The sequence below is a fragment of the Phocoena sinus genome, chromosome 6 (assembly GCF_008692025.1).
Source record: "Phocoena sinus isolate mPhoSin1 chromosome 6, mPhoSin1.pri, whole genome shotgun sequence".
Classification (NCBI taxonomy): Eukaryota; Metazoa; Chordata; class Mammalia; order Artiodactyla; family Phocoenidae; genus Phocoena; species Phocoena sinus.
This window is the reverse complement of record NC_045768.1, coordinates 13,720,913-13,784,776: the sequence shown is the minus strand read 5'-3', so window position 1 is coordinate 13,784,776 and position 63,864 is coordinate 13,720,913. Positions and strand designations below refer to the sequence as shown.

General features: G+C 49.7%; 1 protein-coding gene across 4 annotated transcripts; it reads right to left on the bottom strand.

Annotated features, from left to right (window-relative positions):
* Window positions 1-24,398: 24,398 nt before the first annotated feature.
* On the bottom strand, window positions 24,399-49,187 carry TRAF1 (TNF receptor associated factor 1). 4 transcript variants are annotated; one of them, XM_032634827.1, is made up of 10 exons: window positions 49,049-49,158; window positions 47,134-47,188; window positions 45,554-45,959; window positions 43,549-43,633; window positions 34,928-34,993; window positions 34,017-34,427; window positions 32,359-32,536; window positions 30,230-30,378; window positions 26,278-28,186; window positions 24,399-26,060 (listed from the first exon to the last, which is right to left on the bottom strand). In XM_032634827.1, exons 3-9 carry the CDS (start codon window positions 45,691-45,693, stop codon window positions 27,968-27,970), a joined length of 1,248 nt encoding a protein of 415 aa, XP_032490718.1. In that variant the 5' UTR covers window positions 45,694-45,959; window positions 47,134-47,188; window positions 49,049-49,158; the 3' UTR covers window positions 24,399-26,060; window positions 26,278-27,967. The 4 variants fall into 4 exon arrangements, with proteins under 4 accessions (XP_032490718.1, XP_032490721.1, XP_032490722.1 ...); XM_032634830.1 differs by lacking the exon at window positions 49,049-49,158 and adding an exon at window positions 48,686-48,984; XM_032634831.1 differs by lacking the exon at window positions 49,049-49,158 and adding an exon at window positions 48,769-48,984.
* Window positions 49,188-63,864: the final 14,677 nt, after the last annotated feature.

The following is a 63,864-nucleotide window of genomic DNA, read 5'->3' as shown; positions in this document are numbered from 1 at the left end:
AGACAGCATACAGAGTCATAGGAATAGCAGATTGAGGCAAGGGGCGTGGCTCCAGTCACATCCAGTCCTTGCCCTGGGGAGAATGGGCAGCAATGTCCCCATCCAGACTTACTCTTTGGGGGTTGGGGGCTGGAGAATACTTGCCAACCCCTCTCCTTATCCCTCAGCCCTCTTCTCACCTGCTACCATCACACTGCACAGACACCCGTGAGGCTGTGGAGTGTGGACATCATGGGTGTAGCGGGTGGACCATACTCCCCCAGCCCCCAGTCCCTCCTGTTGACTGTCAAGTTGCCCACCCTTGGCCCCCTGCCTCTGGGCCTTGGGTTGTGATCTCTCTGGCTGGCGGGTCTACCTTTAGGATGCACAGGGCAGAGATTACAGTTGGAAGCACGCACCTCTGGGTCCCATAGGCCAACTGCACTGATTACCGGCCGTGGGACCTTGAGCATAGCACTTCAACTCTTAAACCCCAGTGTCCTCATAGGAAGAGGAAGGTTAGGGTGAATGTATGCAAAGCCCCCGGCAGCCAGTGGGTGTGCAGTAAGTGATTATCGTACTTTGTCAAGAAATTATATATTCATTGAGTGCCCCCCTGGGTAGGACTAGAACTGGGAGCTATGGGGCCCACAGTCTCATGGGGGAGTCAGGTGTTGGCTCAAGCAGCAACAACATGCATATATAAATATGAGGGGCGTGGTGCAGCGAGCTGGACATGGAATTGGAGGAGTCCTGGCTTCAAGTCCACCTCTGCCTCTGAGCCAGAGTAAGATGTTGGGTGAACTATTCCCCCTGTAGGCCACGTTCCCTATCTGTTCAAAGAGGGTAGTGGTACTACCCCAATTCACAGGGCCATTGCAGAGATGAGGACAAAATAGCATAATGCAGGGGCGGGTGTTTTTGTCAATGAAAAAGTGATGGGCAAGATGAGGAGTGGTTAAAATACTACAAAAGGAGAAATGATAAATGCCACTAGAAAGGTATAGTTTCACCTGACCGTTTAGAGGCAAATCCAACTTTGAATTGAGAACGGTCACAGAAAAGGTGGCATTCAGAGGAAATGTGGAGATAGGAGGGAGGCATTCCAGGCCTAGGGCATGGTGTGTGCAGTAGGCCTGGGACAGAGTGAGTTGTGTCCGCTGGACCGGAGTCCAGGGTGCCGACGGTAAGGCTGGAGGAGAAGGTGGAGCTGAGTGTCCTGGGCTGAGCTTGGTTTTCAGCCCACGGCAAAGCAGGACCACTGAGCAAGGTTGTAAGTTATGTGTATCCTAGAGAGCCTCGGGGAGTTTAGAACTGAGAAGGGCCATGATCCGAGTTTGCTTTGCGATCTGGCAGAAGTAGGTTGAAAGCATGGACAAACCAGAGAAAGACAAACAATCATTTTTTTAAAGAATGGGTTAAGACCATCAACAGGCAATTCACAAAAGAGGAAACCTAGGTGGCCAAAAATGTAAAGAGATGTTCAACCTCACGGGTCATGGGAGAGATGCAAATGAAAAGAGCTGTGAGACGCCATTTCACATCCTCCGGACTGGCAAGGAGTAAGCATTCTATCAATGTTGGGAGAAGGGTGGAGGGGGTGAAGAGGCGGCACCCTGGGAACCCTTGTACAGTCTCGATGGAGGTGTAAATTGGTACAACTTCTCTGAAGAAGAGGCTTGGCAACATCTAATAAAGTCGAAGATGCTCGTGCCTACAATTCAGTGACTTCACTCACTCAGCACATAATTATGAAAAATGAGGAATTGATTAATTGTCCATCAACAGCAGTGCAGATAAATTGTGGTCTATCTGTGCAATGGAGGGAAAATAAAACGAGGCTGTAGCCTCAACATAGATACAGTCTAGAAAAAAAAAGAAAAAGGGAACATCAAGTGGTAGAATAGTGTGATACCAAAAGTTTTTTTTTTTAATTCAAAACTAGGGTATATATGTAGTTTTAGCGATATAGTCAGATAGTGAAAGTGTTAAAACATGCATAAGAAATCAAAGACACTAAATTTAGAATAGTAGTTACCTCTGGGAAGGGAGGGATGGGAATGAGATCAGAAAGAGGAACACAGGGGATTTAATTTTATCTGTAATGTCCTATTTTTCAGAAAAAAAAATCTGAAGCATATATGGCAAGGTGTCAAGATTTGGCAAAGCTGGGTGTCTTGTCTGTATTTCTTCGCAATGATCCTTCTCCTTCTCAAGTCCAAAACTTTTTCTCTATTCTCTGTACGTTTGAAATATTTGGTAATTTTAAAGATGGGGGTGGGGGCTGGGAGATTACAGCAGAGGAGGTTTAGTCACAGCACTAACCTGTCACATATGCAGGGCCATCAGACCTCACAGTGTCCTAACATGTCTGTTCCCTGAGACTTGTCACAGCATGGTGAACCAGGCATGGCAGGCATCAGATCTGTTCACAGGGGAAAGAACAAAAGCTTGGAGAGGTGGAGTGACTTCCCCAAGGCCACACAAAGTAGGGGGAAGTACTCTTACTCTCAGCTGTGTCTCAGGGGAGACCAGCAAAGGCCAAGGAATGTCGAGAGAAGGTCTCCCACCTTGCAAGAATCCATCTTCTTCCATCTGCGGCCCTCTTCTATTTTTGCTTTCAATTAAGGACACCATGGAAAATATAGAAAAGCACAAGGAAGAATATAAAAGTCACTTGTGGTTTTCACTGTCTTACTTTTTAAGTCAGCTTTATTGAGGTATAGGTAATTCACATTAAAAAATTCACCTATTTCAAACGTGCAACAGTACCTTAATTCTAGAGGACATATTTGTTTGAGTCCTAGACCAGTTAGTATATATGAAAGTGCTCTACAAAGAAGAAAACACTTTTCACAAATTTGAATAATTATGATTATAATAAAGGTTTTGGAAATCATTGACAATAATTATTTGGAAATAATTAAGATTTCATCCATCAAAGCAGTTGGCCGGTAGGCAGGCCTGTGTTTTGTTGCCTGAATTTGGGGGTCAGTTTATTAAGGCCTCAGCATGGAGGTGCTGAGAGCTTTCAAATTATAGTAGAAAGGATGACTTTTAACACCATTTAAAAATTAAAAAAAAAAAAAAGAAATAGTTGACAGGGTCAGACTGTGTGTGGCCTATTGAAGTGCTTGTGGCCTTTGTTGGCTGCTAAGCCATAAACACCTTTACCTGTGGCTTTTGTGGGGAAAGGAGAGACATCAAGTGTCTGTCCTCTTTGGGAGCCCAGGAGTGCCTCCACTGGGATGTAGGAGATCCTGTTGACCCTCTCCGCAAGCTTGCTATGGAACCAGGGGTGGGTCCCTTCTCTTCTCTGATTTGCTCTCCCCATCTGTTAAAAATAAAGTACGGCTTTATTCACACTTGCAACATTCAGCAGGCGGTTAGGGCAATGTGCTGTGGGCAGGTACCCCTAGGAATAAGGGTCAGGGCAGAGGGAGATGTGCCATAAAGATAAATAAATCCCAGTCGTTGGCATCAAGAAGCCCATATCCGGCAGTAGGGTTGGCGGACAGACACATCAACAGGTCACTGTGATAGTCTGTTAAGAGATGGGATCAACCAACACTCAGGATTGTCAGAAAGTTTATTTTTTTGCCAATACAAACTTTGTATTTCTCATTGTGTTTCAATTTTTATTACTGTAATTACTATTAAAATTTTTTTCACGTATATTAAAAACAGAAAAAAAAAGAAATGGCTCAAGACAAGGAGTGGTTGTTTCTGAGTAAATACCCATGATCTCTAAAGTGCCTCTGACTGCAAAAGTATTTGATTTTATGAACTTAATCTGAGCTTTGTTTCTCCCTCACTGGGTAACCTTGAATAAATCACTTCTCCGGTCTGGGCTTCAGATTTACTCACTGGTCAAAGCATAACGTTTAAACAAATGAGTAGTTCCCAATCTTGCTGCACAAAGAATCTTATATAAAGATTTGAGGGACTTCCCTGGCTGTCCAGTGGTTAAGACTCCAGGCTTCCACTGCAGGGGGCACGAGTTCTATCCCTGGTCGTGGAACTAAGATTCCACATGCCGCAGCACCGCCCTAAAAGAGATTTGATCCACCAAACATCGCATTTATTATGTGAAAGTTATTTTGTTTTCTTTTTTAGGAATTAGGTGCATATATTATATTCAATCAGAGATTTTGATTGGTATGATACAAATAATGTGATTATAAAAGATAGAATTAGATAAATAGATAAGTAAATTGAATAAGTAAATAGAATTCTAGCTCAAAGCAAGGGCACTGTGTCTTTTGTTCATCTATGCCATTGTACAACAGATACTTCTGGGGAAGAGTAAAGATATCTTTCAAATTATCCCCATATTAAAATACAGAGGAGAATTTTATTAGTGAATTCCAGTATTTACAAGGCATCTTTTCTAGAATCAAGCAACCCGTGAGTCTGTCAACTTGGTGGCTGAGCGCCCAGCCCCAAGCTGAGCAGATAGGAAACAGACAAGAACTGGTCCCCAGGAGCCAACCCCTTGCTGGGCATTTCATGAAGGAGACAAACTATTAACTGCTCAAGAAATAATCAGAGGAGAGCAAAAAAGAAGACAGTGGATATCACATGATCATTTGTATGATTCAGCTAGTAGAATGGAGGTTTGAACCCAGTTAGTTCTGGCCAGCAAAGCACAGGGAGATCAGCTCAGTGCTTTGTGTCCACCTAGAGGAGTGGGATATAGAGGGTGGCAGGGAGACACAAGAGAGAGGAGATATGGGGATGTATGTATATGTATAGCTGATTCACCTTGTTATACAGCAGAAACTAACACACCATTGTAAAGCAATTATACTCCAATAAAGACGTTAAAAAAAAACAAACCAGCGGCCATCCCACTGCCCCACCCTTCCTCCTTGCTTCACCATAGGAAGATAATCACGATAATCATCAGCGTTGCTAGAGCACACACCACATGCCAGGCACTGCCCTGGGTTTCACAGGTGCTATTCTTAACCCAGTTTACTCATGAGGAAACTGGTAAAGGTGGGAGAGCTGAGCCACAAACCCAGGCAGGCTGGGTCCAGAGCCTTTGACCACCATGCCCTTCTGCCCCTATGAATGCTATTTGGTCTTGTAGCTTCTTATGCAATGAAGACACCGTAGATACATCATACAATGGTATTTCATCTTGCACTAATACTTCATATAAGAATAGCTCTTTGGAGTTTACACAGGGTATTTCCACATCTCCCATTCCATCCCCACAGCAACGCTACAAGACGAACAAGGCTAGGATTACGAATCCCCCATTTTGCAGATGATGAAACTGAGGTTAAGGAGGTTGAGTGAGGTACCCAAGGTCATGCAGCTGGAAGGTATTAGACACAAGTCTCAGGGTCAGGTAGTCACCACTGGAGAGGACCTTCCACGTCATGTTACCCAACTGCTCATGTTCAGTTAGGCAAACTGGTACCTGTTTGTTTCTCCCTGTTTGTTTCAAGTGGTAAATCAGCAAATGAGCCATAGTTTGATAAAGGTTTCTGCCTGCCTGCTGAGAGATTTACACCCTGTTGCTTTTGTCAGATCTCCAGCAATCCTCTTGGGTTTTCCTACAGCCAAAATTTATTTTAAAACCCTTCTTGTTCAGTGTTCTGTGATATATGACATTCTCCTGAATTTCTGAGGGAGTCCTTGCCTGGGTGGGGGAATGTCTAGGCAACAATCAGCTTGGAGAGGCCGTGAGTCTCTAGCGATTTAAAGAGAATCTTCGCGCTTTTGCTGCTCTCAGAAGAAACTCCCAAGGCTGCTCTCTCTCTGTGGTCTGTTCTGCTCCCTAACCTTTGGGCCTAAACTGGGGCAATGGCTTTGAGAGGTTTAGCTGGGACCACTTGGATCTGTGTCTTACAGCTGCCCCTTCCAAGATTACAGTTCAAGATCCCGTACATCTCCTGCCATGGACAGGAAACATCTGGGCCAGAGGTGCGTGGAGGGAGCCCAATTTGTGAGACACCCTGGGTAGGAGCCCGTGAGCCAAGAGCTGTTCACTTCAGATGCGGTTCAGACCACTGGGGTCTGGATCCCACCTGGGAGGCTTCGACAGGCCCAGGGTGTGTGTGGTGGCTGAGGTGGGGGTGGTTAGAGAAAGGGAGAGGGAATCCGGAGTGGTAGGCTTCCAGGAAAGAGGCCCTGGGACTTAGGTTGGTGGGAACAGTAGGCACAGTTTGTATGAACATTCAGCCGAAAGAGAGATGCTGCGGCAGTTGGACATAAAAAGGTCAGGGGCTGGGGGTGGCCACCGGGAAAGGGAGAGGCAGGGACAGGACTCCGCAGCGAGGGGTCTTGTATGTGCAGGTCGCAGCGGGAGCAGAGAGAGCACAGGCTCAAACCATGAGTAATCTGTTCGGAAGCCCTTCACAGCCAACCTGGCTTTGGCAATGAACCCTTGGTGAGACCAAGGACCATGTCCTCGTCTGCAGTCAGGAGATGACCCAGTGCCAAGTTGAGTGTTTCTCACTCCAATCTCTGGTCCATCCTGTCCGTAGTCACCCCCCCTCTGACAATCCCAGGAGGTACCAACCTGGGATGACCCTTCCATGAGGGTTAATTTTAGCACCCAGTTATTTAATCAAATGTGGATCTAGGTGGAGCTGTGAAGGGATTTTGTAGTTGTGACTAACATCTACAGGCAGTGAAGATGACCCTGGTAGTGTGTGGGAGGGCCTCATCCAATCACTTGGAGGCCTGAAGAGCGAACACTGATGTTTCTCAGAGAAGAAAAGCTGTGTCAAGAGCACAGTGTCAACTCGGGCCTGCGTTTGAGCCTGTGAGCCTGCCCTGGACTTGGCAGTCCCCCCATCCCGTGAGCCAGTTTCTTAAAATACAGGTATTTCTTTTAAAAACTGTATGTACATATTTATTTTATAGCTATCTACCATCTATGTATCTATCTATGTGTCCATCTATGTGTCTATGTCTGTATCTATCCTCTCTGTATCTATCAATCAATCTACCTACCTTTGTATCTATGTATCTTTGTATCTATCAATGTATGTATCTATGTACCTAGGTACCTATCTATCTATCTCCATCGGTTCTGTTTTTCTGGAGGATCCTGACTGATGATCCCTCTTTCAGAGCCTTGAGAACAGATCACTGATCAGACCCTTCCCAGACCATCTCCTGGCACATATTCGGGTCCCCTTATTCCCCTCCCTCCTGCCCCTCTGTCCGTGTACTCCAGCGCATTGCTCCTTCAGCAGTCCACACCCATGGGTTTTACCTGAGCCTCCATCTCTACACTCATAACACTTAAAAGGCCAGAAGGACCCAGATGAGAATGGAATCCCATAGAAGAGCAAGCTTGGTAGCAGCTTGAAGGGCTGAGAGGTCTGGACCAAGGGTGCAGCCATGGGAGCCACAGGAACCCCAGCCAAGGGAATGCTGCAGGCAGTCTGACCTGGGGCCCTCTGCTGAGACTGATTTTGACCTCCAAGGGTCCTCTCACCACTCACTCAAGAGTCAGTCCCAGGAAGGAGTATCTGATTGGCGGAGGTTGTATTTCACATGTGCCTATCAACTGTCTGGGCAGGAGATGCTGGGGAAGCACTGGGTTTCACTAGGCTTACATGGTGATGGTGCCATGGGAGGTGGGTGCTAGTTTCCCTTCCTCACAACGGGGGAATTCCCTCAAAAGAGAAATCAGGTTCTAAGATGAGGGCAGATACTAGACAGATTATAAGTTGCAGCTAAACCTCTTGGAGCTATTGTTCAACTTAAGCCAATAAGGGTTAGATGGTGTTGCTTAAAAAGGAGCAGGGTGGAGTGGACAGAACATGGGTTCTGAACATGGATGACCCAAGGTTGAATTCTACCCCTTATTACTATTGTGACTCTGGGCAAGTTACCTAACTTCTACGAGCCTCAATTTCCTCCTCTGAAAAATGGGGATAATAACATTACCTACAGCTCCCAAAATTACACGTGAAAACACTTTGTAAACTCTAAAGTATTTTGAGCCCTTGGGGGCAGTGGGGAATGGGGCAATCATGCCTAAGGCATCGTCTCAGCTTGGTGCCCAGCTCAAGCCTGGTACCCAGTAAATGCCCAGGAAGTGTTTGTTGAGTGAATGGATAAAGTGATCATGGGATTATCATCATCCGTTCTAACTTGACCATCAGCCTTGCAGAAAAACCCAGGCAGATGCTGTTGGACTCTGATGTGAGTTTTGTGAGCTGAGCTGCATCTTTTTCTTTTCTTTCTTTTTTTTTTTAAACAACCCTTTTGACGTTTTCATTTTAATATGTGAAACCTGGCTACTTGTCTCAGGGAAAGTTTATGGAAAAAAAGCTTCCAGCTGGCTTTGGGGCAGCCCATAAAAATGTACTGAAAACTTTGACCAGTTAGAATTTAGGAGCTGTTGGATGACAGAGATCAGTGACGCCATAAACCCTGGTGAGGCCCACAGTATTTCAATAATTAGCTCTCTGGGCAAGAGGATGCGTTCTTTATTCCTTCCTGGTTCCTAGTCAAAGGATGGGGCCCAGAATCTGCTAAAGAGAAACCACAACTTTCAAATAACTGACAAACACAACTCTAAACAGGGGCAGCTTGTGATTCAAATGGTTTCAAAGGGCGTAGGGGAGGGAAGGGTTTTGAAGAGCTTTAACAGTAGCAAGCTGATCAGAATACCCACACCTCTCCCTCCCGGCCAGCTTTCCAAATCCTCCCCCCTCCCTCAGCTCAAGTCTGACCTCCTCCAGGAAGCCCTCCTTGATAACCCAAGCCCATTATGGATTTGTTCATCCATATGACTCTTGGACTTAAAACCCTCCAGAAGTTCCTCTGAGCCTCAGGGCAAAATTCCATCTCCCTAGCTTGGCATGCAAGGCCTTTTGTGATTTGGCCCCTTCCTGCCTCTGTGGCCTCTTCTCACATTCCTTCCCCCTACCCTTGACTCAGCTGCACCAGACAACCTTCCGCTCTATCTCTTCCCCCTCTCTGTTCAGGCCTCAGAGTCTTGGACTGTACCCTTGCTTTGGCTGGGATTCTCCTTCTCCTTCTTTATGTGGCTGGATGGTATTTATTCCCAAAATTCAGCCCAGGCCTCTCCTCCAGAGGATGGGGTGGTGGAGAGTTTGAGTCCCTCAGGCTGGCTTAGGGGTCTCCATTTGGGTTCCCAGAGTACTCATCACACTTACCCTGACAGTCCACTTACCTCCATCCTCTCCGCTCTCCCGGAAGCCTTCCTCATCTCAGTATCTCTCCAGCTGATACCAGACCTCGCCCAGAGAACGTGGTCCTTTTTAAGCCCTGCGCCTCACACCTGGCAGTCCTCTGGGATAACCTGGGGAGGTTTAAAAGGCTGACGCCTGTGTTCTCTGCAGAGATTCAGATTTAATTGGTCTGGGAGGTGGCCTGGGCCTGAGGATGGGTTGAAAAGTTCTCCAGGTGGTTCTAACGTGCAACCAAGGGCAAGCACCACTGTGATTGACAGCACCTGACTCAGGACTCCCCCAGAGACTCAGCAGAGCTACACTCTGGGCATCTGTCAGGGAGCGTGATCTTGAACTCAGAGCCCCACTGTAATTGCCAAAAGCTGTGTTCAAAGGATCACTATTCATCCATTTCCCCGGATCGGTGGTGCTGAGCAGCTATACAATCACTCCTGGGCCCCAGCCAGCCATCCAGCCCATCAGGAGAGACACCTGCACCTCAATACCTGTTAGAAAGACTGAGCCCCACCCCAGACCCAAGGAGCCCAGCCCGGGACCCCGCACTGTAAACAGTTACTGACTGCTGCTGACGCACACCAGTGTGACACAGCTCAAAATATCCCAAACCAGAGCTGCAAGCCCCTGACAACTTGCAAAGCCGGGTAGGGAAGTTGAAAACAAAAAGGGCCTCAGGGAACCATGGAGGGATCCTCGGAAAACTACTCAGCTCAAGCCAATTCTCATCCTTAGGGAATGTGGGTCCCAGGTAGTCAAATCCATTTTTTTTTTTTTTGCGGTACGCGGGCCTCTCACTGTTGCAGCCTCTCCCGTTGCGGAAACAGGCTCCGGACGCGCAGGCTCAGCGGCCGTGGCTCACGGGCCCAGCCGCTCCGCGGCATGTGGGATCCTCCTGGACTGGGGCACAAACCCATGTCCCCTGCCTCGGCAGGTGGACTCTCCACCACTGCGCCAACAGGGAAGCCCCCCCCCTTTTTTTTTAAACAGACCGTCAAAATCTGGCTTTTTAGGTGAAATTTCCTAACAGTTTAAAGTTGGCAATGAATCCAAACAGAGCTTACCTGAGGACTGCGTGTAGCTAGCAGCCTGCCAGTTTGTTCTAAATGTTTCCTATAAACGCTGCGTGGGGATTAAACCAGAGAATGGAGACCGGCAGGCCTGTCCTGCGCTGTGTTCTCTCCCCTGAGCTGCCTTCCGCTTTGGGACTTGGGCCAGCGTGGAGGGGAGCACAGGAAACAGCCCCTGGGGCCTGTGCAGCCTGTACTCCTTTTGGGGACATTGCTCCCTTCGTTCCACCATGTTCTCCTCACGCCAACTCCCTAGGAAAAGGCCTCTCTGGTCTTAGGGCCCAGGAGAGTCACGTTTTCCTGCAGCCGCTGATTCGTTGGTATCTTATGGACCCTGAACCTCGTGGGATTAGATTTTGGCCGCCCGAAAGCTCAGAGGACAATTTGGGGCTTGTCTCCTGTAACCCAGAGGACCACGAGCTCTGCCTTTTGTCTGCCTGTCTTATTCCCGGGTTCCTCTGACCTTTCCAGCTTCTGTTTTCCATTTGGCAACCGTCACGTGACCACGCCTCTAAAATTTTTATTCTCTTGTACATCAAGAAGTTATGTTAAGTGCTTTCTGGAATAAGGCATGCTATAAATAAAGAAGCCCATACAAAAGAGTAAGTGCTCAACAAGAAAAAAAAGAAAGCTTGTTGAATCAGTGACTTCTTGAATGATTCATCTGTGGTCCCTCCCAGGGCCGTGCAGGGAACAGGTGTTCAGGAAATGAAGGGCAGGGTGATAGAGAGGAAAGTGACAGTTTAGAGATGGTGAGACAGTAGCCCTGTCATTTCCTAGAGACTAGGACCTTGGCCAAGTTATTTAAGCTCCCTTAGCCTCAGTTTCCTCATCTGAAAAATGGGAATAATCTCAGAACCCACTTTCTGGAGGTTGTTGGGAGGACTGAACGAGGTTTTGTATGTAAAGGTCCTGGTGCATAATAGACACAATAAACGATAGCTGTGATTATTAGTTATGAAAACCCCCTTGTGTGGCGATGTCATCATTTAATAGCCTAATTTATAAGGTGTGCCGCATGGGTAAGGGTACTCTTGCTCTGCTCAGGTTGGCTAGACGCTGAAAAAGAAGCCACATGTAAACACTGGCGGAATAAAATGGAAATGCATTCCGAGAACCCCCTGATTTCCTCAGCTCTCTGTCCCAGCTCTCTGCTTACCAGGCCCCGGGCACCCCTGGTTTCAGCGGTGATGCAGGTAGCTTCCTCTCCAAGTCTGCAGCTGCCCCATCACTCTCTTCCCAGCATGCTCAGCTCCTGTCCTGCCTTCCACATTACTCAACTCTCCAGCCATCCTGTATATCCCTTTCTTGGAAGCCGCTGTCAGTTTTCTCCAAGCCTTCCAGCTCCTTCTTTAGCTCTGACTGTCCCCTCTCCTGATGGTCACTTAAGGAAGCAAATGCATCATCGACAATCACTTGCCCTCTTTGCTCAATGGACGCACCCCACTTTAGGAAGTCCATGCCCTGTGGTGTCCAGGAGGAGCACTCAGACGACTGAACGTAGTATGGGGGAGCGGGGCATTCCCCTGCAGGTGGAACAGTCAGGAATGGAACCCTCTACTATCGGTATAGGGAAGGCGGCTCATCATACATCCTTGCCATGGAAGTGGCCCACGGTGAATGTCACGTCTCCCTAATTGCTGAAAATTTATTCAGAGGGGGCACCATAGTGTAGGCAGAGCTTCCCAAAGTGTGGTCCTGGACCAAGAGCATCAGCATTAACTGGGAACGTGTGACAAACGCAAATTCTCTGGCTCTACCCCAGAACCACTGAATTTAAAAATCTGGGGGTGGGGCTTCCCTGGTGGCGCAGTGGTTGACAGTCCACCTGCCGATGCAGGGGACGCGGGTTCGTGCCCTGGTCCGGGAGGATCCTACATGCCGCGGAGCGGCTGGGCCCATGAGCCATGGTCGCTGAGCCTGCGCGTCCGGAGCCTCCGCAACGGGAGAGGCCACAGCAGTGAGAGGCCCGCGTACCGCAAAAAATAAAAATAAAATAAAATAAAAATCTGGGGGTGGACCCAGCACTGTTATTTTTTTTTAATTAATTAATTTTTTTGGCCATGCCACGCAGCTTGTGGGATCTTAGTTCCCTGACCGGAGATCAAACCTGGGTCCCTGGCAGTGGAAGCTCAGACTCCTAATCACTGGGCTGCCAGGAAATTCCCCTAGCACTCTGTTTCAACAAAGCCCTCAGCCTGGTTCAGTTGAGTGGCAGTTTGCAGACCTCTGGAGTGGAGGGAAGGGCGAAGCCTGGATTCCAGTTCTGAGCCTCGGTCACCTCCTCTGTAAACAGGGACCATGCTTAAGGCAGGGGCCTTCTGTCAGGGAAGTGAGATTAGTGTGGGACTTATGCCCGCACATGGTTGGTGCTCAGCCATCCCTCGCCCAGTCATTCATCAAACCAACCACTGAGGGTCAAGTATGACCTGACACTGCTCTGTGATAGGCCCAGAATCAATCATGTACCCCAAGACTCCTGACGCTGTCAAGGAGGGGAAGTAAGACAAAGTTACGGGAAACCTGATTAGAAAGACTTGTGGGGGACCTGCATGCCCAATTGAGGATTTTTAATTTAATTTTATTATTTTATTTCATCATTTCTTTTTTAAGAAATTGAAGTACAGCTGATTTACAGTGTTGTGTTAATTTCTGCCATTTAGCAAAGTGATTCAGTTATACATATATATAATTTTTCATATTCTTTTCCATTATGGTTTATCACAGCATATTGAATATAGTTCCCTGTGCTATACAGTAGAATTTTTATTTTAAATGTTTCTACTACTTTTCTACAACAAAGCAACCAGATGCTGTGATTCCAGCAGCCCTTGGGGCCACTTGGTCTCTTCTCTCCAGGCCGCCTACCAGTCCCTGCCAGGGCCGCGGAGGAGCAGCTACAGAGCATCGGGGACACCCGCCACCCCCTCCCCCCCCCCGCTGACCTTGACATTGCACAGGTGGAAGGCAGCCTCTGGGAGGCCCTCATATCTGGCACCGAGGCCCTGGCTGCCTGCAGAAGGCGTGGCACGGTTCAGGAAAAGGTGCCTGGGAGAGCAGAACCGCGTGTTTGGAATGCTGGAGCTGCTCAATGCATTCCATATGGCTGCGGGTGCTGGCGGCCTGGCCCGACCCAGGGGACCAAGGGAGGGGGACAGACTCTGGCAATCAGCTGCTCCCCCATTAGGCCCTTGCCAGCCCCTCCCTGCAGGAAGGCACATTTATTTGGGCTCATTTACTGTCTGTCTCCCCTCTACCCTGTGCTGGGATGTTGAACACTGATTGCCAAGACTAGCCCGGTGCCAGGAACATAGATGTTGGGAGGATTTGATGAGTGAACACCTAATAAACAACTTATTGGTAGAAGGCTTTAGGGATTCTTCCTCTTAAATAAGCCCAGCACACAATCCCCCAGAGCACTCAGCTTCAGTTAACGTTCCTGGGAATCTTCTGGGTGTCTGGACCTCACATGTGTCATCCAGCTGCCCCTCATAACCCCACCAGTTGGGAACTGTGTCACCCAGCTTTGCCCATGAGGGCAGTTGGGCTCAGAGATGGTGATGTGACTTGCCCAAGGTCTCACAGCCAGCAAGGGTAAGGATCTGAAAGCAGGTTAAAGGATTCCAGGTCCAGTGCCCTTTCTGTCCAAGCTCCAGAGGGAGGGAAGTCCCACTGAAGCTTTAATCTACCCTGACTTCCTGGGGTTTGTCCTCACTCAGATCCCAGAGTTCCTCAGACTCGTAAAGTAAGGAACTGACCCGTTAAGAAAACAAGGCACAGAAACCTCCAGCAACCTTAAAAATTTTCCCCCCAGTTTTATTGATGTATAAATAACAAACTTGTCAGAAGTTCTGAGTTTTCAGATTTAAGGGAGAACAATTGCCTTAAAGAGGAGTCTGTGATTTTCATGTTGTGTTTATGAAATAGCTCTAGAGGCATGATGGCTTGATTAATAGGCTCTTTGGGTAAAACCGTGGAAGTCCTCCAATCAAAATTAGGAACTCAATAAAGAATAGAACCCAGGGCTTCCCTGGTGGCGCAGTGGTTGAGAGTCCGCCTGCTGATGCAGGGGACACGGGTTCGTGCCCCAGTCCGGGAGGATCCCACATGCCGCGGAGCGGCTGGGCCTGTGAGCCATGGCCGCTGAGCCTGCGCTCCGCAACGGGAGAGGCCACGACAGTGAGAGGCCCGCGTACCGCAAAAAAAAAAAAAAAAAAAAAAAAAAAGAATAGAACCCAATACTATTATTCAACATTGATATGAAAGTTTTAGCCATTGCTGTAATGTGAAGCAAGGAGGTGACTTAGGAAAAAGACTACCACTTCTTAAGGATTCTGAAATTGGAGATTATATTAAATATCTTATTTTACTGAATACTCATAGCACCTCAACAAGATAGATAGTTATTTTATGTATTAGCATTGTTTCCATTTTTTTCCTTATAAGGGAATTGAAGTTCATAGATGATAAGTAACTTGCTCATGTTTATCCATCAAATGATCCTTGTGGCTCCAGCGTGTTGCTGCTATTTGTAAAGGAGTCAAAATTATGCTGATTTAAACAGGATTTGTTTGTCCATCTTGAAAACCAGTAAAATTAACTGAAAAAGCTACCAGAATAAATAAGAGAATTCAGCAGGGTGACTGGATATAAAAGGCAGTCACCATCCTATACATCTGTACCACCCTACATACTAACATAACCAATTAGAAAGCATAAGTTTAAAATTTTTCGGTCATAACATATCAATAACTAACCTTAACAAGAAATGTGAAAGACTGATAAGAAGACAGCCACACATCTTTACTGAGAAACAGAAAAAGATAAATAAATGAAGCTTCATTCCTACTGTGGTCTTGGATAGGAAAACTGGATGTTGTAAAGATGTCAACTTTTATCAAGGTAATTTTCAAGTTTAATGAGACTCCCATAAAAATCTTTGAAATATTTTTTATCATGTTTGTTCCATCTGCAAGAATAAAAAGTCAAAAAATGTTGAAAAATACCAGTAATTACAAAAAAAGGGTTAATTTGATGTGTGAAGGAAACCAACACCTGTCATGTCACATTTTAAAACATACTCTGAAACTTCAGTAATCAAAAACAGCATGGTAAGGACATAAGAAATGGTAATGGATCAGAAGAAGAAAAATAGCCTGGAAACAGTCCTTATCATTTACAGGCTTCAGTGTGTAATAAAGGTGGTGACCAAATCACCAGGTAAAGGAAGATTGATTCAACCTCAAGGCTAAGACAATTGGCCAGCCATGTGGAAAAGAATTAAGCCAGTCTCACCTCTCACTTTATATCACATAGATTTCTGATGGAGAAAGAGTTAAAATATGAGTCCATAAAACTTAGAAGAAAATCTAAATAAATACTTTTAAACTTAAAAACTTTTTTAACATTGTATTTGGAAATAATTTGACTCACATAAAGTTACAAAAATAGTACAGAATTCTTGTGTACCCCATCACATAGTTTTCCCTAATCATAGCCTCTTACATAACCATAGTGCATTTTCAAAACCAAGGAATTGAAGCTGGTATGACACTATTAAGAAACTACAGACCTGGCACATATATGTAATGGAATATTACTCAGCCATAAAAAGAAATGAAATTGAGTTATTTGTAGTGAGGTGGATGGACCTAGAGTCTGTCATACAGAATGAAGTAAGTCAGAAAGAGAAAAACAAATACCGTATGCTAACACGTATATAGAGAATTTTTTTAAAAAAGCTTCTGAAGAACCTAGGGGCAGGACAGGAATAAAGATGCAGACGTAGAGAACGGACTTGAGGACACAGGGAGGGGGAAGTGGCACTGACATATATACACTACCAAATGTAAAATAGATAGCTAGTGGGAAGCAGCCGCATAGCACAGGGAGATCAGCTCGGTGCTTTGTGTCCACCTAGAGGGGTGGGATAGGGAGGGTGGGAGGGTGACGCAAGAGGGAGGAGATATGGGGATATATGTATATGTATAGCTGATTCCCTTTGTTATACAGCAGCGACTAACACAACGATGCAAAGCAATTATACTCCAATAAAGATGTTAAAAAAAAAAAAAAAAGAAACTACAGAACTGGGACTTCCCTGGCAGTCCAGTGGTTAAAAATCCGCCTTCCAATGCAGGGGACACGGGTTCCCCTGGTGGGGGAGCTAAGATCCCACATGCCACAACTAAGACCCGAGGCAGCCAAAATAAATAAAATAAGTTAAAAATAAAAAAGAAACTATAGACCTTATTTGAATGGGGACATTTTAAACAATAAGAAGTAAAACTCCAGGGCTTCCCTGGTGGCACAGTGGTTGAGAGTCCGCCTGCTGATGCAGGAGACATGCGTTCTTGCCCCGGTCCGGGAAGATCCCACATGCCGCGGAGCAGCTAGGCCCGTGGGTCATGGCCGCTGAGCCTGTGTGTCCGGAGCCTGTGCTCTGCAACGGGAGAGGCCACAACAGTGAGAGGCCCGCGTACCGCAAAACAAAATAACAATAATGAGCAGTTATCACTTTAATATTATTATTTTAATGGCTTATTGAAATATAATTTACTTATCATAAAATGCACCCTACCTTTATATCATTTTAAATGATTATGTATTTTGTTCATTTATATTTATTTTATTTTGTTTTTATTTATTTATCTATTTATTTATTTATTGGCTGCAATGGCGGCATGAGGGAGTGGACCCGGGCCCCCTGCAGTGGAAGCACAGAGTCCTAACCACTGGACCACCAGGGAATTCCCTAACAAATTTATATTTGGAAAATAGAACAGTATTTAAAACTAAAAACAAGTCTTCTAGACTGCAACTGTATCAGTTAGGGTTCTACCAAAGAATGAGAAATGTATATATAAATGCCATTGAATTGTACACTTTAAATGGGTGAATTGTATGGTATGTGCGTTATATCTTAATTATACCTTCCTAAAGCTGTTACCAAAAAATTCCTAGCTCTGCCTCTCACCAGATGTGTGACTTGGAAAAGTGACCTCACCTCCCTCAGCCTCAGTTTCTTCATCTGTTAAATGGGGATGATGACAACAGTAACCTCATGAATTGTTGGGATGTTTTGCTGACAGGACACAGTAAGCCCTTGGTAAATACTAACAATAACGATTGTTTACAGAGGTGGGCTCCCCAGTGCCTGGCTCGGGGCTGGGCACTTATGTTCATGTCCTCATTTTGTCCTCTAACCCCTCCTACGCCGATTGTGCAGTGGAGGAGACCGAGGCTGAGGGCTCCAGCAGACAGGCAGCATCAAAACCCGGGTGTTCTAGAGGCCGGTACCTGAGTTCTAACCACAGGGCAATCCTGGTTTTCGTGTTGTGTTGCCTTTCCATACGTGTGGGTGCTTTCATTACTGGGACCCACTGCAACAGGAGATGTCAGCTGCACACCTGGAAGCTTCATCCACCCCCCTCCCTCCTTCCAAATGGATTCTTTCCTTTTCTCTGGCTTAGAATACTTTCCAAGGTAGAAAACGCTCCAGAGAAATGCCACCCAAGAATTGGTGACTTCCTCGAGTCCCTGAGCAGGTCAGGCCTTGGGGAAGAAGACTCAGACTCAGCTCTGCCCCCTCCTCGCTTGGAGAGACCTCTGAGCCTCGGTCTCGTCACAGAAAACGTACAGATTATGATAGTATTTCCTTGCCAGGGATGTTGCAAGGCTGACTTACGCACCCTGAGAGGCCCCATCACCAGGGTGTCAGCTCCTCCTGAGACTGCCGTTGGCAGGGAGAGGGCAGGCCTGGGGCTGGCCCCCACCCAGCAAGCCTCGGAGCTAGCTATGCGGAGCCAGCGAGTACAGCTGCTAAAAATAGAAGTCACATCTAGCAGGGACATGGGTTGGCCCGGAGGCAGGGCTCAGCCCAGGCAGATGGGAGTGGTGAGTGGGGGCCAGGACACTCGCCCACCACCAAGGCCCCTCACCTGTAGTGTGTGTGTGTGTGTGTGTGTGTGTGTGTGTGTGTGTGTGTTGGGGGTGTGTGATTCCATTAATCAGTGCAAGGCCCCATCCCCGGCTACAACAGAGGGGTGGAGACTACTCTTTCATCAGGGCGATGAGAAAAGTCCTCTAGGGATGTTCAGTAGGCATATAATGTGAGCTACACATGTAATTGTCAATTTCCTAATACAAACATTAAAAAAAGATCAGGGGAAATTACTTTTTTTTTTTTTTTTTTGCGGTACGCGGGCCTCTCACTGTTGTGGCCTCTCCTGTTGCAGAGCACAGGCTCCGGACGCGCAGGCCCAGCGGCCTTGGCTCATGGGCCCAGCCGCTCTGCGGCATGTGGGATCCTCCCGGACCGGGGCACGAACCCGCGTCCCCTGCATCGGCAGGCGGACTCTCAACCACTGCGCCACCAGGGAAGCCCAGGGGAAATTACTTTTAATAAATTTTATTTAATCTAAAATAATGAAATGTTGATCATTTCAACATGTCATCAATATAAAAATATTAAGGAAATCAATGAAATTCTCTTTTTCATACTAAGTCTTCAAAATATGGTATGTAGGACTTCCCTGATGGCTCAGTGGTTAAGAATCCGCCTGCCAATGCAGGGGACATGAGTTCAAGCCCTGGTCCGGGAAGATCCCACATGCCGCGGAGCAACTAAGCCCGCGAGCCACAACTACTGAGCCAATGTGCCACAGCTACTGAAGCCCGTGCGCCTAGAGCCCGTGCTACGCAACAAGAGAAGCCACTGCAATGAGAAGCCCTCGCACCACAACAAAGAGGAGCCCCTACTCACTGCAACTAGAGAAAGCCCATACACAGCAACGAAGACCCAATGCAGCCAAAAAGAAATTAAAAAATAAACTTATTTTTTAAAAATATGTTACGTATTTTAGGACTCATGGTTCTTCTCAATTTGGAGTGGTCACGTCAAGTGCCATATTAGTTTTCGACCGCTGCTGTAACACATTAACACTTAGTGCTTTGAAACAGCATGGATTTATTATCTTACAGTTCTGGAGGTTAGAAAGTTGGAAATGAGTCTCAGGGGGCTAAAATCAAGATGTTGGCAGGGTTGTGTTCGTCCTGGAGACTCCAGGGGAGAATTCGTTCCTTGTCTTCTCCAGCCCTCCTTCCATCCATCCATCCATCCATCCATCCATCCACCCACCCATCCATCCATCCCTTCCTCCATCTTCAAAGTGCATATCCCAAACTGCTTCTGTTGTCACATCTTCTCTCCCTCTGCTTTACTTGTCACTTTGCCTTCTCTGACTCTTACCCTCGACTCCCTCTTATAGAACCCTTATGATGATACTGGGCCTGCCCAAATAATCCAGGATAACCTCCCCATCTCAAGATCCTTAATCACATCTGCAAAGTCCCTTTTGCCATGTAAAGTGGCATACTCACGAGGATTAGGGTGTAGACATCTTTGGAGAGCGTTATTCAGCTGGCCACACACACTTTACAGCCCCGCGTGTCAGCGGCTGCTGAACTGGACAGTATTGCTCTAGGGAAGTAAGGGGAAAAATCTAGTTAGAGCTTCTACCTTCACCCTCCTGCTCAGTCACTAAGCCCCTGCGGGATCTCAGGCAAGTCAATTCACGTCCCTGGTTGTCCATATTTACCTTGCGTGTAAAGTGAGGTTGACAGTAACCCAAGCTTGGGAAAATGCAACAAGCTAGGAGGCACATCCATGCTTATTTAACTGTAAAATGGGGGGCAGTTCAATTGGCAGGTTGGAGGGGCTGCTGCCCTGTGGTAAGAGAATTGAATACCAGGAGGGTTCTCAGAGGCCATTGAGTTCTCAGCTGCCCCATTTTACAGATGGGAAAACTGAGGCCCAGCGTAGAGAAGAGGCTTGCCAGAGGTCCCCAGTGAGTTGGTAACTGAGCCAGGGAGGGGATCCAGTGGGAAAACTGTTCCCTGCCACATCACACTGCCCATCCGTCTGAGTTTCCTCACTTATAAAATGCAAATAGTGATGGCATATTATCAGGGCTGTTGTGAAGATGAAAGGACCTCCTAGGTGTGAATGTGCTCTGTGAAGAGCTAGAGGGTTGTGTAAAAGAAGGTCAGGATGACACCTGGGCACAGGTGTTTATGGTCTCTCTCCAGGGCGAAAGCTGGCTGCCCCCTCTACCTCCCTGGCCTGCAGTGCTCTGGGCACCTCGGAGGGTGTCAATCCTGTCTTTCCATCTTTCCCCTTTCCCACTTCTAGAACCAAGTCTCGGAGCCTCAGGAGGCAGGCCTTCCCCTGGTTGACAAGGGGCCCTTAGCCCTTTCCTGAAAAGTGACCTCCTCCGGGCTTGGCCCTCCCTAAGCTCTGCTCCTCCTGTGGGGACTGTGTTCTGGTCAGGGCAGGGGCCAGGTAAGTGCATTTCCAGGCCTGGGTGGAGGAGCCTGGGTCCCCTGCTGGCTGGCTGTGCAAACCTGGGCATGTTCCTTGGCCTCCCTGTGCCCACCTGCACAGTGGGTGACAGGGGTTAGACCAGAGGTGCTCACAGCCCCCTGAGACCTAAGATTGTGGGGATCCCTTCACTGTCTTCACAGAAGCCCAAAGACAAACTATTCCTGATTCAAACTCTCACCTGCACCGGTGGGCAGGGCCGGCGGGCTGGCGGAAGCCAGGGCGGGAGGCAGGAGTAGAGCAGGAACGCAGGGTGGCCTCCATCTGTGTCAGGCTCTACCCCCCCTGCCAGCCTTCCAGCTCCACCCCGGACCTTGGGCAGAGGGCAGGGCTGTCCTGCGGAGCCGCAAAGAGGCCTCTGGGCCGGAAGGAACTGGTGCCAGCATCAGTGAGTGGTGAGGCTCTGAAAACACCTGACTGCAATGCAAAAAGGAACTCTCTGGATCTTAACAACCCAACACACGGTTTAGGCAGGTTCCATGCCAGAGGGAGGAAGGGGTGCATGTTCCCTCCCCCGCAAGTCCTGATGATGCTGGGCTTTGCAGAAACACCCTCAGAGGTGCACAGCACCCAGCCTGTGGAAGATCTGTTCGTGATTGTCTCCTAAGTGTCAGCTCTGGGCTGTGTCTCGCGACCCAGAGTGAAGTCCAAGTGTCATTTTCTACGTGACGTCACTGAGGCCCCACAAGGGTAAGGAGCTGGCCTCTGGTGGATCAGTGATCGGGAGACAGAGCCAGGGCTAGTGGGAAGAGAGCTGTATGGCCTTGACTCATGGCTCCTCAGTGCGCTGGAGCTTGAGGGTTAAGACCTTGATAATAATTGTAGCAGGAATACTACATGCTGCTCACACTAGGGGCTCCGTCTAAGTTCCTGCCATGTGCTGGCTTGCTTCATTCCCACACATCCCTACAAGGTAGGAATTTATCATCACCTTTTTACACTTGGGGAAATGGAGGCACAGAGAAGTTAAAGAACTTGCCCAAGGACACACAGCTACTAAGTGACAGAGCTGGGACTTGAACTGGACTATTGGACTCCAACACCTGCTCTTGACCAAATGCAAGTGAGAGGCTGCGGGGAGACAGTCTGAAGTGATCTGCATGCCCTGACCAGGGAATGCTGCTCACATGCCGTGGGGAAGAGGGCGTCCTTCGGTCTGACTCTTTGCGCCCAGAATCCCACATGGTCAGCACTGTATCTGTCCCCACCCACCTGTCCACTATGCAGATGGGAACGTGAGCTCAGATTTGCCTTTGTGTGTTTTGTCGTCGTTGTTGTTTTGCCGCACCATGCAGCATGTGGGATCTTCCCTGACCAGGGATCGAACCCGTGCCCCCTGCGTTGGGAGCGCAGAGTCTTAACCACTGGACCACCAGGGAAGTCCTGGGAACGTGAGCTCAGAGATGGCAGGTGACTGGCCCAAGGTCCCACAGCAAGAGTACAGAGTCCCTGGCAGGCTGAACACCGGACACTCAAGGGTCTAGGGGGTTGGGAGTGCACTCATACCCCCACCCCGCCCCCAGGAGACATCCGAGGGGCAGGCAGCTCCCCAGGGGGCACAGTGGCAGCAGAGAGGAGCTTTTCTCCCACCCCCCCAGTCCCAGACACCCGTGTCCCAGGTGGATTCCACTCCATTGCTGGCCCTGGGCTTTCTTCCCAGATGGAGCTGTGCTTGTGAGAGGGAGCGGGGATAGAAATCAGTTGTTTCCATAGAGAGAACCTTCAATATTGAAATCGACAAGTTAGTGGGTACAGCCCAAGGGCAGGGGTGTGTGGCAGCAGACCCAGGTCCTAGGAGGCTCTGCCTCTAGGCACCTGGCTGCCCCGAGGGAGTTGCTCTTCTCTGAGCTCCTGCTTTTCATCTGTACAAAGAGAACAGGGGTCCTACTGCTGGAAGAATGGATCCAACTGCCCAGAGGGCAGCAGGAGGGTGAGAGCAACAGGCGGGGAGGGACGATGGCTCAGCTGACCTCCTCCCACCAGAGAGGAATCACAGGCCACCACAGCTGAGCCACTGACCTGCTGGGTGACCTTCACCTCCCTGCCTTACCAGGATTGGCTGGGACAGCTATGATGACATTCGCACCATACACCCTGGATTTTCTACAGAGGAAATGCCTTGAGACAGGTGGGAGTTGAGGAAAGGACCTGAAAAGGGAGAAATGTCATCAGCCAGATGACTGTAATATCCCAGCCTCTCTGGAATGGTCCCCAAACTCTGTGCCACATGAATGTGCTTTGCTTAAACGAACGCAAGTCCCAGATGCCAAGGCAGCAAATGAGATCCAGCTCCCGGCAAAGGCTCAGTGGCCCCCCAGCAGCTCCCCTGATTTCGTCCTTCCCCTTCCCCGTGGCCTGTGTCAATCCTACCCAAGAGGTCCCGCCAGGTGGAGTGCTCCAGGCAGGCCCATCTCCCCTGGAGAAGAAGGGCTGGTGGCTGGTCCAGAAGGGACATCACATCCATCTGACCCTCTCCTGCTCCCCAAAGCACTGGAGAGGACACCACCATGGGTGAAACCTCTCACTGTGGAGGCAGAGACCTGCCTACTAGCTGTGTAACCTTGGGGAAGTTGCCTGGCCTCTCTGAGCTTGTTTCTTCATCTATAAAGTGAGGACAACAGTGCCTTCCTCCTAGGTCAGTTATCAATATTAAGGGTGGTACTTGCAGGTAACGCAAGTAAAGTAGGTGCTCAGTAAGCTGTCGTTCTCATCATTGTTATGCTTGTTTAAAAATGAACCTGCAGTCTGCGCAGACCCAAAACCGATCTCACCTTTTTCTGTACCATTTCCACATTATGCTGATCACGTCATGGGCTAAGGGTTTGAATCTGGCATAGACTGATCTGGGTCCAAGTCCTGGCTCCCGGCACTTGTGTGACCTTGGGTGGGTGATTTTTACCATCAGAGCCTGGGTTTCCTCCTCTATAAAATACGGGTGATAATCATCACACCTCCTCTTGGGGTTTTTATGCAAGTTTCATGCAAGGATGCCTGTGAACCCTCAGCTCAGTGTCTACCGGTAGGCTCGGCACTCCACGACTGTTTGGGATCCTTGTTTCTGTTATTACTAGACTGGGACCCCACAGTGTCCAAAACTAGTGGTTTCCACAACCTTGGCATCCTCATAGCAACACCGTGAGGCTAGGATTTTCACCTTCATGCAGAAGTGGAAACTGAGGCTTAGCAAGTCTCTGCTCTGGAGCTCAGTAGCGGAGCAGGGATCGGTAAGGGGAAGTGGGTCCTGTCTGCTCCACTGGGGTTCAGCTGCTTGAAAGCATAGGAAGCTTCACTCTCCCAGGTGCAGGTGGGCACAGCGTCCCGCCCGCTGGCTTCTGGACCCACGGTCTCTTTCAGACCCACAGAGCAAATCCTCTCCTGAGATCTCCGGGAGCCCTGCCCAGACACCAGATGAAAGGCAGAGAAGAGTCCAGGAGCCCCGCAGTCTCATGACCTCAGACAGGCTGATCCTCTTCGTGCCTCAGTTTCTCCATCTGAGTGTGAATCACATCGAAAGTGTGAATCCTGATTTCACCACTGATTCAGATTGGGCTTGAACACATTATCTCCCTCTTCTTAGTTTCCGTGGCTTCGCCTATGAACAGGGGCTAACGGAAGAATGGCATAAGGGGGTGTTAAGTGAACAAAGGAGAGCATAAGGCTGTAATTGGTGTGATTTAAATGCATTTTTAAAAGTCCGTGTGTGTCTGTGTTTGTATCTACTGTTTCAAAAAGACATAGAAAATTTATTAAAATGTTTCTATCAGTACTCTCTGGACACTGGGCTCATGACTGATTTTTACTTCCTTTTGTATACTACATTTGTAGTTTTCCAGTTTTTCTACCATGAGTATGTGTCTCTTACAATCAGAAATGAACAATTAAAGGCATAAATAGTCGTCCATATGGCTCAGGGTGGTCCGAGGATCACCTGTGGACACCCCCAAGGAGGCCTGTGAGCCGCCAGGTGACAGCAAACGTTCCCTTTGCTGACTGTGCTCACGCGCCCCTCCTGGGCACCATCGGGGTGACGTTGTGGTTCCCACGGGCAGGCCCTCTGGCTGGGAGCAGAGGGACCCGTTGCCTCCCAGGGCTTCCCGTGAAGATGTGACTTCGTCTTGGCTGAAGACACAAAAGGAACTGAAGATTCCTCGTCAACCTAAAAGAAGGAAAGTAACTAGAAGAAAAGACCTGGCTTCTAATTCCACTGCCTCCCTTTCTCCCACCTGACATTAGGCAGGGCACCTGGCCTCTCTGGCCTCAGTTTCCCAGTCTCTAAAAGGGGATTACACCATGCTTATCTCACAAGGGTTTTGTGAGGATCCAATGAAACAGCAGTTTTGCCTGCATCTTGCCTCCCCTCCTCTTGAATCGTCTGTAAGAGGTAAGACATCAGGTGTTTGGTGCACTTAACGTAGAGCTTTGGTGGAAGGTAAATTAGTAACGGTTTCAAATCATCATCTCATCCTACTGTTAACAGCCTGAAAGGTCACACGCAGGTTGATCTGGGAACCTCCCACCCAGTGCTGCTACTTTCGGGCAGTTGGGACCACCTTAGATGCTTTCTGTGCTCCAGCCCATCCTGCCTTCCTGCCTTCCCCTCCGCGGTTCCGCCTCCTCAGACCTTACCTGAGGGCAAGACTGCATCCCAACTCTGGGTCTTTACTGTCCCTCACACCCTTAGTCTCTGCATCTCAAAAATATTTTAAGGGTGAGTTTACAGGCCACCTCTTCCAGGAAGCCCTCCGTGCTTCAACCAACGGATCTGAGTTCCTGTGCTGTCTCTGGGCCTCTCTTATGTATCAGTTTCAATGAGCTACTTATGCCTGTTTCACCCACTGCACTAAGAGTTTCTTGAGGGTAGGGTGCACATCTTACCGTTCCCCACACCCTAGGGGCCAGCACAGTATGTCTCAATAAAGCTTTACCGAAAGAATGGCTGCAGCTCACAGTGTCTGAAGAGAGTATGTGTCTTTTCCCATCAGATATAAGCGGTGAAAGGGACAGAGTGATATTTGTCCCTAGAAGTGCTTGTCCCACAAATCGCTTGTTACCTTAGTGAGTAGGGATGATTTTTCTTTTTGGCCAGGATACCAGCTTTGAGACAGATGTCCCCAACACTTGCTGGGCCAGACCTTTGTTTCTACACACATCAAGGAAGCAAGTCAGCCTCATGACAGGCTGTCAGCAGCGGGGACGAGAAAAAGAAGCCCTGACATGTTTGTAGCCTATCACGTGTGGCAAGATGCCATTACACTACAAAGCACTAGGGCTCGGGTATCATATTTGGGCCTCGTGAAAACTTTGTGAGCTGGGCAGGGCCAGGCAGGATGCTTCCCCGTGTTTGTAAATGAAGAGGCTGAGGCACGATGGGATACCAGGTCTGGACTAGGGGTGGGTCTGCGTTTTCTGATATATTGATCCCACTGGGCCGTGCTGCTCCGTTACCTCTTTTTTTTTTTTATGCGTTACGCGGGCCTCTCACTGCTGTGGCCTCTCCCGTTGCGGAGGACAGGCTCCGGACGCGCAGGCCCAGCGGCCATGGCCCACGGGCCCAGCCGCTCCGCGGCACGTGGGATCCTCCCAGACCGGGGCACGAACCCGCGTCCCCTGCATCGGCAGGCGGACTCCCAACCACTGCGCCACCAGGGAAGCCCTCCGTTACCTCTTATGTGAGCGTCATCCTCACAAACGCTGGGCTAGAGAGGCCAGGCAGGGCTGCTGACCCATTTCACAGATGAGAACCCTGATGGTGTGAGGCATGAAGCCCATCACAGCCTCGGCAAACAGAGGAAGAGTAAGCTGCAGGGAAGCCTGGTGGGGAGAGGCAGAGCGGGGGACCTGCCCTGCATCTCTGAGCGGCAACACGCAGCCTCAGGGTTCTGGAAAGACAGGCGAGGGTCCCTACAGGAACTGGTTGTGTAGGGACCTCCAAGGTGAGAAGACAAGCATGGGCCGCAGCCAGGCCAGGCCAGGCCAGGCCAGGTGGGCAGTGGTGCCCGGGCCTTTCTCCCTCTAGCCTCTCCTGCGTAGCATCTCCTTTGAGGTCACAGAACTCAGCGAGGGAGGCAGGCCGGGGCGCGGTTCCCCCATTACAGACAGAAGACTGAGGCAGAGAGGCATGTTCCTGCCAGCACACCAGCCTTGGATGCCACCTGCAAAACCGGCAGCGCCACCCAGAGCTCACAAGTCACCACCAACTCCCACAACCATACCCTTTATGAAAAGTGCAAAAGAGATTTAAAAAAAAATTCTTTCTTCGGTTTTATACATATAAAAGGTCAACACCTGTGGGTGGCTCAGCAGTCCTGATCCATCAACTAGAGATGTGGTTACCTTCGTTCAACGGGCGACACGGGATTCTGGAAATGGCCAAGAGTGGGGCCCCCAGGCAGGCAGCGTGGAGAGTCTGTGCCCCTCTCCTTCTCCACGCTCCCTCCAGCTGCCTCTGGGAGCTAGGGACCTGGTTTCACCTGGAGCAGGGGGAGGGGCGCTCAGCTGGGGGACGCGCAGGACGCAGGGCCTCTGCGTGGCTCCGCATGGAGGGCAAGCAGACTGCCCGGCCCAGGGTGGCAGGTGCCGTGCGGGTCAGCTCAGCCCACCTGGCAGTACTGAAGGTGAGTCAGGAAACTGGAGGGCATCGGGCTCCTGAATGTTTCCAGACCCCCTGCGGCACTAGGCCTCATCTGGCCCAGGAGGCCTAGAGTCAGAGAGTCTGGGCTGGAAGGAACCATGAAGGTCTTCAAAACCACCCCTCCCCGCATCTGATGCCCTCCCCGCAGCGTGGCCCCCTGGTTTTGCTTGTTCACCTCCAGTGCTGGGGAACTCGGTCCAGGATGGGACAGATTGAATTCGCACCGGCACCCTGTCACTTCCACCCCCTGGTCCTGGTTCTGATTCCAAGCAGGATGAGAGCAAGCTCACTCTCTGTGGCGGCCTGCAGAGGTCTTCCCATCCCTGGAGCTTCTTTGCTGAGGTCCCACACCTCCAGCTCCCCATCCACGCCCCAGCCTGGTCCCCACACCCTCCCCATCTCGGCCGGAGTCCATCTCAACATTCAGGGCCGGGTGGCTCTTGGGGCTCCAGTGCTGCACGGTCAGTGCAGGGGGATCAGTCCTGCACCACCTCCTTTGGGACCCTGTGCCTTTGTGGGCCCAGTCCAAGGTCCCGCCACACTAAACTGATAGCTAGCCACGGTCAATCTGTCCGCTCGGCTCACGTCACGCCAGCCCCGGCCCATCATTGTGCCTTGGGATCTTGGGCGCCAAAGGCAGGACCTCAGTCATCTTGCTGAACCCCCATCTGAGCGGGTGCTCCCTCGGGACCCGGGTGCGGCTTGCTCGGCCCCTCCTGCCCTAAGCGTCTGTCTCCACGATGCACTTGAGGAACATGGTGTCGTCCTTCACGTAGGCATGCTTGGGCGACTGCAGCTTGTTGAGGGGGAAGAAGAGTGGGCAGCCACTGGCCACATTGGTTTCGCTCTGGGGCCGCTGGAAGGATGCTGAGTTCAGGTCGGGCCGGAAGGCGTCGATGGCGTGCTCACGGTTGTTCTGGTCGAGCAGCATGAAAGTGACCTGTGGGGCAGGGGCCAGTGGGAGGTCAGGGACAGGGTCTGTGCCTGTCACCCGTGCAGCCCCTCTAACCCTGAGCTCACACTGATCAGGAGTCAAAGAAACACGTAAGGACCACACATGGTGTACAGGAAGAGCCCGGAAACGGAAGCACCTGGTACCGTGAGCAGGCTTCAGGGTGTCCTGTGATTAGAGCTCAGGTGTTCTAACAGGAAGGGGGAATTCAGATGCCACTGTCAGTTGTGGTTGGCTGTTGGGGGCTAAAGCGGGGACTAAGCCCGGACAAGGAGGCTGGACTCCATAACCCAAGATGTCCCTTCCTGCACTGAGATGTCTGTCTGATCCTTCAAACACAGCTGGACCCTCCCAGGCGAGAGCAGACAGGCCTTCCACTGAGCAGACGGCAATCAACACCCTGAAACACGAACCCAGCTTCTGGTCTGTACAGGGGCCCTGGGTGCCTCCGAGAAGCCAACGATCTCAAAGTGACACACAGCCTCCTCCCTGGCACACGTCACTGAAACGCCCATCGCCCACTGCAGCAGTCAGTTCTCAAACTTGGCTACACTTTAGAATTCCCTGGGAAGGTTTGAAAACTCCCGATGCTCACGCCTCACCATCTACGGGAGTGAGACCCAGTCATTAGTATTTTGAAAATCCCCCCAGCACACATGGGAACCACTGACCTACTGACTCATAGCCAGACCACTGCGGCACTACCGCTTCCACCCCACCTGCTCGCCCTTATCTTCCTCCACCCAGCTGAGGTGTGGAGTCCACACCCTCCCCTTGCCTCCCCTACTCCCTTGCTGCCGCCGTCCACCCGTGGGGAATCCCTGCCACACTCCCACCTCCGGCGGCCCTTTTAAGCGTTTTTAACAAACTTTATTTTTCAGAGCAATTTTAGGTGCACGGCAAAATTGAATGGAAAACACAGAGATTTCCGAGTACATGTCCCCACACGACCTCCTACACTGTCAACATCCCCACCAAAGCGGTACATTTGCTACAGATGATGAACCTATGTTGACGCACCATGTTCACCCAAAGTCCCCGGTTTAAGGTTCATTCTTCGCGTTGTACATTCTATGCGTTTGGACAAATGTACTTATCATTATAATATCATTCAGAGTATTTACACTGCCCTAAAAATCCTCTGCGTTCCACCCATTCATCTCTCCTCCCCTCCATGAAATCCTGGCAACCACTGATCTTCTTACTATCTCCACAGTTTTGCCTTTTCCAGAATGTCATATAATTGTAATCATACAGTATCTAGCTTTTTCAGATGGGCTTCTTTCACTCAGTAATATGCCTTTAAGCTTCCTCCGCATCTTTTCATGGCTTGGTAGCTTATTTCTTTACAGCACTGAATAATATTCCACTGTCTAGATTTACCAGAGCTCATTTATCTGTTCACCTACTGAAGGACATCTTGGCTGCTTCCAAGTTTTGGCGATTATGAATAAAGTCGCTGTAAGTATCTGTCTGCAGGGGTTTTGTGTGGACGTAAGTTTTCAACGCATTTGGGTAAACATCCAGGAGTGTGATTTCTGGGTCACATGGTAAGAGTATGTTTAATTTTGTAAGAAACCGCCAAACTATCTTCCACGGTGGCTGCACCGTCTTACAGTCCCACCAGCAGCGAGGGAGAGCTCCCGTGGCACCACATCCCCGCTTGGGACTTGGGCCATTCTAAAAGCTGTGCAGAGGATCTGCTCCTCCTCCCCTTTTCCTGAGAATGCCGTCAGTTCAGGCCAGCCCCACAGGACCTCCTCCAAGAAGTTTTCCTTATTCACCCCCAACGTGAACTTCATCTCTACACGTCTTCCAGGGTCGCTGGTCCAAACACTTTAGCTCCTAGACTCAGAATGCAGCAAAGAGCCTCGGCTACTAGATGTGAACTCAGGCTCTTGTTTTATGAGGGAAAACTGACAGCACGGAGGGCAGAGGATCTGCCGAGGTCACACAGGCGAGTTCATGGCTAAATCAGGATCAGGACCCAGGTTTCCTCCATCCCACCCCCACTGTCCCCCAGGCCCATACCTTGTTCCGGAAAGGCCACGGCAACAGGGCATCATACTCCCCTCTCATGATCACGATGAAGAGGGACAGGTGGGTCCTCTTCCCCGTCCCGTCCCCATTCAGGTAGAGCCGCAGGCACAACTTGTATCCGTACTTGGCAGTGTAGAAAGCTGAAATGAGGAAGCCAGAGTCAGCGCCGAGGCAGCTGGAGAGTGCTGGGCTTTGCAGATGAGGAAACTGGGACTGACAGTTAGGCATGCCCAGGTCATGGCTCAAAACTACAAAATCAGGACTTCCCTGGTGGCGCGGTGGTTAAGAATCTGCCCGCCAACGCAGGGGACACGGGTTTGAGCCCTGGTCCGGGAAGACTCCACATGCCGCAGAGCAACTAAGCCCGTGCGCCACAACTACTGAGCCTGCGCTCTAAAGCCCGCAAGCCACAACAACTGAGCCCGCGCACCACAACTACTGAAGCCTGTGTGCCTAGAGCCCATGTTCCGCAACAAGAGAAGCCACCGCAATGAAAGGCCCGCACACCGCAACGAAGACCCAATGCAGCCAAAAAAAATAAAATAAAATAAAAATGAAATCTGGGGATGGAGCTCAGCATTCTTCTCCGTTATAGAGCATCAAATCTTGGAGATCATCTGGGCTGGTGGCTGTCAAAGGCCATCAGAATCACAGATTGCCCCTGGAGCTTCTGACTCAGTAGTGCTGGGGTGAGGACTGAGAACTGGCATTTCTAACAGGGGATAGAGATGCTGCTGGCCCTGGGATCACACTTCTGATTTAACCAACCTGCATTTTGTAGTCGGGAACCCAAGCCCAGCAAGGGGAAGTGGCTGGCCACAGTGTCACAGTGTACTGGGGGCAGAGACAGAATTAGGGGCCAGGCCTCCTACCTCCCAACACGGACTTCTTTCCGCTGCCCTAGGCCAAGCGGTTGGGGTCTCCTGGAGGCTGGGAGAGAGTGCGGTGAATCACAGTGCTGCCGGCCACCGCGGGCAAAGGCCCCCGGGATGAATCATCACCTGGTCATTAGGCACGGGGGCCTGTGGGCTCTCTCCCTGGGCAGCTGAAAGAGCCATCTGAGTGTGGGTTCCAGTAGCCTTCACCATGAGGGCCCTTCTGGGAGGGGCTGAGCGGGGACAGGGTGTGGAGGGTATGCGGGAAGGAGTGGAGGAGGGACAGGCTGACAGTCTGACTCATCTGTGCCCCTTGTGTTTTGGTAGAACAGGAAGCCAGAGACACTGCTTGCTTTTTCCCTCTCTGGAAAGAAGCCAGGACAAAAAAGCTTACGTGTAGGAGGCGAGGCCACCCCCTGAAGGGGCTGTCCCTGTTCCTGAGGAAAGGGGGCTGGCTTTGGGACCCAGCCTGCTCTGTGGTGTGGGGCAAGCTCCCATGCCCCTCTGAATCCCAGCACTGTTGACCTTGGGTGTGTCAGAGGAGCAGATGGCCAGGAAAAGCACGGGGCTGGAGCAGATGTGAGTGGTGGTTAAAACTGCCATCGGCAGAAATCCTCCTTAACGACCCACCCGTTTACTTAGAGGCACGCGAGTGAGGCCAGGGGAAAAGCACACAGGTCTGAGCACAAATATACACGTTATTACACAGACAGCTATCAGTTAATTAGGAGAAACAACAACCGAGTAACTGCCTACTTCATGCAAGACATCGTGCCAGGCCCAGGGGCCCCAGAAACGACTAAGAACTGCCCCAGTGTACACAATACTCAATCACGTGCTCCCCACAGTGGTACACAGAGTTCTCCACTTGTCTTATTTCAGACCACGGGGTCTCTGAGGGCGGGGCCCCATGGTATTTACCTGTGAAAGTCACCCTGGGCTTCCCTCGCATCTACACAAACTTTGGTTCACAGCGCACTCTCATTCACTACCGCTATCCACGCAACGTAGATCATTTTATTCCTAGTTGCAGACCGTGACGGATGTCCAGGGAGGCATGCCTGGTGCAAACAGCCCCTGATCCACGCGGCTGAGCGGGGAGGGGCCTACTACCTCCGCGGGCCTGGTAGGGCTGGGGGCCCGAATGGACACTGGTCTAACTGGACGCAGCCCGCCTGTCAGAGCGGAACCCCCACCCCCGCCCGCCTCCCCCAGCTGGTGTCTGTGCCCCCGGGGAGGCCTTACCTGGGGAGAAGAGGCTGACAGTCCTGCCGCAGGCTGACTCATGGCACCGCCTGGTGACACTGGTGACCTTCCATAGGAACGTGCCGTCGTAGGAGGCCTCTTCCATGAGGCGGAAGCTCTGCTCCAGCTTGCCCAGGGCCTGGTCTTTCTGGGCCAGGGTCTGCTGCAGCTCCATCACCTGGGGCGGGGAAAGCCCATTCAGCCAGGGGCACCAGAATCCAGCTTGGCGGTGGGATGGGGACAGTGGGATGTAGAGACAGAGCTGCCCCCGAATTTGCTTTCCTTGCCTCCCTCAGCCACGTGCATCTGCCTTTGTACATGCCGTCCCTCCTGCCTGGGATTCCTTTCCCTTCCTTGTCCACTGGCCAACTCCTGTTCGTCCGTCAGGAACCTGGCTCACAGAGTTCTTCCTCTGCAAAACATCCACTGCCCTAGCTCAGCTGGTATCTCTCTTTCATCTTCGATCTTATAGAGGCTTTACAACCATCTGAGATACATTTTTCTGCCTTTCCAACAGGATAGACGGTCTCCCCTATCAACGGCTGGGCCCATGCTCATTTTATCTGTGTCCATGCCTTGCACAGTGCCTGGCACGTAAGAGTAGAGCCAGGAAATTCGTTAATGAACTGAAGACACAGTCACTGCCCTCGGGGAGGCCATCACCTTCCAACTGGGGCAAGAGTTACATAAATAAATCCTTTACTTCGCCACCCAAACCCAGTGCCTGGCTCTTCTGGTAGGATCCTCCACTGACATTTGAAAGAATACAAATTTTTTCTTGGGTGTACTCAGGTAGGGAAGTCAGGAATGGAAGTGAGTGTCCTTAAAGAAAACTGAAGCCCTAATTTTACGGATGGGAAAGCTGCAGTCCTGTGATTTGCCCAGATCTATACAGCAAATTAATGGTGGACCTGGAACGAAAATCCAGGCCTAACTCAACATGAGATGGTGAAGTAATGTTGCTGCCCCCCCAAAAAGCAACATTAACATTGTGACTGGTTATATTAAGAAAAGTATAAACTCTGGAACAAAGGAGGGGACAGTCTGGTGCAACCAAGAACTGTCAGATAAGTGGATTATCTGGTGGTTTGACACCACCACTCTGAGTGTGTGGAATCCTTTAGAGGCTAAGCCAGCACATATGAGGACAGCATGAAACGATGTGCTCTGATGAAGTGGTGAAGGCACTGGGGGTGTTTAGCCTATAAAAGGAAACACTCAGGATATTATTACTGACTGCTCATCTCTGAAGGGCTTCCATGGGGGCTAGAAGTCAGATGTTTTGGGGGCCCCGAGGGGCAGGGAAGACACAGGAGGCTGATTTTAGTTAAGTACGAGGGAGAACTTTCTAGCGGTGCAAAATGTCCAGCTGTGGAATGAGATGCTTGGGGTGGGGATAGTCTATTGCAGAAGTTTAAGCAAAGGAAAGGAAGCACTGGACGGGGGAGTTTGACCTTGACTATAACTTCTGACTCTGTCCTCTTCCTAGAAGGCTGTGGGATGCAGGAGAGATACTTTTGAAGGAGGAGTGACTGGTCTGCACAGGGAGAATGCTTAGCAGGAAGGCTGGTCCTCTGCTCTGGAGACAAGATGGGGTGGCGGGGCGGTGGGGGGCGGCCCTGAGCTGCCTTGAGGGTAAACGTGCCTCCCATGCTCACCCTCCGTTCCAAGCTCAGGATGTGCTCACGGCCCAGCCGGCTCTGGTGGATGGAGGCGGCCAGGGCCAGGTGGGAGGCCTCCACCTCCTTGTTGAGGACGGCGACAATGTTCTCAAACACGCACAGCTTCCCCTCCAGCTCAGTCAGGAGCTTCTCCTTCATGAAGTGCTGCAGGGCCAGCTCCTCCTGGCTCTCGGAGCAGGGGGCCCGGTAGCAGTCCACCTCTAGGTCCCCAGCTGCCTCCACAGCCCCCTGCAGCTGCAGGTCTGACAGATTCCGCTCCAGGGCCACGGGTCCAGACCCCAGGCCAGAGCCCAGCTGGGTCTTCCACTGTTTCATGAACCCTAACAGCAGGTTCAGGTGGGTAGCCTGGGAGGTGACCTCATGCTCCTGCATGAACTTTGGGCCCCCCTGCCAAGAGAGTGGGGCTGATCAGTGAAAACAGAGGGGGAGGGAGGACCAGGGAGCAGTGGAGAGTCCTGCCACCAAAGGTTGCCAAGGGAAGTCATATCCATTCACCTGGCCAAGGGAAGTGTACAGCAAGAGGGATTCGGAGAAGGACCCTGGCATGAGACATAGCCATGATGAGCTGTGTCCATCCCAGCCTCCAGAGCAACAATTCTGCCATGCCCTTGAGTGCAGTGATGATTCAGGACCATGGAGAGAGGCAAAGGGGGTTTTTGGGGGTGCGGGCGGTGGTCATTTTTGTGATGCTACAAATGCCCAGGTGAGACATTAAGAAGAACTCCCCTGAGTACAAAGATGATTTACTAGTGAATTTGTTGCTCGGAAAAGTCATGTAAGGTACATCCAGAGGCGTAGCTTGATGTTGTGGGAACATCCCGGAGGGGCTGATGGGAAGGTCTGAGACTGTAGTATACAGATCTCCTCTCTCACACTCAGATGCTTACCTTGAAGGCGCAGCCAACACCTGCAAAGGGACACCCAACTCCAGCCTCAGCCACCTCGGGGTGATCCTGGAAATAAGAACCATGTCACTGGATGTTATGGGGCTCCCAGTGGCACTGGGGCTCTCTGCAAAGCACCAGCATCCACCAGGCATAAGCTGGGCTGGGCCACAAAACTCTGCACATGCTGTTCCTTCTGCTTCAGCCGTCCTGTAACCCTCCTTCAGAACAAGAGCAGGGCCCCTGCTGTGCTCCTGGGAAGCGCTGCCACCTCTCCTGATGGGACATGTTCCACTCAGCCCTGTAATCATCATTTACTTTTTGGTTGCCCCCACTGGTCTGGGGGCTCTGTGAGGGCCTCTAACAAGCAACTTGACAATACTGTTAACCTATGTATAAGTCTGAGGAGTTTACAAAATGCTTTCATAGTCATAATTCTTCCTAGGGCCCCTAACAACACTTGGGGATAGCAGGGTAGGTTTTTTGTTCCCATCTGATTGATGAAGAAACTGAAGCTCACAGAGGGCCAGGGATTTACTCAAGGAGGAACAGCTAGGAAGCAGCACAGCTCCAGGGATCTTCCTACCCCATGCCTCTATCTCTTATCAAGAGTAAGTCCAGGGCTTCCCTGGTGGCGCAGTGGTTGGGAGTCCGCCTGCCAATGCAGGGGACACAGGTTCGTGCCCCGGTCCGGGAGATCCCACGTGCCCCGGTCCGGGAGATCCCACGTGCCGCGGAGCGGCTGGGCCCGTGAGCCATGGGCGCTGAGCCTGCGCGTCCAGAGCCTGTGCTCCGCAATGGGAGAGGCCGCAACAGTGAGAGGCCCGCGTACCGCAAAAAAAAAAAAAAAAAGGGTAAGCCCAGGAGAGACTGGGAGAACATTTTTTCCTAAACATAGACCTGGAAAGGGCTTATATCCAGAATATATAAAGAACGCTTACAATTCATTAAGACAAACAACCTAATACAAAATGGGTAAAATACTGAACAGATACTTCACAAAATAAGATACACAAATGACAAGCCTATGTAAAGATGTTCAACATCACCAGTCATCAGAGAAATGCAAATTGTAACGAAATGCCACTGTCCACTCACTAAATGGCTAAAATTTACAAAGAACGAGAATATCGAGCTTTGGTGAGAACGTGGAGGAACTGAAACACTCATAGGCTGCTGGTGGGAATGCAAAATGGTACAATCGCTTTGGGAAAATCTATGGAAGTATCTCATAAAGTTAAATCATACATACGTAAGACCGTGCTTATCAAGTTATCTGACAACACACACATTCCACTCCTAGGAATTTACCCAAGAGAAAGTGAAAATATGTTCACGGCAGCTTTACTCCTAAGAGGCCCACGCTGCCAGCAATCCAAGTATCCATCAACTGGTGGATGGATGAACAAAGTGCGGTATATCCGTACTCCAGGACACTACTCAGCAGTCAGATGGACTAAATTACTAATATGTGCGATAACATGGAGGGACCTCAAAACATGCTAAATGAAAAGAGTCAAACACCAAAGACTACATACTAGGATTCTATTCTTACAAGATTCTAGAAAAGGCAAAACTATAGTGACAGAAAATAGACCAGTGGCTTCCTGGGCTGCAGCTGGGGGAGACTGACTAAACAAGGGCACAAGGAAGCTTTTTCTGGTGCAGAAACATTCACCCTCCTGACTGCAGGTCACACGTATACATTTCCCGGCATTCATCAATCTGTGCACTTAAAATGAGTGAATTTTATTACATGTAAATAATATCTTGATTTTCCAAGAGCTTTGTTGTTGTTTTTAAGAATAACCTCATGGGGTGATGTGAAGGGAGATTTGGATGAAAGGAGGGGAGGACAGAGGTCTTTTGGGCTGAGCAAATACAAAGCCACACTAGTTATTCTCTAATAGTAAAATAAGTGAGAGCTGTGGGCTTAATGAGTACAGTTGGTTTGGGACACAGAGCACAGCCCAGCAAAAGGCCACCCCCCACTTTGCCCCATTGCCCCGGGCTTCAAGCACAAGTTGCTCCCAACAAAGAATAGAAAACAGATGTTTTACTGGGGAGGGGTGTGTAGCCTTGTCAGGGAGACTGCAGTGGCCTTGGAAAGTGCCCTGTGATGCAGCCTCTCCCAGAAGGTAGTTCCTGACATGAGGGAAGGATGGAGGGCCTGAGGCCGGGGAGGAACCTGGCAAATGCACGAGGGGTCATCTCTCGGGCCCTGAAACTCCCTATGCGCCCATGATTCGAATCCTCTGCCGTTCTAAGGGTATATGCTTGAAGTGAGAGTCAGAGGGAAGTAAAAAGGTGAAAGTGATAGAACTAACGGTGGGAGTCCAGAATCACCCACAGGTGGAGAGGCACATGTTCCTTTGGCATCTGAGCCCTGTGGTGTGTCTGTGCAATGAAAGCCCACGCAGGCTGGCAAGTGCCACATGGGTGGAGCGGGCATCCTTATTACCACGTACAATGGGAGTGGGCTGGGACCAGCCTCTCGTGTCTGGCAGAGGAGGGGCAGGGGGTAACTTGAGAGGCCGCTGGTGGCCAGCCAGGCTTCCCAGAGTCCCACCATCAGTCACTCAGTCTCTCCTTCCTTGGGGTGCTTTCCAGGGTTAAGGGGGTGGGCTCTGGAGCCAGCCTGTCAGAGTGCAAAGCGCATCTCTGTCCCTTCACACACTATCTATGTGGCCCTGGGAGAGTTATTAACCTCTCCATGTCTCAGTTTCCTAGTCTGCAAAGTGACTATAATAACAGAACTCCCCCTTATAGAGTTATGGTGAGGATTAAATGCCATAATATATGTAAATTCTGACATGAGTGACCTATTGTGCTGTAACAAAATACCACAAACTTATTGGCTTAAAACAACCCCCACTGAGACTTCCCTGGTGGCACAGGGGTTAAGACTCCACGCTCCCAATGCGGGGAGCCTGGGTTCGATCCCTGGCCAGGGAACTAGATCCCACATGCATGCCGCAACTAAGGAGCCCACACACGTGCTGCAACTAAGGAGCCAGCGAGCCACAACTAAGGAACCCGTGAGCCGCAACTAAGACCTGGCGCAACCAAATAAATAAACAAACAACAACAAAAAGCCAACCCACATTTTTTGGGTTGGCCAAAAAGTTCGTTCTGGTTTTTCATGTCATGGGAAAACCCGAACGAACTTTTTGGCCAGCCCAATATTATCTTACAGACCTGGAGATCAGAAGTCCTAAAAGTGAGCAGGATTGTGCCCCTTCTGGAGGTCCAAGGTGAGCATGTTTTCTTGTTTTTCCAGCTTCTGAAAGCCACCTGCACTCCTTGGCTCAGGGTCCCTCCCTCCATATTAAAAGCTAGCAGCACAGCATCTTCCGATCTCGCTCTGATTCTGATTCTCTTGTCTCCCTCTTTTGGGGGCCCTTGTGATAACAACAGGCTCACCAAATAAGCCAGGGTCATCTCCCCACCACAAGATCCTTAATTTAATCACATCTGCAAAGTCCCTTTTGCCATTGTTATGGGCTGAGTAGTGTCTCCCCACCCTGAATTCATATAGGGAAGTCCTAGCTCCCATGAACATGACTGTATTTGGAGACAGAGTCTTTAAAAGAGGTAATTAAGTTAAAAGGAGGTCATTAGGGTGAGCCCTACTCCAATATGACTGGTGTCCTTAGAAGAAGAGAAAATTAGGACACAGACATCCAGAGGGAAGATGATGGGAAGATGCTGGGGGAAGAGGGTATCCACAAGCCAAGGAGAGAGGCCTCAGAAGAAACCAACTCTGTCTAGAACTTCTTGCCTCCAGAACTGTGAGAAAACAGATCTCTGTTGTTCACACCACCCAGTCTGTGGTACTTAGTTACGGCAGCCCGAGCAGACTAACAGAGCCATGTGAGGTAACATATGCACAGGTCCCGGGGATTAACACGTGGGCATCTTTGGGGAGCATCATTCTGCCTGACGCGGTGCTCAGTAAATGTTACCCATGATTAGTAGAAGTACTATTATTAGCAAAATTATTCCTGTGGATTAAGCAGTGCCCTTGGGACATCTTTTTCCTTTTGCTAATGGCTGTCGCATACACGCGTCTCATTTAATCCTCACATCTCAAACTCTTAATAACTAATTCTGTAAAACCCTATTTTCCCACTGGAGGTTCTGCCTCTCGTGTAGGCGAGGAAGCTGAAGCTGAGATGGCCGGTGACTTGCAGGATGCAAGTTTGGGGCAAGGCTGTGGCAGAGGCCAGGGGCCTGGAATCTACGTCCAGGGTCCTTCCTCCCCACCAGGAGTCCTCACCTTGACTAAAGGGTAGCCTCATCTGAAGTCCAGGGACCGAGGGGACTGGAGAGGGAAGGGGCTGGGGTCGCAGAGGAGGAACGGGGCATCTGTCCTGAGCCAAGCCTGTGCTTGTCTGGTGCCACAGAAGGCCCCTGTGTGAGCGGTCTCATTGCTTGCAAACTGCTAAAAATAAAATTCGCAGTGGAATTTCCTCTGAGGAGGAAACAGAGAAAACAAAATCCCAGCCCTGAGGGAACACTTGTCCTTCTGTCCACGTCCGAGAAGTCTGGGTGTGTGTGGTGTTCCCAGCTTCCCTGCTTACCCAGGCCCTTTGTGACGGGGTCAGCAGAGAGCTCCATCAAAGGGTCCCCACTTGGGGACCTAGGGGCCTCCGAGAATGTGAGTGTCAAGAGGGTGCCGGGAGCATGAGAGCTGCCTCCGTGAAGCTACTGCACAGAGCGGAGGGTCTGCAATGTGCCAGGCACTTCCCACGCTGCTGTGCTGGGCACTGAGGCTGGCCAAGGTCTGGGATGCCAGGAGGGGCTGTTTTTGCTTGGGTCTCAGCTAGTGCTGAGGGAGAGGCACTCGACAGTGACAGGGTAGACTCGGTCCGCTCGCTAGTTCCTGCCCGCCTCTGTACCTGAGTCAGTTTCCTTTCTGGCAATCTCTGCTTGGCTCAACTGCCACCTCCTCCAGGAAGTCCTGCCTGATTCCCCTAGTTGAGAGTAGTCTTGCCCATTCCTGTTTCCACAGCATTTGGTGGATTCCAGCACTTAAGGCGGACTGTGTATTTAAACCTGTGTAAAACATTTGGGGGTGATCCACCATCTGGAGGCAGTAGAGAGAAGATGTCAGCAGCCTAAGGGGCAGGAGTGGGAGCCTGGCTCTGCCTCCACCTTTGCTGTACGACTGGTGCAGGCACACCTCTTCACTGAACCTCGATATATTACCCACTGGTGAAACAGGGGTATCACCACTGCCCATGACACAGGATGTCACGGGATCGATAAGGTTACAGATGCAATTGTCAAGCTCAGAAGTGTAAGGGGGTTCATTTCCAGGCATTGCATTTCCAAGCACACAGATATGCACAGAGGCTGAGGACAGACTCAAGATGGACGTGGTCAGCGTCCTTCCACAGACTCAGGACGGCCTCAGGGGACAGGAGGCTGACTGACTTACTTTTTGTGGCCCCAAGGGAGACAGACTTCAGCTCAGTACAAACAAAGAGGAAAATGGTACAACAATTCGTTCCCCATGGTGGAAGTGGTGGTTTCATGCAGTAATGAGCTCCCCGTCACTGGAAGGACACAAAGCCACTTGGCAGGAATCCAGTACAGAATGGAAATTGGACTAGACAGCTTGACCTCCTATTGTTTTCTGATTCTAGAATAGTTTAAGGCACTCTTGTAAGCCACTGGCAGCAGCTTGCTTTTGACCTTCCTGAGTGACCTCAGAGGGAAGCGAGTGAGAGAAACAATCCCATTCACAGGGTCTCAGGCAGACAGAATTGACTGCTATTTCCCAGCCACCGGGTCGTCCCCTACTTCATTGTCACTTCTGTAGGAAGGTCATTCTAGGCAAGAACCAAGTCTCTAACCAGGTCAACAGTTATCCTTTAATATCTGCTTCTTACATGAGCTAATCGGTCTCGGGCTTTGAGCACTTCTTAGAGAGACATTAATCTAATGAAGTCAGAGGAGGAGGACAAACTGATAAGCAGATGGCATGGAAAGTGTCGCAAGAATGGGCACCTCGGGGCTTAGCTCAGCTGGTCTCCGGCCCGGCCTGTCCACCCCACCTTCACTTCCCAGGTTTCCCCAGATGCGCGAACTGCAGAATCACCACGTATGCAAAGTGTCGATTTATAATCAGCTGCTTTCCTTTGGTCAAAAGTCCCCCCAAAGTTCCCATTGGGTCAGAAGCTGAAGGAGTCCCTGGTCTTTCCACTTGTGGCTTTGTGCAGGTGTCAGACCACTGGCTCACCCCACCCCCCAGCTTTCCACTGGGGGTGTACCCTCCTCCCACTCTGTAGCCTGTTTCAGTGCCTGTAATTCCATCATCAGAGTCACTTCATTTGGTTTAAGGCAGCAAGTTTCAAACTGTGCTCTGCAGGGCCCTAGGAATCCCCAGTGTCTCTGAGGGGCTGGGACAGGAGAAGGAAGTGGGGTAACCGAAAGGACAGGGCTCCAGGCTCCCCTTTAATCAGAACGCTTCTACTTTCATCTGATTTCACATTAACAAAGATGAAAAAATTAAGACTACTGGGTTGAGAGATATTAAAATATCTCATCTTCATGTTATCTAAGATTTGTACAATGAATCTGTATTCATTTTGTTAAAAGGCAAGAATAAAACACGTCAAAACGACAGCCCTGATGCCTTCGGGCAGGCAGGTGCCTTAGAAAGCATCTAGCCCACGTCCTCTCTTTCGAGGGCGGAGTACAAAGATCTCAAATAGGGAGGCTTGGAAAGTTATTCCATGGGTGTTAATCCTATTAGCTCTTAACCACATTGTAGAGTATAAAGTTCTGGGGAAATGCACTGGATCCTTACTATTATTCCCTTGACGACCTGCGGGGGGAGAGGGTTGCTGACAGGAAGACAGGAAAGCCCTCAAAACCAGCTCTGGTGGGACAGGAAATTCCTCCAACTCTCCGCAGGAGAGGGGCCAGAGCGGAGAAGGGGTAAGGAGGCGTGGAGACCTGCCTGCCTCTGGTTCCACAGCAGGAGGGAGAGCCGCCCTGCCAGCCACTGACTGGCAATGGGACATTGCAGATGCTGGAAAGACCCTGCACAGTCAGTCTAGCATCTTCACTTTACAGGTGGAGACAGGGGAGTCATCTCAGCCGTGCACTGAATTATAAAGCCATCCTCAGACACCAGTCTCCTGACCCCTGGGCCATGGTTCGGGCAAGGGTGGAGCTTTGGTTGAAAGGAGCCGGTGCCTCACAGTGTGGACAGTGCTGGTGGCCAAGTTGGCGAGACCCTGGTCATGAGGGAGCTTTGCAATGAGACGCCCCTGTGGGTGTCGGGGCCCATGTGTAAGAGGGGGTTAGATTTACAGCAGGGATTCTTAAAGCTTTGGATTCACAGACCAATACCAGTTTGTTTGCTTTTTAAATTAGGAGATGAACATAAAGATTGCCATTTTAAAATTTTACTAAATAAAGGCTTTACCCCCGAATTCTATCACCTATCACAATCATTTCCTTTATACAAAGACATGAATAGGAAGGGCATCATCTCAGAGTAAAGGTTGACTCTATAAATGGAAAGAATTTACTTTTATAAGAAAAACTCATAACAATTTCCTTATTTTTTTTTTTTTTTATCATTTTTGTCATGAACTGGTGGGAATGAACCAGTGCTGGTCAACAGGTGGGAACCTCTGGGCTGGACAGATTACCTGCGAGGGTCCTTCTCCAGCTCAGAAGGGCTGGGGTTCTAAACTGATGCCTGAGGGTATCTCTTTGGCCCCTCACACTACCAAAGTTGCATCTTATTCCTGGAAGCACGGTTTGGCAGAGCCGGAGAAGTGAGATGAGGATGGCCTGTCCCTGTCTGAGGGCAAACAGGGCCAGAAAGAACTGTCTAGGTCAAGAGTTGGCTAACTTTTTCTGTCAAGAGCCAGAGAGTGAATATTTTGGGCTGTGAGGCCTCTGTTGCAACTATTCACCTCTGCTGTTTCAGGACATAAGCAGCTACAGGGACTTCCCTGGTAGCACAGTGGATAAAACTCCACACTCCCAATGCAGCGGGCCCAGGTTCAATCCCCGGTCAGGGAACTAGATCCCACATGCACGCCGCAACTAAGAGTTAGCATGCACGCCTGCTGCAACTAAGACCCGGCACAACCAAATAAATATAAATACATAAATAAATATTAAAAATAAAAAAGCAGCCACACGCAAGGCATATATACATGAGTAAGTTGTGGCTGTGAACCAATATAACTTTATGTAGGGACCTGGAAGTTTGAATTCCTTATAATTTTCATGTGTCACAAAATCTCATTCTCCTTTCAATTTTTAGAAACCTTTTAAGTGTAAAAACCATTCTTTGCTCGTAAGCCGTACAAACAGGTGGCAGGCTGAGTTGGGCCCGCAGGCTGTGGTGTGTTGACCCCTGTCTAGATGCTGTTCTCACCCTGAGTCTGTCACGGGTCGGCCAGGTGGCTTGGGGCAAGTTGCTTCCCCACCGCAAATGTCAGTCTCCTCACTGCTGACAAAATGAATTCAGTCTAGACTCAGACAAGGAAGGAGCCACCTGGCAGGGACTAGGTGGGCAGATACCTACTTGGCCTCTTCCCCTGCCAACGGAGACAACTGACAGACAGTCTTTCCTGGCAGTGCCAACTTACCTGCTCCTGAGACAGAAGGCTTCCTGGCCTTTCAGATGGTGTGTCATCCCCTTTGCATTTGGGACAGATCCGATCGTCACCATTCCTGGGGACACATGAACAAATGCCACTGAGTGAGGCATTCACGACTCCATGGCACCAACCACCGTCCCCAGAGCTCCAAATGCCTAGCCCTTGCCCAGTGTGGCAGCTGATACCAATGAGCCTGCAGCTCCACAATCCCAGACCCACCATTCCCAAGCCAATGTTTTCCTGTAGTTTGCAGTGAGCTTCTCTGGCAGCCAAACCTGATCTGAAGTGACTAGAGGCTATTCAAGCCCCTACTTATCCCACTTAGTGTGAATATTTATGTTTGCAGAAATATTCATTGCTTGATTATAAGGTGCATCCCCAATTCCCGCTGGAAGAATTACACAGTAATGCACTGACTTGCTTTTCTAAAATCTGAAAAACTTCTCCATTCCAAACTACATCTGACCCCACGGGTTCAGATAAAGGATTGTGGATGTGCAGCTATATTAGTTCTTCTCAGCTTCCTCTATTTTATTTTGGTCTCTTATTTTTAGTAATTACAGATGACCATGGCCTCTCAGAATAAGAAGGGGCCTCCGAGAACACCTAGCCTGAGGTTCTTAACCAGGAGTGGGTGCCGGACTCTGAATGGGGTGACACATGGTCCTATGTGCTTTAACAAAGCTCCCAAGCGATCCGGTCCTCAGTGAGAGCCACGGGTCAGGCCCATTTTACAGGAAGGAGAATGAGGCCTCAGAGGACGTATGGATCCACCAAGGTCGAGGGAGGCAGGCGCAGAGCTGGGCAGAGCTCTTCAGGCCTCAGGCCTGGATCCCTCTCCCGCCTCTGCCAGGTTTTGGAAGGACAGCGAAGGAAGCCAAGAGACCCATTGCAAAAGCCTGAGATGAAGCCAGGATGGTGAAACCAGTCGAGCTTTGCTCCTCCCCCCACCTGCCGTTCTCACCACCACCTCTCTCCGCCTTCTCTCGGCCTCCTCCTTTGTGAAAACATTGGAACTCCTCAAGCTTGCCTGAGAAGTTTCCCACCTTCTTAAACTGTAAAGTCCTAAACAAAGGTCAGGCTGGGGGTGCACGGCAGTTTAAGAACACATCTGCCAGGAAACTGACCTGCGGCAAACTGACCTCATCTGTCCATTAGGCCTCACTGTCCTCATTTGTAAAATAGGGTAATAATAGCACCCACCTTTCCAAGGGGCTTCTGGAGACACAAGAGTGCTTGGCACACAGTTGGTACATAATAGTTGCTTAAGGTGGGATACTGACGATCATATTGATGTCACACCTCTCTGAGTTATTTATATTTTACATATAAATATACACATATTTTAATATATAATATACAATGTAAATTATATACGTATATTTTATACACATGCAAAATGTGTGCATTGTATATATTTATATGCAAATATATACATATTTTATATATACATCCATAAATGTATAATATATGAATACAAAAAATATCTAGTCCCCTTTAAAAGCATTCCCAGCAAACAGTCTGAAGTGATGGGTGATACTGTGGAAAAAGATCTATTTGTACAGCAGTTTGTCATTTACCAGGGAGTTTATATTCATTATTACAAGGATTTTTTGGAATGTTATTGACTGGGCCTTGTAACAATCCTGGGAGGTAGAAAATCACTTTACAGGCATTTTACAGACAAGGAGGCTGAGACATCAAACAATTTGCACAGGCCACACAGTAAGTAGCCCAGCTGGACCCAGAGGCTCTCCCCCAGACCCTGGATGGCCTTCTGCTAAGGGAGCTGACGTCTTTCTGTGGCTACTTCTCCTCCCACCAACAGTCAGACGGGGCAGTGTCCGGGACCCTTGAGGAACAGGTGTGGAAGCTGAGGCCAGAGAGGTGAAGTCACCTGCCCAAAACCACAGCTCCTCTCACCCCCGCCTCCCATGAGGGGTCCCTCCCTGGCACCTCCTTCCCACCCGCCTCTTCTCCTCCGACCCCTCACCTCACGTTCTCAGAGAGACAGACGGCGCAGCAGAGGGGCCTGGGCTCTGGTGGGTCCTGGCAGACGGTGGGGGGGCACCCAAAGGGGAACTCGTTCTCATCGGGGGCCGGGTGGCGGCTGCTGGCCGAGCCAGAGGCCATCTCAGGGTCCCAGGCTGGCTGGTGGGGGGCCCCTGTTCAAGCTCCTCTGGGGAGGGGACCAGCTCCGTGGAGTCTGTGCTGGGAGAAGAGGTGAGTGCTGGCCAGGCCACCCTCTCTGATGTGCAGGAGTCTGATTTTATCTTCTCGCTGGCTTGTGCGGTTCAACGTCACAGCTGAGTCACAGCAGGGATGAGACAGGAATTACCCTTTGTGGTGAAAAAAATCCCCTGGATGGTGACTGCAGGCTCTAGGAGTGTCCAGTCATTCTTTTGAGCAAGAGGGAGGGGAAAGCAAGTCAGAGAGAAAAAAGAACCGTGTCACGGACTTTCAGGAACCACAGTTAAGAGTTTCCCCAGTCGGAGGACCTCAGGCTGCCACTGGCTTCCTCCACTTCCTCCCCAGGGGACAGGAGCAGAGAGAGCCCCAGTCGGTGACTTGTCTATGTTCCCTGGAACCTCCGAGCAGCCTAGGATACTCGGTGTGGGTGTTCACTGCCCCAGTGGAAATCCCCAGGGTTCTGGAGTCAGGTCCAAAAATGCAAGATCTGTGCATATTAGCTCTGCCCTGTCCAGAGTATCTTAGGTAAAAGTCACTTTTGCACAGCGGGTCTCGGTTACCCCATCTGTTTAAAAAAAAAAAAAAAAAAGGAATTGCAAGAGGATTATCTCCAAGACTTCTCTGGGGTCTAAAATTCTGGGACCCCATGGCCAAGGCCAGCAGGAAGGCTTCTGATGGCCCAGCCCTGCCCATGGCGTTCTCCATCAGTATGTGTGACACCTGGCCCTCCCCTCTGAAGTCCGAGGCCTCAGGACCATGGACTGCTCAGGGCCCTACCTCCACGGCCCCACTCAGGAAGTCACAGGTGGCCACAGACTCAGATCAGGCGCCACCACTTCCTGGCCCTGAGAAGAACAAAGGTCTAAATAAATACAAGGTCATGAGGAGTTGGTCTCAGCTGCCAAGTGGGACGCAGATCCATTGTTGTGTGGGACGCAGATCCATTGTTGTGTGGGGAGCATGGCTCCTGGCACATCTACCATGCCCCAGGCAACATTTTCCTTCCTATTCCTTAGAGCAACCTGTTAGGAATTCCGCAGGCACGTGGAGGCACAGAGGAGCAAGATGCCTGGTCCAAAGTCACACAGCACCTGGTGGTACAGCACGATGACCACCAGGTCTGTGGGACTCTAAGCTCTGTGTTCTTCCTCCCATTCAAGAGAGGCAAAAACAAGGCAGCTTGGTGGAGCCTACAGAGCCCAGGATGGAGGTCAGAGCTTCTAGCCTTTGTTTCCTCACCCACCAAATGGAAAAGATGATCCCTCCACATCTTTCTATTCTGCTGGGCTGCTACTAGGGGTTTTGCAAACTTTCATAGTAGTTTCAAATCACAGGCTTCGAGGTCTGACAGATCTGAGTTGGGACCCTGAGTCCATCACTTACTAGCTGTGGGTCCTGGGACAAGGTCAGTAACTTCTCTGCACCTCAGTTTCTGCATCTGCAAAATGGGGTTAATATTAATACCTACTTCACCTGAGTTGTAATAACTAAATGAGATCATGGGTGAAAGCATGGCATGGTGCACGGCCCAAGTGAAGTGCCCGAAAAACTTTGATATTGATGATGGCCACAGCCCTTCCAGCTCCTCAAGGTCACGAAGGAAGATTAAAATGGTAAGTTATGCTTATATAGTGTTTTCACATCCATCGACTTTAGATGAGCCTCACAAGTGGGCAAGGCAGGTCAGACGTTGTCCTCTGACCCTAGTAAATTCAACTGTCCACCTTCCCGGGAGCGATGCTGAGTCTGCCTGGGGTCACTGGCAAAGAGGGCATGGCACCCTACCCTACTGCTGCAGTGGAAATCAGGACCTCCACCCTCACCTGGGCCAGCCCTGACCTGGCCCTCTCAGCAAACGACCTTGAGGCCTACTTCGGAGAAAGACTATCAGAAAGCCACTCACTTAACCACATACCCCAAACCTGCAAACTTCCCTGCGTCCCCTCCTGCTCCCTCCTTCCCTAGGTTTGGCACAGGAACCCAAGATTTCTCTCTCCATCCAAGTTCTTCGGTCCCTTTCTCTCTGCTCCCTTTTCTCTCCCCTCTGTCTTCAATGCCTCCCAGCTCCTTCCTATCAGCAGCAAAATATCGCAAGCTCCTCTAATAATTACAAGTGAAAAGTAACAGGTGCTTTTAGTGCCGTGTTAAGTGCTTTTACAGGCACCATCTCATCTAATCTTCACGTGAACCCTATGAGGCAGGTATTGTCATCTTCATCCCCGTTTTACGGAAAAGGGAACTGAGGCACCAAGAGGTTCAGCGACATGCCCAAGGACTCCGCAATAGTGAGTGGGGACTCGGGAGCCCTGAGCCTGTGTTCTAACCACACATGGTGCTTTAAAACGCCCTCTACCCTCATTCCACATTCCTCTCCAACATCTACACCTTCTCACTTTAACGTAACTCCTAGAAAATACTGTCTACACGGACGCTCCGCTTCCTCACTCCAATCTCCATGGAACCATCTCCCCAAGGTTCTCAAGGTCGAGGGTACCAAACGTCCGGGGCTTGTCCCAGTTTCTATCCAACCAGCCCTGTGGCCAGCACCTGACACGCCTCTTGGCGCCTCCTTTCCAGTTCCCTTCCTTGCTGTGGCTTCCTGTACCCCTTCCGTGCTCCCCCCGGCCCCACTTCTGTGGCTGCTCCTCCTTATGTCTCCTTGACCCCCTTCTCTTCCACTCTGAACCGCCATCAGCCCCATCTCTGCGTCCCCCCCCCCCCGCGGGCCCCGAAGACGCGGAGTCTCTGCACTGTACACCCGCGTCTCCCCAGCCTTCCACTTGTCCTTCGGGGCGCAGCTGGACCAGGCCCCACTTTCCCTGGGAGTCCCGGTGGGCCGCCCCAGGATGACGTTGGGCTCCCAGCTTTGCGATCCCACCGCGTCCCTCAGCCGGAGCACAATCACCCCCCGCCCGGCTCAGTGATGCCGGATGACCTGTCCGTGTCCCCCAGCCCCGTTCCCCGCGCGGGCTGGTGACGGCCGTCTCGCCACCGCCACATCTCCGGATGCGTGCGCACCGATGGGAGAAGAGCGGCGCCCGCGACTATTCAAGGATGAGCCCCCGCAGGGCTGCCCCGGGCGCCCGCAGGAAGGGCGGGGGCAGCAAGTCCGGGGCAGGGCTCTGCAGCCGGGATTCCAGGTCCCGGAGGCGCGCGGGGAGGGGGCCCGCACTTGGGCAGCCCCCGCCCCCGCCCCAGAGAGCTGGAGCCGGGCTGTCCCGGGCGGGGAGCGCTGGGGCGGCGGCCGGGAGCCCCCGCAGTCCCGGGGTGGGTGGGGGCGGGGTGCAGTGCAACCAACCTTGGCGCCGCCGCCGCTTCCCAGCGGCCCGGCGGGAGCTTCCGGTGGCGCGAGGGCTCGGCCCAGGCGACGGAAACCGGGGAGGGCAGGCCCGGGGCCGGTTCCTGCAGCCGGAGCCGCCTTTCCGAGGCGGCCTCGGGGGCGGGGCGAACGCTGCCCGGATGGGGAAACTCGCCCCGCGGCGGCATCCACGGCGTCGCAGGCTCTGTTTTTCTACCGAAGACTGGTCTTCCGTTCTCCTTCTCCCCGCGCGAGTTCCTGGCACGAGTGTGGGACTCAAAGTGTTCGCAGACTAAACGAACACGGACCTGGGACTTGAACCCCCATCCTGTCCCCTGCCTGCCTGCAATCCCGCGTGGGGTGGGGCGAGCAGCAGCAAAACCCAAGTCTTAGCCCTCTTAGATTCCTGCAAGGTCCTAGCACAGTGTCAGGCTCGTCCAAGCTTATTGGGTTGGAGCAATCAGCGAAGAGATGTACAGAGCGGTTCTGAAGGCACGGGGCTTCCACAAAACTGGGTGTTTTCAGGAACCGTTTCTGGTTTTGTCTAAACACACACACAGCCACTTATTCCCTATGAATTTTGTGTATATCAATCAAAATAGTTATGGTACTTAGTGTTGGGGTAGAATTTTTGTCTAAAAGGTACAAACAACCTTTATTTTTGCGAATTTGATAAAGGCTCCTTCTCCATCAGGACCTAACATCTGCAGGACTGTTAGCTGAGGAAGGAGTGAGCCTGCCTACTTTGTTGGTTTTGTTTCCTTTCTGTGGCTCAGAGGCACCCATTACATTCTCTGTGTATTAGGGTCCATTTTTTGTCTTGACACCAACTGGAGTTGGGAAGTGTGTTTTACTCCTTTGGTTTTGTTTGTTTTTAACCTGGGATGTATTTAAGCCTCTCACTCACCTGGGGCAGAACTCCCAGCTTCTGCCTGAGGAGCTGATGCTGCAGGATAGAATCCTCCTGGAGAAAGGAGGGCCTCGGTCCTACCTGGAGGAGAGGCGCCTGCCTGCAGACAAGCAGAGGGGCTCAGGGGCCTCCAAGACAGGCAATCTGTGGGACACTGACCAGAGGTGGCTTCTGTGGTCACATTCAATTCTAAGAGAAAAGGATTTAGAGCTTTGAGTCTCTGATTTAAAAATTCATTGATTCTCAGTGCAGTGGGACCTCTAAAAGCCCTTCTCTGCTCCCACCTCTCTCCCACCCGCCCCCTTCCTCCCTGCCCCGGGCCAGTGTAAGTGAGCAGGCAACCTGACTTTACTGTCTTCATGTGCCACATCCTGTTTTCAGATTAATGAGCTCATTTGGTGGAAATTTACCAAGGGAAATAGTTTAATTTTGGAAAGTACCAAAAACTTATCTGTAGTCACTCGACTTATTTTTGGGGGCTCTTGAAATAGAGGGGGCATCACCAGGGGACCTCTGAGCACCTCAGCAAGTGGCAAACCTGCAGAAATCGAAAGCGGAGCCCAGTGAGGCTTAACCTGACTCAGAAGGGAATCGAAACCCTTTGGAGACCACTCATCTCTACCCGGTAGAAAAAAAAAATTTTTTTTCCCAAAAATAAGTTTAAGAAGAAAAATAGTCCATCTGGCTAAGGCCTAAGATCTGGTGGTATGAACCTGGGGCCATGATTGGGGAACAAGAAAGCACACACAGGGAAGTAGGGAATGTTTGAGCCTCAGCAGTCCCACTCACATCCATAATCTGCTCTGCTTGTTCTACAAAGCACCAAAAGGTGTCCATTCTCCAGTTTTGCCCCAGTCCTTCAGCTGTCAGGCTCTCGACGTTGAAGTTGCCTGCTAGCCTTGTAGCCTTTTGAGCTTGTGACTCCTGCAAGGAACTAAGGACTGAGTGGCTAGGAGGACTATGGAAAATTAAAGTTTGGTGAGCCATTCTGCATTGAAGATGGTAGAGCACGTGTGACAAGCCCCGTAAGTGTCTGAGCACCTCCTGGCCTGCCCTGTTTCCTAGAGGAGAGATTTTTCATCCCTTCTGAGATGCAGAAGAGAAAAATGGTGAAAACTGACAAGGCGTTGACAGTTCAGTACTGGAATGAAAGGAATTGTGTCTTCCTTCTCTGCCCCCATCTGAAATCCATAGTGATATTTTGGAGGACATATTTCTATTTTGGAATGAGCATGGACTAGGAGTCAGGATACTTGCGCTCTTTTTTTTCTCCCTGCCACTAAAGTATTTGGGGGCGGTAGATAAATAGATGAATGCTTAAGCAATAATTCAAGAAATAATAGTCCATAGTTTTTTTGTTTTTGTTTGTTTGTTTTTTAGTGGAAAATGACCTTAAAGATCATAGAATGCATTGGGCTTTTTCAAAATTTGTATTAGCTGTGGGACTGTGTCTTCAAATGCTTTTTCACATAGAGCCCAAACGTACAAACCCGCTAGAAGCAAGGATTGTCTGTTAAGCGGAGCAGGCAGCTGGGAGCCTGTGCGCTGGGCTTCTCTCCTCCCTGTCCGGGCCTCTAGGCTCTAGGGACACGGTTAAAAAAATCATGGCTCTAATGAGATGCTCCCAGGTCCCAGAGGTGGAAACTGGGATTCTCTCCTGGGCTGGCTTGCCTCTAGTGTCCCAGCCGTTCAACCTTTTCTTCAATAACTGTGACTTTCCATGTGTTATAGCCCAGATGGGCATTGGAGGAGGGAAATATTACATTGGCCTGGGTCATTAGCCTTCCAGGTGGTGAGGGGGCAGGACCAGATTGGAGCCTAAGCATCTAGAGGATTGAGGTCAGTGGTCATGGTAAAAATAACAGTGACAGTAATAGTGGCTACACTCTATTTAATATCAGTCACAGTGACACTGCTCTAATCGGAGCACATCACATGCCTTCCTCCATTTATTAAGATCATCAAGAAGAGATGAGAAAACTGGTTTTCTCCTTTCCAAAAGCCAGGCCCCAGATTATAGCAGTAAATGAGGCAGACCGAGCTCCTGTTCTCATGACAGCTGCCTCCTAGATATGAATGCACCAGCTGAGCATATCCAGTCAGCTAATGCCAGCCATTTGGGCTGCTTCTGTTTGTCAGCAACCCTTAAAACGTGGAGCCCATAATGGGCTACTACTTCCTCTACTCATAAATACCAAACATTCCTCGTTTTGCCTCTATAGTCCTTCTTTTCATTGCCAGCTGCAGGCTTTGTCCCTGTCATACTCACAGCTTGTGTTTAGTAAAAACAATTAGTGAACAGCTTTCCTGCTAGCATCATCTAAATCTCCTCTGTAAACTTCTGGTTCCCGAACCAGGAAATTTAATTAAACAGATGATTACATGTTATCAGTCACCTAGTAGATTAGAAGACCAAATTGTCCTGGGTTCCTCAACCCAAATTCAATACCTCCCCATGGTAACTCACACACAGCTGATATCAACAATAAAACAAAGAAATATACCAAATGATCTTGTAAAAACTGTAGCCTATAGAACACCTTCTCCACTTCGGTGTGATGATTTAAAATGTCCCAGGTTTCCTTCTGTTAATCTCCATCTGGTTCTTACTATACTTATTATAACTGGCAATTTCTAAAATGTGCCTGTTTACAACTAGTTTTCTGCCCCACTAGACTATGTGAATTATATGAATATGAGAAATTAAGTTAATTAAAGGTGTTAAAGTAAAGCTGTGTCTGATTTCTTCATTGTTCTTTCCCCTGACTTAGCACAGAGGATGCTGTCAATAAACATTTGTTCAGTGAATGACTAATACTCAAGACACTGTCCATAATCATTTTTACTTAAGGTAATAATCATTAATGATGATTTCACCATCATCACAAAACGTTTATTAAGTACCTTTGGCCTGGCCCTTTTCAGGGTGTCGTGAAGTTAGAAGTAGCATTCTAACAAAAATTTGAAAAGAAATCTGGGGTTCTTTTTTGAAGGGAGTTTCTATGTCTGGTGATTTTCCCTATCTCAGTAGATTTCCAGATTTTAAGGAAAGAAACAAAGCACCTCAGAAGTTTTTTGAATTGTAGGCTCCAGACCTGTCCCTAGGGGTTTTCCAAGTATTTGTGGGGCTGGCCACTTTGAAAGTGCCATGGGGATTCCACTTTGTGATGGAGGTACCAATGACACTTACGGGGATGGTAAACTGGTCCAGGCAAAGAGCTTGGCAGATGGACCCTTCGATAAAGACAAGCTCTGAAGAGGCCAACAGTGAGGAAGGCAGACAACTTTGGGTCAATGCTGGTCAACGTGCTGCTTCTCTTTGCCATCTCTGGCCACTTGTGTGCCTTGTTCTAAAAGTTTGCTTTTGCTACGTGTCAAATTCCTTCTTTCATGGACTCTGGCAATAAAGACTCTTCTTATTTATTTATTCATTTTTTCTTTTGGCGGTACGCGGGCCTCTCACTGTTGTGGCCTCTCCCGTTGCGGAGCACAGGCTCTGGACGCGCAGGCTCAGCAGCCATGGCTCACAGGCCCAGCTGCTCCGCGGCAAGTGGGATCTTCCCAGACCGGGGCACGAACCCGTGTCCCCTGCATCGGCAGGCAGACTCTCAGCCACTGTGCCACCAGGGAAGCCCTAAAGACTCTTCTGAAGGTGGGTGCCTGGACCTCCAATGCCTTTTACTGGGCTACAGAATTATTGCTCTTCCTTCACACTTACATTTGTGAGGTTGGGTTTCCCGGGCTCTTTGCTGGATCAGATCAAGAATATCTTGATGTCCTAGCCCCAAAGCAGTTGATATCTGCCTGAGGAGCAATGTATCCTGGGGGTCCTCCTCTCCCTCCGTCCTGAGGACTCAGCCTGAGAGAGAAAAATCAGTGAGTGAACAGAGCCCTTACTCAGGAATCAAGAGATCTGCCTCTGACATTGGCTTCAGGACCGTGGGGAAAGTCCATCCCATCCTTGGGCCTCCTTTTTCCCATCTGCAAAGTGGGGGGATGACCTCAGAACAATCCTTCAGGGCAAATTCTTTAACCATTCAAACCCTGGTGCTGGGGAAGGGGTACAACTCTCCTACCTGTTGAGGGGCTGCTCTCCTCACCTGAACCAGGAACCCCTATAATGGATGCTGGAAGCTTCCACTAGATGCCTGGTCTTTTTGGACTCCAGACTTTTTTTTTTCAAGAAAAAGCAATGAGAAAAACCTCCTCTGATGGATTCTTTTCAGCGCTCAAGCCAGATGAGTTCCCAGCACAAGCCAAGACTTGGGAGCAAGTATGTGGGGCAGGGAGTAAGAGGCTAAGAACCAAAGGGCTGCAGCCTGTGTTCCCTCAAAGAATACCCAAGCTGGGGGCCGGGGTTGTGAACGTGGGATTGATGTTTGTTCATCTCTTCTGAGCTTCTTGTCTAAAAAGGGGAAACGGGGACTCAGATTGGGGAAAGAGCTTGCACTGTAAATCAGAGGTCCAGAGGCAGCTTCTTCTATGCTCTGGTGTCTTTTGACCCCAAATGTCTCAATAATACCCCTGTCCTTTCTTGTTCCTGCATTCATTTCTTCTTGGACATCTCTCCACAAGACTGAGTTTCCTGAGAGCCAGGGAGCAGGGTGTATTCATCTTTGTAGTCCCCTCGTACCCAGCGTACATCTCGGACACTAGTAAGTATCTATTAAGAGAGACTTATTTGCCATCTTAAGAGGATCCAGGAATATTAGGAAAACATCCATCCTGCCTTTCACATCTGTGGGTTCCCAAAAGGTGTTTAACAGTTATATTTTTAGCTTCTACCATGAGGCTATTTGCTCATTTTTAGAAGAACCATAGTATAGACACCTAGAAAATTTTTCTTTTTCTGGGAGATCATTGCCTTAATCATTTTGGAGCTAGGATGCAGGAATTTTTAAAATGCAAAATCAAATACACAAGAAAAGTTAGTCTGTCTGGCTGCCATCCTTGGTTGCTATCTTCTGTAACCAGCATCCAGCTACACAGCCAGAGAGCCTTGGGGAGGGCCCACAGTGGTCTCCATCCCCTCTGATTGCTGAAACCAGAGCTGCCTGGGGAGGCCAGGGCCCTGGCATCAGTCCCTGCCTGGTCCTGCTTCTCTGTTCACAGAGAATGTGTTTGCACATGAGCTCTCCCAAGCCACCTTGGAGTCCCTCCAAGGATAGGCCTGGAAGCCGGCCAGGAGGGAGGGTGCTCCTGGAAAGGACACATCTCTGGGAAGCAGAGACCGTGGCATACAGGCACACACATGCAAATACTTGCAGGATGGCCACATCTTCCAAGGTTTCAAGAGAACCTGGAAATCTGGATTTTTATGTGCAGTGTCTTGATTTTTAGAACGCTCCAAAAAACAAACCCTAACCAAATGAGCACCCCCACAAACTGTGTCTGAGGGCCACGATTTACAACCTCTGGTAGAGCCTGGCATGTCACACACATGACCTAAGCAGGTGAGCTAATGCCCTGCACGTAGCTCACTGGGACTACACACACCATATATGCTTATCCAGGGTTAGACCTTGTGTGCACCTGATAGAGACCAGTCATCAAATATTTATACACACTTGCTATCTCCTAGGATGTCCTTTTAATATTTTCACTTTCCAGCTAAGGAGACTGAGTATCAGGGATCTCCAGGGTCATGTAGCTGGTGGGTGGCTGGACTCACATCCCAGGCTGCCTGGCCACAAAGCCAGCATTTGCCCTCCACTCACCTCCGGGATGCCTGCACTCTGAACTGAAATGTCTGCTATTCTGCATCTCTCAGTAAACTCAGTTCCCTGAGTTCAGGGGCTGTGTTTCATTTGCTGTTGCATCCCCATCACCTAAAAGAATATAGAAGGTGCTCAATAAATACCTGTGGGATTGCCCACAGACACACAAACACACATACAGATGTAAACCCACACAGTCACGTAACTCCACCCCAAGAACCGCCCAGGAACATCCCAACTCTCAAGCTCCCACAGGCACGCGCCCACCCCCATCTCCCACCTCCCACAGCATCCCAAGCCAGGCCTCCCCAGCTCCCCCTGCCAGCCTTGCCCAAAGCCTTCACAAATTGTTTCCTGGAAATCTTGAGGCGGCTGTGGTGTTCTTTTTCCCTAACTCAGGAGACAACTCAGCAGTTTTGTTTTTCAAAGTCTGGGACTCATAAACCTGGAATCCTTTCTTCATTTTTTTCACTAGAATTTTCCTTGGCCGGGTGCCTTTCCCCAGGGCAGTGGCCAGGAGGTCACACTCAGAGCGCCCTCTGCTGGGCACCGTCCTCCCGACCTAGTGGGCAGTTGCAGAGGGGGAAGGGACACAACTGCTTTACAGATGGGGAAACTGAGTCAGGCGGTGGTACTGGGGAGAGCTTGGGGGGTGTGGGCTCATTCCAAGTGTGTGCCAATGTGCACTACTACTAAGTGGTTTTGTGATTTTTTGTGTGTGATTTTTTTTTGATTGTTGAAAATAATAAAAGAAGAACTAGCTCCCAGAGCTCAGACATGGCAGAGAAAGGCCCTCTGTTCTCCCCAGAACCTCTTGTGGGACAGATGGCAGAGGTTTGGAAACTTCGTCAGATTCAACTTTATCCTTGAATCCCCACCACATTTAGTAGGCAAAGAAACTGAGACATAGAGAGATGCTGGGAGAAGAAGGAGGGAGAATATTTATTGAGCATCTGCTATGTGCTAGCTATGATCACAAACTCTCATTTAATCTTCACAGCAACCTTGTGAGGTAGATGACTTTATTTCCATTTTACAGATTAAGACATAGAAGCTGAGTGAGGTCTCAAGATCAGAAAAGAAGGGGAGAGCTGGGATTGAATCCAAACCTGCTGTTTTCTTGGCTTTGCTACCTCCTGGATTTTTCCCATTTGGCTCCAGTGGGCCCAGGGCGGAGCCTTTGTGGCTGGGCTCATAAAGGCAAGGTTTCCATAGCCCTCCTGCTCAGAAAGGGAAGCCCCTCTCCTCAGCCTCTTCCAGAGGGCAGCCCCTTCCAGGGGACCATGGGGAGATGGGACGAACAGCCCCCTCAGGCTTGAAGCTGAGGGTCCCATAGCTTGGAGGAGGGTCCTGGCAGCTGTGCCAAGGCCCCTTAGCTAACAGTAAAAACAGGATTGGATGTCTTTATAAGCTGAAGTTGTGAGAGGTTCCAAAGGGCAAGGGTTTTCCTGGAAAAGAAAGCAGGTCCTGGAAGGTCTTTGTTTTGTTTTTCTTATTAATGGGGCCCTGGTTAATGACTCAAGGAAATGAAGAACACATTTCACCAAGAATTAGTCACTGCCCTCCCCAGCCCTCCATCCTGCTACCCTTTCCAAACCTTCAAAACTTCTCACTTCCTGCAGGAAAAAATCCAAACCCCTGGTGTTGTTCATCTTTGGTCTGGCTTAGCCCTATCTTCTACACGTCTCATTGAAATAAGCCACCCAGGGGTCTCTGTACACAGCTCCCTCTGTTCCCATGCTGGGCATTTGCTCTCACTATTACCTCTCTCTGAAAAGACTTCATTTCAGCTTGTCCAAATCTTAGTCATTCTTCAAGACCCAGCTCAGAACTTGCCTTCTCCGTGGAGCATTCTCCACTGTGCCCAAAAGGAACCATCCTGCCTTGTGCTGATGGATGCAGGTGTTAGTCTCCCTAACAGATTGAGACCCTTGAGAAACAGCATCGGATTCATCATTGATCCCCCTATATGGGCACACATGCATGTGTGTGTGTGTGTGTGTGTGTGTGCGCGCGCACCCTTTATACCACCTGGCAGTAGGGTGCTATAGAAAGCTCCCGAGACCCTCTGCTCTGTCATTAGGAGATTAGGGTTGAATAAAGATTGAATGTGTTGGAGAGAGCTGCTGTGCTTCCCCCTTCTCAAACCAAGAGAAAAGAACTTCATGGAGTCTACTTAGCATAATTCGTGTCTACGGTGGTTTGAGATGGGGAGACATAGTAGACTTTCATCTGACAGCCACCAGAGAAACCGAAAGATTGAGAGATGGGTGTCATCTTAGACAAATAAGACAAGGAAGAGATAGCACTGCTCAGATCAGCCTGAACTCCCAAAGCTGTTTTGTGCAAAGGATGCTGTTCCCATGGACGAGAAGTGGGCCACACACTGGAAGAACTGATGTGAAGGCCTCTTCGGTCTGTCCAACAGGGGGACAAACTGAAGGTACTGCTGGATTCCTAGGGCTGCAGAAGGGGTTACCAATGGGATACAAGGTAATGTGATGCTTGTGTAAGGGTGAGAGGTCCTCAGAGCTTGGGAGCAGTGTCTGAAAATTCCATAGATGTGCCCACACAGAAGTAAGCTTCAAAGCCATCTTACAACAGTGCTGTTGAGTAAGAGTTCTCCTGCTCCCCTTTATTGTCTCCTCACTACCAACCGCTTAGCCCTGGAGAGGTCAGAGGCCACAGTTAGCAAACTGGGGAGGGCAGTCTGGGGAAGGAAAAGCAGCTGTCCATGCCCCCATTTCCAGCTATGGGGGTTCCACCTGCAGCAAGCCCTGGTTGGGAAAAAAGATTGAACTTTAAATCAAGTTTTGATTTTGCTTTTTTTCTTGGGCCGTGCTGTGCGGCATGTGGGATTTTACCCCAATCAGGGATGGAACCCCGTGCCCCCTGTAGTTGGAGCGAAGAGCCTTAACCGTTGGACTGCCAGGGAAGTCCCTGGATTTTGCTTTTGTATGGGACCGATTTATAAAATAAAATTTGTTTGGTGACTGAAGTGGTCACAGGAGTTTTTATGTCCTGAGAATGATCAGATGATCAGAAAAGTCATAGGAAGCGTGAGTTTTCATCAAAGGTCAGAAAAAGGGCTTCTCTCCCTTTCCTCTGAAAAAATTTTTAGAGGCGGGTGGGAGACAAAGTAAAGTTGATTTATGATTATACACTTCAAGTCTTATTTACTCAGTGTATCGATTATATTTGCTATTGTAAAATGGGTTGTTGTCTTCCATCATACTTTTCTGATTTGTGCTATTTGCTTCGATCACTTCTTCCGAAGTAATTAAGTACCTGTGCTCCCCTCAGCTAAAGCCACTTAACCATCCCCCGAATGTTCAGCTGTGCTTCAGGCTTCAGGTCCCTACCTTGCGGGGATTTGAAGGAGCCTCACATGCACAGGTCGAGGGACTCAATATCCATGTGCCTTTACTGCTAGTTCCTGTGTGAATCAAATTCTTCACGTGGCTGGCTTCTCTCATGTGGCTGTGTTCTTCACTCTGTGTACCTCTGTCTCTGCGTCTAAATGTCCCTCTTCTTATAAGGACACCAGTCACATTAGAGTAAGGACCCACCCTACTCCAGTATGACTTCATCCTACCTTGACTAATTACACCTGCAACCACCCTATTTCCAAAGAAGGGCACATTCTGAGACGCTGGGGGGGTAGGATTTCAACATATCTTTTAGGGGGAACACAGTTCAAACCATGTCATCTTCCTTTCTTATTTTCCTAAACTTGCAACTTCTCCTGCTTTCCCCAGCCATGTAAATGGCACCTGCAGCAGCTCGAGCCAAGAATCCATGAGTAAACCTTGAGTCCTTCGTCTTCATCAGCCCCATCCCAATTCCTTCAGCAAGGCCTTTCAGCCCTACCTCCAAAAATATCCTGAATCCATTCATGTCTGGGACAAACAGCCCCCTCAGGCTTGAAGCTGAGGGTCCCATAGCTTGGAGGAGGGTCCTGGCAGCTGTGCCAAGGCCCCTTAGCTAACAGTAAAAACAGGATTGGATGTCTTTATAAGCTGAAGTTGTGAGAGGTTCCAAAGGGCAAGGGTTTTCCTGGAAAAGAAAGCAGGTCCTGGAAGGTCTTTGTTTTGTTTTTCTTATTAATGGGGCCCTGGTTAATGACTCAAGGAAATGAAGAACACATTTCACCAAGAATTAGTCACTGCCCTCCCCAGCCCTCCATCCTGCTACCCTTTCCAAACCTTCAAAACTTCTCACTTCCTGCAGGAAAAAATCCAAACCCCTGGTGTTGTTCATCTTTGGTCTGGCTTAGCCCTATCTTCTACACGTCTCATTGAAATAAGCCACCCAGGGGTCTCTGTACACAGCTCCCTCTGTTCCCATGCTGGGCATTTGCTCTCACTATTACCTCTCTCTGAAAAGACTTCATTTCAGCTTGTCCAAATCTTAGTCATTCTTCAAGACCCAGCTCAGAACTTGCCTTCTCCGTGGAGCATTCTCCACTGTGCCCAAAAGGAACCATCCTGCCTTGTGCTGATGGATGCAGGTGTTAGTCTCCCTAACAGATTGAGACCCTTGAGAAACAGCATCGGATTCATCATTGATCCCCCTATATGGGCACACATGCATGTGTGTGTGTGTGTGTGTGTGTGTGCGCGCGCACCCTTTATACCACCTGGCAGTAGGGTGCTATAGAAAGCTCCCGAGACCCTCTGCTCTGTCATTAGGAGATTAGGGTTGAATAAAGATTGAATGTGTTGGAGAGAGCTGCTGTGCTTCCCCCTTCTCAAACCAAGAGAAAAGAACTTCATGGAGTCTACTTAGCATAATTCGTGTCTACGGTGGTTTGAGATGGGGAGACATAGTAGACTTTCATCTGACAGCCACCAGAGAAACCGAAAGATTGAGAGATGGGTGTCATCTTAGACAAATAAGACAAGGAAGAGATAGCACTGCTCAGATCAGCCTGAACTCCCAAAGCTGTTTTGTGCAAAGGATGCTGTTCCCATGGACGAGAAGTGGGCCACACACTGGAAGAACTGATGTGAAGGCCTCTTCGGTCTGTCCAACAGGGGGACAAACTGAAGGTACCGCTGGATTCCTAGGGCTGCAGAAGGGGTTACCAATGGGATACAAGGTAATGTGACGCTTGTGTAAGGGTGAGAGGTCCTCAGAGCTTGGGAGCAGTGTCTGAAAATTCCATAGATGTGCCCACACAGAAGTAAGCTTCAAAGCCATCTTACAACAGTGCTGTTGAGTAAGAGTTCTCCTGCTCCCCTTTATTGTCTCCTCACTACCAACCGCTTAGCCCTGGAGAGGTCAGAGGCCACAGTTAGCAAACTGGGGAGGGCAGTCTGGGGAAGGAAAAGCAGCTGTCCATGCCCCCATTTCCAGCTATGGGGGTTCCACCTGCAGCAAGCCCTGGTTGGGAAAAAAGATTGAACTTTAAATCAAGTTTTGATTTTGCTTTTTTTCTTGGGCCGTGCTGTGCGGCATGTGGAATTTTACCCCAATCAGGGATGGAACCCCGTGCCCCCTGTAGTTGGAGCGAAGAGCCTTAACCGTTGGACTGCCAGGGAAGTCCCTGGATTTTGCTTTTGTATGGGACCGATTTATAAAATAAAATTTGTTTGGTGACTGAAGTGGTCACAGGAGTTTTTATGTCCTGAGAATGATCAGATGATCAGAAAAGTCATAGGAAGCGTGAGTTTTCATCAAAGGTCAGAAAAAGGGCTTCTCTCCCTTTCCTCTGAAAAAATTTTTAGAGGCGGGTGGGAGACAAAGTAAAGTTGATTTATGATTATACACTTCAAGTCTTATTTACTCAGTGTATCGATTATATTTGCTATTGTAAAATGGGTTGTTGTCTTCCATCATATTTTTCTGATTTGTGCTATTTGCTTCGATCACTTCTTCCGAAGTAATTAAGTACCTGTGCTCCCCTCAGCTAAAGCCACTTAACCATCCCCCGAATGTTCAGCTGTGCTTCAGGCTTCAGGTCCCTACCTTGCGGGGATTTGAAGGAGCCTCACATGCACAGGTCGAGGGACTCAATATCCATGTGCCTTTACTGCTAGTTCCTGTGTGAATCAAATTCTTCACGTGGCTGGCTTCTCTCATGTGGCTGTGTTCTTCACTCTGTGTACCTCTGTCTCTGCGTCTAAATGTCCCTCTTCTTATAAGGACACCAGTCACATTAGAGTAAGGACCCACCCTACTCCAGTATGACTTCATCCTACCTTGACTAATTACACCTGCAACCACCCTATTTCCAAAGAAGGGCACATTCTGAGACGCTGGGGGGGTAGGATTTCAACATATCTTTTAGGGGGAACACAGTTCAAACCATGTCATCTTCCTTTCTTATTTTCCTAAACTTGCAACTTCTCCTGCTTTCCCCAGCCATGTAAATGGCACCTGCAGCAGCTCGAGCCAAGAATCCATGAGTAAACCTTGAGTCCTTCGTCTTCATCAGCCCCATCCCAATTCCTTCAGCAAGGCCTTTCAGCCCTACCTCCAAAAATATCCTGAATCCATTCATGTCTCTTCGTCTCCATTTCTACCATTCTAGTTCAAGCTATGATTACTTCTTGCCAAGACAGCTGCAATAGCTCCCAACTGGTCTCCCTGCCCCTTTCTTATCTATAATGTGGTCTCACCTGCCTTGCTTAGTACTCCCTACTGAATCAAATCTAGACATTTCATCCATGCTTACAAAATCCTATTAATCTGGCCCCTCCCACTCCTCCAACCTCATTTTCCATCACTTGCTTTCTTTGATCTAGCCGCATCAGCCTGCTTGCAGTTTCCTGAACCACTGGCCTCCCCTCTGGAATGCTCTCCTCTGGGCGTTGGTATGGCTGCCCCTTCTTGCCTGAGCATCTCGGCTTAAATGTCATGTTATTTAGTGACATCTGAGAGACCTTCCCTGACCACCCCATCAAGAGCAGTCACCCAGTTATTCTCAGTTGCAGACCTTTATTTTAATTCCCTGCAGATAATTTAGTAAATAGATTATTTTTCTCATTTATGTAGATATTTATCATCTTTCTGCCCATAATCCCTAGGAGAGCAGGGACCTTGTTTATCTTGATTACACCATCTAGAACTATGCCTGGCATATAGAAGGAACTCAATAAATATTTACTGAATAAATCATTACTCCTGCACAGAAGATCTTTGTGTATGAACTTCCCTGCCCCCTCTGCTTTTGGGAATTTATATAAATAATCCATCAGGAGGAGGATTACCGGATCGAGGGATATAAACATATTTTGGCTCTTGAAATGTATTGTCAAATAGGTTTGCAAAGATGTTAGGTCAGTTTTCATCTGTTAGGCAACCTTCTGAATCCCCCGTGCCAAGGTAGTGATTTCTGGTATGTGGGGGAGGGAGGTGGGGAGGGCATGTGCTAGAAATGGCAGGGGAGGAGGTGCAGGTCAGAGCTGCTGCCTCTGGTGGGTCAGGGCCCGCAGCAGCAGCAGCAGTAGTGACTAGCCAGCTCAGCAGGGCCCTCATCCAGCGCCTGTCTGGAGGGGCAACAGCCTGGTCTTCCAGGCCTGCCTGAGGCAGACAGGGCCTTCTGTTGCATGAACTTGGGTCTGGCTATAGGAGCCAAGGTGGGCAGAAGAGAGCAGTGCCCCTGCTCTTCAGCAGGGAGGCCATCCTGGAGGTGGTGTTGGGAAGTGGTGAGGGGGTGGGAAGCTGAGGATGCAAAGTGGGGCTGGGACCCGGTTCTGGAGGCCCCTTTGCAGAGGCTGTTTCTGGACTGAAGCTTTCCTGCTTAGGACATGGAACACTGGGTGATATGAGTACCTCCATACATAAACCAACAGGAACAGAGAGACCTGTCTTGTGCACTTCCACACACAGCCAGGCCCATGCAGCAGCGCCCTGCCCCCGTCTTGTAGAACCACTACAAGAGCTAAAACAGCAGCTGTATGTAAGGTGCTCGGAATATGGCACGTGACGGGCATCATTCAAGTGTGGGCCATTATCAGTCCTCGCCCATATTCCTCATGGGACTATAAGCTTCCTGAGGGCAGAGGCCAAATTTGAGGTGGAATTAGTGCTAGTGAGTCAGGCTGCCTGAGTTCTAAATCCCGGCTCCACCACTTATTAGCTGCGTGACTTGGGTAAGTGACTTGTGTTCCTCAGTTTATTCCTCTGTACGAAAGTCATGGGGTTGTTTTGTGGATTAACTGAGCCGATGAACGTAAAGAACA

Coding starts and splice junctions, on each gene's coding strand:
- TRAF1 (XM_032634828.1), bottom strand. CDS start 45,693: ATGGCCTCTGGCTCGGCCAGCAGCCGCCACCCGGCCCCCGATGAGAAC. Junction 32,537..34,016: donor TCCTGAGCTTGGAACGGAGG/GTGAGCATGGGA, acceptor TCCCCGCCCCAG/GTGATGGAGCTGCAGCAGAC. Junction 28,187..30,229: donor CGTGGCCTTTCCGGAACAAG/GTATGGGCCTGG, acceptor CCTGCCCCACAG/GTCACTTTCATGCTGCTCGA.